We start from the raw sequence: 72089 nt of genomic DNA on the forward strand, positions 1-72089 counted from the left end.
TCTCAGCATCTCTTATTCATGAGGATTTTTTTATGTTTAAAATAGAACTAGGTTCGTCCTCGAAAATTCTCTACTCTCTCTTTTTTAGTACCTCTGCTCCTGAGCTGCTCTTTTACTACTTCCCAAATATTGATCTTTTCTTTCAAACAATCACATAATCACTTTTCCATCTTGGCCATATTCATTTAATGATCGTTAACTTAGTCCTTGAAATAAGTAGACTTAGTTTTATTTATTTATTTTTTTATAAAATATCTTACTTATTAACTTTGTCTCTTGAACAAAGTCGCACACTCCTAAAAGTCAGGTATACTTTTTATTTCTTTAATGACAGCTTAAAGATGTTTAATGGGCACAGTAGCCATTTTAGTGCTTGCTATTTATGAGCAACTTAGTAATACACAACTTGTAAACATCTCTGCTTTTTTTTTTTTGCTGAACTAGGACTTTTCTAACAAAGAAAGTTATGCGACCTTATAAAATATAAAGTGCTCCAATGGCTATTTCTTCTCATTTTACTTGCCCTTAATTTTTACCAGAATTAAGCATTTCATAAGTATTCTTTGAGAAATTTTTCTTTTATATATGTGCTTATTATCTCTTCAAATAAATGCAAGATAGACAATATAAAATTATTTGTAGATATTAACACACTGTTCCTGTCTTAGTTTGGGTTTTTATTGCTATGAAGAGACACGATGACCATGGAAATTTGTATAAATGAAAACATTTAATTTTGGTGGCTCGTTTACAGTTTTAGAGGTCCAGCGCCTTATTATGGAGGGGAGCATGGCAGTGTGCAGGACGACTTGATGCTAGAGAAATAGCTGAGAGTCTTACATCTTGAAGGCAACAGGAAGTCGACTGAGACACTGGGTGGTATCCTGTACGTAAGAAAACTCAAAACCTGCCCCCACAGTGACATACTTCACACCTCGTTCTAGTGCCACACCATATGAGATTATGGAGGCCAGTTACATTCAAACTACCGCAGACCCTTAAGAAATTTTTGTAAGGGTTAAGAACTTGAGTTTACAAAGGTTGGTAGTTAAGTGTTCATGAATGAGCCAGCTCACCAGGGAAACCATAAGGCAGATTCCGCATCTTAACGAGACCCATGGTCCTCTACTTAAGTCACACAGCATGCAGTGTTCATTCATTTAACTCAGTGAAAACATTTATCCTAAGAAAGATCAATAATCTCTCTTGCTCCCTAGAGAAATGTACCATTTAGTTTGGTAACTATTGTTTTGTGTCTTTACACACAATATGCACATGTATACATGGAGTGTAAATGGACCCATGCTATCTTCTGATTATTCATTTTTTTCAGTTAACACATTTTTAATATTTCAGAATGTGGTAAATTTAACAAGAATCAAAGCACAAAAAAATGTTAGGATTAAAAACCAATGCAGTAATACAATAAAAAGAAACCTGGAATATAAAAATCTATGTTTGTACATAAACTTATGATTTTAAAAATAAACTTTAATTATCCTCTTACCTCTGAGTAAATATTAAATATTTTTACCAGCATAAGTCTTTTATTGTTTAATCATAATCCAATAAGCAGAAGTTAACAAGAAAAGATGAAAGTGTCAGTTTTAATATAAAATATAAGCCTGGCTAAAAAGGCTATTGCTTGAGAATTCCATACATAAATATGTGTTTTGATTAAGCCCATTCTCCACTCCTTTTCTTTAAATCTTCTCATTCTACCTACTCTTATTCCCTCCATACTTGATCTGTTTCTTTTTTCAAACCCACTGAATTCACTTAGTGCTGCCAGAATGTTTGTGGGTATAGATAGGTCTATCCACTGGAACATGGGAAGTCTATCAGGTGCTGAACCCTAAGTACACTAGTTTTCACTACCTTAGTAGTCATCAACTGTAAATAGCTCCCAGGGATGGGATTTGAAGAGCCCTGTGTTGTATGACATTGCTCCTGGGAAGATGTGAATATAAACCAACACCTATTCACTGCAGAAATAGAACCCATGTCAGACAAAAAATATGAATACCACCGAAGTCTAACTTGTGAACTATTGAGTTTTATCATGGTTACTTACATGTGCAGAAATGACTCAATGAAAGCTTCATCACTGAAATCTCATTCCTTCATGGGTGACAGCTCATGAGAGCTGACACCTGGAGGCAGCATACTACTCAACCTTCAGAAAATTCAAGATTGGATTTTGACTGAGATTTCTGTCCTGCCCGGTCCCACAACTATTCAGTCCTAAAGAAACACACAGAGGTCTACATTAATCATAAACTGGTTGGCCTATGAGCTCAGGCTTCATATTAACTCTTACATCCTATACTAACCCATAATTCTTGTCTTTGTTAGCCACATGGCTTGGTACGTTTTATCAGTGAGGCCCTCTTATCTTGCTTCCTCTGACGTCATCTCTGGGTGATGACTGCAGACTCAGCCTTTCCTCTTCCCAGAATTCTCCTGTTCTGGTTGCCTCACCTATACTTCCTGCCTGGCTACTGGCTAATCAGCATTTTATTAAAAACAATACAAGTGACAGGGTACAAGACCATGTCCCACAGCACTTGGAGAACATTTTTTTCTAGATACTTGGGTTAGTCTGAACCTCTTCTAGGTTACTCAGTTTGTCTGAGAATGTGTCTAAGTTTTGTGCTTACACGTGCTTGAGGAGGCGGGCTTGTGCATCTGGTCAGTTTTGAGTACTTCCTGAAGTGTCTGAGTTGTTTTCTCCTCTTCAGGGCATAATATATTTCATCTCCTTTAGGGAGATTCTGTGTCTGAAGAAACTCACCTGTAAGAGAGAACGCTTTATCGCAGAATCGCTACATTCCCTTATTCTGTATTTGGTAGACTATTAGATGAATGAACTAAAATTGAGGTCAATAAGAACCAAGGAGTCGGAGCACAGCAGAAAAGGAGGCGAGGTTAGCGTTTAAAGGTTAACTTTCTTATAGATAAGCAAAGAGAGTGACAGTAATTAAGGTGGGCTAGCAAGGATCAGGAACCTGTGCGCTTGGAGTCATTCAGTGAGCATAAAGAAGCACAGCTACAGTATTTGTGAGGAGAGGATTTCTCCTAAGAAACTTTGCATGGCTATTATGAGTCCCTTATTGTCCACAGCTGTGGGGGCGTGGCATGTGGGAAATGCATGCAGAGAAACAGAAATAGCAGCAAAGAACTCACAAGAAAGAAATACTCGCCTCTCCTTCGGAGGTAAAAATATGCTTTCCCAATGCATTTAAGTTAAAAAGAGTAGTTCACACAAGGAAATGTTAAATTTATTAGAGTAAAATCCTTTGCTATTTTGTTGAATGAATGAATACTTATAGTTTTATTTTACTTTGTGATGAGCCAGTGGCCGCTCACTTTTGGATATGATAGAAACAAGATGAATTAAGTTTTAGTGGCCTCTTGTCGGATTCCGCACGACAGATACCCCTCTGCTCATTCCTCCTGTGTGGTGGCAGCGGTGGTGGTGGGAGGCAGTTTTAAGGTGTGATCTCTCCAAGGAACCTTAATTCAGATGTCTATGGTGCTATGATAGCAATTGTGACAAATGAAAGGCTTGAGAGTGACTCTGGGGCTTACCTTGCAAATTGTCCCACAGAGAAATTTGTGTGCCCTGGCAGCAGGCCCTGGCTACAAGCCACAAAGAGAGGGCTCCAGAAAGAGATTAAGGTGTCAGTGTAGAGGAAAGAAAAAGATAGAAGGCAATGCGCTGCCTGATCGTAGCACACACCTGATCTACACTCAGCCAGCAAATACTACAAGTAAAATACCAGCAGCTGACCCAGAAAGCTTTCAAATGATGGACCAGTACCTTTAAAAGTTTATAACATGTTTCTTTTTATTTTCATTATAAATTAATTTGCAATTTTTTGGCAAAACTTTTGGAAGGACTAATAACATTAAAACTTGATATAATCTCATCCATAATAAAATATATTAGCTTTTCTTGAGATAAAATGCTAATCTGATAGTATTGTCACTGATTGTTTGTAGTTATTGAGTAATACAAACATTAAACTTTCATTTCTAACCCATATACATAGTAAAATCAACATGATCTAAATGTAACTTATAGCACAATTAATTTTATTGGAAATATGGCTTCACTATTAAGAAGTGAGGCCTACTTAGGTTATTTCTAATTCACTACCCATCATGCAATGAGTGTAGGAAAAGGCTGGGAGCATTACTAGAGTATAAAATTATTCGAACACCAGGCAAAGCTCCCCCTCCAAGGTTATTTTGATGGGTAGCTCATCTTGCAGATACATCAGCAAAAGAATTGAAGAATTTAGACTTAACAGCCCTGTCAGCATCAGACATTTTAATTCTTAGGAAGATAACTTTACATCTTTTAAATGTTGAACTGATCTTTAGAAGGTAATACATACTATAATCGACCGCTCGTCAATTAAGAAGCGAGGGCGATTGCAGCTGTAAAGGGATGTATGTGTGTATCTGTATGTTTTGTAGATCGTGCCGTCTCCAGGGACCCATAGAGTGTGTCGTCACTGAGAGGAGAGAAGGAGTGACATTACGCTTTCTTTTACTGCTTTATAGCCATATAGTCCCAGAGTGGCCTTCTCTCATCTCCCCGCTCCTCTCCCTTCCTCCTCTTTTCTTCTGTGACACTCCTCTATCCAGCCAACCTCTCCCTTCCTGACCTCACCGTGCTAGCAGCAGGCAGACTGCATTTCAAAGCCTGACCTCCTAGAAGGAATGTTCCAGTGCCTCATGTCTGAACTATCACGGGTTGCATCTCTTCCCACTTACGTATCAAATCAGGCCTATTTTGTGACAATCCGATTGCTTATTTTCTTTCTCAGTTTTATAGATTTATGGCCCTATACCATGCTCTCTAGAAAGAACGGAACACCGGTTTTGAATGAATATCAAATAATTAGCCAAACACTTTTTTTTTTAACTTAAGCAATGTGAGATCTTTATTCATTTATTTATCCATTAAATGTTGATTAAGATTCCATTGAAAAGAATAAAGCCATGTTAACTGCTGTTTTGCTCAAGCCATCGCGATAAATGCACAGAGTAGATTATTGTTCAAATTTATGTCTATGTGTGTTTGCATTAGTTTATGTGAACTCTGTGTGTACAAGGGTACCCATGAAAGCTCAAAGAGGGTAATAGATCCCCTAAAGCTCACGCTACAAGTGGTTGTGAACTGATGTAGGTACTGGGTGCTAGGACCTGATCCCAGCCTGGTACCTTGTAGGAGCAGCAAGAGCTTTTAACTGCTGAGCCAAATCTCCAGTCTTACCCCAACTAGTTCACAGTCTTCTTTTTGTGTTTTTGAAGAAAGTTACTATCTAATCTATTTCTTTTATTTTGTGTTGGTTTAGTTTGACAGTGGATCAGGGTTGGTATTTTTTTTCCCCAAAAAGCTAATGTCTTGGTTTAAGATAAACACATAAGATAAAATATGTGTCCCCAACCAAGTGACTCATTTAGATGGGTGGTAACCCTGGCTACTAAACTCTGGGAGGGAGAAAGACAGGGAAGTAATGCCAGAGGTTCTCCGCTTTTCTCTTGATGCCGAAAGCTTTTATTGCCAAGATTATGGTGATTAGCGAGTTAAAAGGGAAATGTACAAAGTTGTAAAAACACTCTGCTAAGAACAGGCAAAGGTTTTCCCTGACTGTCTGTGCTGTGCTTTTAACAACTGAATTGCTGTAGCCAGGAACTGAGCACTTATACATTAGTGTGAGGGTTGTCCGCAATAAATACACTCAGAACAAGAATCACAGCATTACAGGCTTCCCCTCCTAGCTACGAGAAACGACGAGAAGGGTGACCTCTATGCTGTGTTTTTACCACTTGCTCTTGTGTACAGCTTGCAGAATAATTAATGTGACTAAAAAAGGTTTACAAGTAAGTGATTGTCTATATGGTGTCCAATCCCGAGAATGGCGCGCAGTACTCTCTGATCTCTCAGGGCTGTGTCTTCAGTGGCGGATGACTTAGGAAACAAGTGTCTGATGGAGGCCTAAGCGGAGCCCGGATAGGAAGGGACTGCAGAGCCCTTGCTGAAAGATCAAGATGACCGAAGGTAAGGTATGAACTGATTCAAACTCATGGATCCTCTGCACTACACGCTCCTAGTGCTTACAGATATAGGGCTCTGTCTGCTAGATTTGACCATAGTCTCCACATCAACATACCACTAAATTACTTATTGGAGCTTTTCTTCTAACTTTGACATAGCTATGTAAAGAAATGTGCTTCTCTGTCGAAGAAAAACGAAAAAATTAAGTTGGAGATTCGAGACCTCAAAACTACTGTGGGGGTTAGGATGTTGTTTAGTACTAGAGTACTGAGCAAGCAAGCAGGGGGATCTGGGTTCCATCTCAGCACCACAAAACGAAAACACCTTTTCTCTCCAGAAATATTCGTTGGTGTTGTGTATGTTATGTGTCTGCGTGGTGCATGTGTGTGCACAGGTGCACATGAATGTGTGTGTGTGTGTGTGTGTGTGTGTGTGTGTGTGTGTGTGTGTACCCATGCCTATGGAGGTTGGAGGTCAGCCTCAGATATGATTCCACAGCTGTCTCTCACTGCCTTGGTGCTAGCCTAACAGGCTAGGCTGGTTGACCAGAGAACTCGAAGGATCCTGCTGTCTCTGCTGGGATTCCCAGCACATGGCATCAAACCTGGCTTTATTATGTGGACTCTGGAGATGAACTCAGGTTCTCAGGAATGAAAGGTGAGCACTTCACCCACAGAGCCCCCCCCCAACCCGTTTGCCAGAAATATTCATAAACAAAAATAGCTTCCCTTTCTAAGAAACAGCCTAGAAAATACCATTGAATACTAAGTCTGGGTCTCCTACACAGAAAATACCCACGCAGAAGGGGAAGGACTGGCTGCTTGACACAAGATGAAGTGCGTCCCACGGTCACAAAACAAGTGTCCCGTCCTGCTCCTCCTCTCTTTGTTCTCGGACATCACTTCAGCAGGTGACACTTTCAGCAGGGACAAAGCACAGGACTGCATTATCACTAGCACCCCCACCCCCAGAAGCCCATTTTCACCTTTTGTAAACATTTGCCTAAAATTTCCCTGTTAGGTTATTTGCCCCCTAATATGCATCCTGATTATGTTTGTGTAACCAGTGGGGGCAAAAGTATGTTTGTTTCCTCCTGTGAGTGGAGGAAGGCAGAATAAGGCAAAGCAGGAAGTGGGCAACAGGAAGGTGGTACCTCATCTGTCACGTGGGAAAGGCTATGGTATGGGGGAAGGGATCGGCTGAAAATCGGGTTTAAAAATACACTTCGTGGGTATAGATTAGGCTGGTATCCACTCTGTAAGAGAGAGTGTGCTGTGCACTGTCTTACACAGCGTGTAGTTCATGCTCTAGTTCGATACCCACTCGCGACTACTGTGGCAACTGATGGGGGTGACTTTACCTTATTAAGTCTCCATTTATTTATCCAGCAGCTGGGATTACAACGGTGACCTCATGGCATCACTGGGAGAAATTAATGAGATGCCAGACATGAACATTTAATAAAGCAGCTGCTGGTTTGGACTGTCTAAATGACAGTTATTATACAAATAAATATTTCTAAGCATGCGAAGCTCCCCAAATGAACGAGATGACGTTTACTGGCGGGTTTCCATGACATTGGAGGTACGTAGGTCATTCACGCACACATCCCATTTGGGGAGATCTGGCGATGAATTTTGTAACTAATTATATTCATGTCATCGTAGATCAGAGGTCTGTTTGTAGGTAGACCAGGGTACCAGAATTTTCTCCCGCGGATGATAATCCCAGCTGTCAGAGATTTTCCATTTCCTGACTTCAAATGTGAGGTGAAAACAGCTGCTTTCGCTAATTTCTGAACCGTTGGCGATGTAAGTCTGTTGTGGACCCTGGCAGGCAGGAACAAAAGGGTTTCTGCTTCTTCGGTTCATCTCTGCTCATCGCCAGCAAACGCCACTCGAAATGCATTATGGCATCGCCCGTTATTGAAGGTGACTTTGATCTGCCGTGTGGTGTCATTCAGCGCACGCACTTGCGATATGACCTTATTGACAGTTCCCGACTTGCCTTTGAAGGTGTCCATGGACTGGATTTATGTGGATTTTGAGAAATCAGAGAAAATTCATTCAAACCACTAGTTGAGTAGTTTTCAAAATGCAATTTTTAGATCTTCATAAGAGATGTTCTTTGGGATTTGGGTTCTGTGAAGGCATTTAAAAATAGCCTTTTTAAACAAAATAACCTAAAAAGTCGCGGAAAATGATTCCTCAAATCTCCACAGTAATTTTATTCTGAATTCCATTTCTGCTATGGGTTTGTCTAGAATCATACTGGTACCAAAAATTTGAACATCTAACTTTCATTGTGCTGGAAAAGACATCCGGGGGTCCTTTCTACAGGATACAATAATGGCCTACACACAGGCCTAGCACGTACTCATGTGGAATTCTTTTTGCCGTCAAAAGTACCTTCTCTTTCGGAGCTACAATTGGTCTTTGGATGTTCTTTAATTCCTAATAGGTTGATAAGAACATATGTAGTAATGTGTAAAAGATGCTATTGCACCAAAAGAACCGTTGTACTGGTACACAAACACAACCACGTGTAGCAGACACGCTACTGCTGGCTGAAGAAAGTGTGAGCAATGGTAAGGTACCTCAACAAGACCAATATTAATAAAGATGCCTAATATTTATTCTTTTCCTGTAGTTTCACAGTACTATAGTTTATCCTAAAATTAGACATTCTCTGCAACAGCTTCAAAAAAGGAAAATGAATTGCAGTTTTTATTTTCTTGATCAGCAATAACTGATTTGGGATCACATGTTACACCAATTTAAGTAATTTTCTTTCCTTTGTTCCTTTCTTTTTTCTTTTTCTTTTTCTTTTTCTTTTTTAGGAAAGCTCTCACCATGTAGCCCTGGCTTGCCTAAAATTTTCTTTGCAGGACAGGTTTGCCTTTGAGATCAGCTTCTTGCTGCTGCCTCCCGAGTAGTGGGATTTCAAAACAAGTTCAGTTAACCCTTTTCTTTAAAAGACTCTGGCATGCTATTTACACATGTAAAGCATTACTTGGCACATTGGTTATTTTAAAGGTTCCCTCTTTCCCTTCACCCAATTCTTTTCCTAACACAGTGGAGCTTTTGGGAACTCCCCCTCCACCCCCGCCTTACTGGTTATATTTTTGTGGCACAGAATCATTTCTCTGGGAAACATTGAACAACTTTCTTAAAATAACGACGTTTAAATAGTGAAACAATGAGGGAGTGCCTCTTATAGCTTTGGAGAAGGGATTTAGAAGCTTAAACTCAGACATCTGAGGCTAAATTAGACATCAGACCTCAGACTAAGACCTAGTTCCTAACAACTGGGAGCCTCGAAGTAACTCACATGTTGAGTTGCGAAAGACCCTTTCACCTCCTGAAATAGCCAGTGGTTGGGGGTGCCCACCTGTGACTTCCTATCAGAGCATCATAACCTGCCGCTGGCAAAGCTAAGATTAGAGCAGCCTGCGACCTAGTCCTTACTAGCAAAGTGGCTCTCAGTCGAACTTTCGCCAATTTCATCCTTATATTTTATAGTGATCCCAGTGTATACTGGGTAACAATTTTAATGTAATTATTTACATAGCAGGTTTTAGGTTGGTAGTAAAACCGTGTTTAGTAGTCCTTGACAATAACTTCAAGCCTTTATAGTTTAGATTCAACACATCCGTACCTAGGAACCAATAGATATTTTCAGTAAAATTGATCTTTTATTTTGTATCATGGTAGAATTTCTTCATGCTGTTGATAGCTTCATTGATTCAAAAAAAAAAACTGAGAATCTTTTTAGTTATTCATGATGGGTTTGGTGAAAAAGTTGGTGTTAGATTTATTTTTACACTCTACATGCTGCTGCTGATTAGCGTCTACGTGGTGGCGAAGAATGACCTGGTAATGATTGACATGGCGTCATAACTAGCTGTGCTTGTTGGTAAAGCATGGTGAAGGCCCAAAAGAGGACTTTTAGGGAACTCTGATTCCAGCTTTTTTAGTCTAAACAAATCAACTAACACAGAAGAAATGAAGCCATCCCTGTGTGAAGGACACTTTACTGAGCCATTTTCTTGCCTGTCTTATTTCTGCTCCAGGGTTTCCTTATACCTTGAAGTCCTTTAACGTCACATCTCATGAACTCATGAACAATCTGGCTCTTTCTTTAGTTACAAAAAGACTCCCATGAAGTCAGATTGTATCTATTGAGCATCCCATATGTGACATTTCCATGTTCAGTATCCACGTTCATCAGGGAAAGAATTAATGGTTTGGAAATTCTGTCTTCAGCAAATGTGGTGTATCAGAAGATAGTCACACTGAGAGGTCCCGTGAACCCACTGTATCAGAGGACAGCCACACAGAGAAGTCCTGTGAATTCGGTGTATCAGAGGACAGCCACACAGACAGGTCCTATGAACCCAGTGTATCAGAAGACAGTCACATAAAGAGGTCCCGTGAATCCACTGTATCAGAAGAGAGCCACACAAAGAGGTCCTGTGAATCCACTGTATCAGAAGACAGCCACACAAAAGGGGCCCCGTGAATGCGGTGTCAAGAGGACAGCCACACAGAGAGGTCCCTTGCATGAAGCAACAGGATGACCAGCTTGCGACTAGGTTGGGGCTACTTAGCAAAACTGTCTTCAACAGCAACCTCCTCACCCCACAAAAGACAACAAAAGCCAAATCAAAACCCATTGAGTGGCACTTCAGATCTGATTATGCTATTATAGACCCACCAAATGTAATTCAGTCAGTGTGTCCTGGGGAAAGAGGCAAGGTTTAGTGCCACATATTGTGCTACATTTGACACAGTCATTAGTGAAAGTTGGGAGGTAGGAAATAATCAAGAAACAAATAAATAAGAACAAACACGTGTGTGTGTGTGTGTGTGTGTGTGTGTGTGTGTGTGTGTGCTGATTCTATCCAAATGGAGGCCATGGTTTGTGCACAAATGTAGAGTTTTCCATGTCTCTGATCTATGCAAGAAAGTCAGTGTTATAGTTTTGTCTTTCCTTTACCCTATAGGAAAGAGAGATGTGACCAAGAAGGGAGATAAGAACAAAATGTAATTTAATATTATTAACTAAAGGAATTAATGTAAATAGGAAGAATCCGAATAAAGCAAAAACAACCACTGACAGAATGGAGAAGAAACTGTAACAATAATTCCCTTATTTTGTTTGTTGATGTATTTTCTGCCTGTTTAAAATCAAACTCAGCCAAGTGTTAGGGAAGTGCTCGACCTCTGAACTGTTCTTCCAGAGCTTGGTCTTCATCACTGAATGGGAGTAATGCCTGGGATTTATGAAGCACAGGCTACGTAGCGAGTACCGTGCTAAATGACTTCTTTATTAACTCACTGAATCCTCACTCATTAAATAGGCATGATTATTGTGTCTACCTTACGAAAGGTCAGTGGAGGATGGGGGAGATGAGGAAATTTGCCTGAGGTGGTGTATTTATAGTTAAATCCCTGATGCAGCATTTGACCTCAGCATGTGTCACCCCAGAACCCCAAGGACTTAATCACCACACCCTCCCCTCTGACTCATGAGCCTAATTAATTTGACTCTACACGGTCTCCAGTCGGAATTCGTATAGCTATGAGGACGGTGGGGGGGAAACAAACCAAGATGGGCACAAATGCATCACAGCCATAGACTTGCTACCTACACAAATTTGCAGATACTGGTCCAAGGAAAGTCTGCTAACGTAGTCATAAAGTGGTCTGACAAGGCTGCTCTGCCTTAAGGTAATGGTCTGAAAGAAATAAAAGCAACAGGCTTTTATGGTTATATCTACTCAATGGAAGACTGCTTTGGGTGGAAGTTCTGTTTGCTATGTTCTCATGACAGCTAAATAGTCAACATCATGCAACTTAGGGAAGATGGGTTTGTTCGGGCTCAGTTTTGTGTCATAGAATGGCTGGCAGCAGATCAATACCCTCTGTGTGTGTTGGGGTTGCCTTGAAACTTGCTATCATCTCAGCAGACTAAGAAGCAGAGACTGTGGGCAGAGTCAGCCTCCCGCAGCCTCTAGTTCTGCCCTATGCCCACTATCAGGACTTCATAGCCTTCCAAGGTTGCCGCCAGGTGGGCACCCTGGACCAGTCTAAAGACATGCACCAATGAGTGGATTTCACATTCAAGTTATCATTGAGAGTGGCAGTAACTATGCCAGGTAATGAGGATCCTTCGGGTGGGTAGGGGATGCACACAGAATTCCACAGGTTGTCATCCTTTGGACCTTTCTAGTTTCCTTCTCCTCAGCACTTATTCTTCCAATCTTTTTTATTTCATTGCTCTTCTCCTTCCTGCCCATCTCTTACTCATTTTTTGTCTTGCTAAAGCTCTATATATTAATAAGAATATAGCTGCTCAACTCCATGTCTAGGAGTGGTATATTTTATGGAATACTAGGAGAGTCACATCTAGGACTTTCTGGATGCTGGGAGCTGCCAGGAATGAACTAGAGGAGAGTGGGCTATTCTCTGCTAATGGGAACCTGGAACCCTGGGCCTAGCGCAAAGAAGGCAGACTTGATAGCATCTTCCTTTAGTTGCAAGAGTATTCCTTAAACCTTTAGGCAGAAAGTTTAGTATCTTATTTTTGTTAGGAAGGCCATGGCCACATACCCTGAGAGTCAGGTTTGGTGAGGTTAGAGGCCGGTATAGTCTAGTGTACAAATGAAGCCTGGATAGGAAAATTCTATCTGGTTTTAGAGTCCCAAACCTCCATAATATCAGCAACGACCAGTTGTTAGCAACAATAGTCTATGTGTGGTTCACAGGAGATGGAGGGCAAGGTAAAGAATGGGAGCAGTGAGAAATTAGAGATCAATAACAAAAATGAAACCATAGATGGAAGATGTAGTAGGCTCTGGAACATTTGGCAAGGGTTTACGGCAGACTACTGGGAGGAGGAAAAGAGGCATTTGCAACCCTAAAAGAGAAATTTCAGGTCACACGAGGAACACAGGAGGACGGCCGCACTGTCTCTCTACACACAGCAACGGTACGGATATGCACCCTGTCTACACACAGCAACGGTACGGTTATGCACCCTGTCTACACACAGCAACGGTACGGATATGCACCCTGTCTACACACAGCAACGGTACGGATATGCACCCTGTCTACACACAGCAACGGTATGGGTATGCACCCTGTGCTGTCTTAAACATTCAGTTGAAGATGAATTGCCATTTTTCCTCAGATTCCTGGTGGTCCCAAGTGAAAAGTTAAACAGAATAATTTACAAGATTTTTGCTGTTTATAGAGGAAACACACCCAGATGTCAAATGTTAAAATCACTTTTCATCACTGATCGAACTTAAACAAAGCAGGGAGCAGAGAGACACAGCTGAGAGGAAAATGTATAGGGTCCTTTCGGATGCTATTCTTTGGCACATTTGAAAGAGTTCTTATTTCTTTGGATCAGAAGAGAATGCTAGAACCACCAACATTCTAATAAATTTGCTTTTAAAATCCTCAAAAATGTTTAAAAGCTTAGTATAAATTGTACTCTGTGTATACAAAGTCAAGCCCAATTTTACTAGACCGACATTTTGGTTATGGTAAGGAATCATCAGAATACAAATATACCATAGATAATAGATTTATGGCCACATGGCTTCTATTTGTTAGTCTTTGGGCACTGAACAAGTACAGGACAGATAACGAAAATAGACATTTGAGAGAGGCGAATTCCTTTCCTATTGCCTATCACATTCTGAAACAGAATATACTTAATTTCTCCCCTTCTTTAGTTCAGTAAGTTTATTGTCTTAGAATACATTCTTTGAGTTCATTCGAAAGGCCTAACTCTGATTAAGCACCGTGTTGGAAGTGACCTAGCACACAGCTGTAGTTAAAATAATAATATCTAACCATAGCAGAAATTCAAATCTGGAAATTCAAAACATCACCAACAGCGATGTCACTGTAGTCCCCATCTCTGAGAGGGTGGGTAACTATTTTTGTCTAATATGACTAAGTGATCTGACTGCAACACACACATTTAGAAATCATGATCAAGCACAGACTTTTCATTCTGTGGCTCATATATCAAGAAATATCGTGAGATTTTAAAACACGTCCTGGTTTCATTTGGAACTAATGTTGGTTATTGGTATTATGAGGCTGCTCTTCACAGTAGACTGCAAAGTAAAAGGCATCCCTTACTGTCCTGTAGAATATATTATCACATGGGTAGTCATTGAAAGGTTTCAGAACCCTGAAGAGATAATGTGTTTTTCTTCTGATGTATAATAGAAAGCTGATAGTACAATTAGCCCAGATTAGGTTATGGTTAGGGTTGTGTTAACTTACTTCATCTCACAGAGCTGTCCTACGGTTATCTACTTTTTATGTGGGGATGTGTGTTTTTTAAGGAAATCAGCAAAATGATATATTACTGAATACACACACTGAAAATATATTATTCAGTGTATCCCATCTTCATAAAAGTCACTATATTGCAATATTAATTAATGCAGCATTTGCTCTGTTGTTACCTGCTGCTGTGTGATTCACCAGGGACTTCAGCCCCCGTGAGAAGCTCTCACGAAAGGAGGCCAGATGTACTGCATAAGCTATTGATTTTGATGAACTCAGGTAAGGTAGCATCCTTAAAACCATCCAACTACTGTTAAGCCAGTTTTAAAAGGCAAATCTGTCTGTGTTTTTGGTTAGAAGAATCTACCTTTATGTACAAGAACAGTGGCCAGAAAGGTAAGCCTTTGTCTAGCTGCTGAGAATATCGTGAGGGTTCCATGGAACTTTCCTGGCATGGCTTTCTACAGTAGAAGAAACTGTCACATGTGAACTTGTCTGCAGCCACGAGGATTCAGCTGCATCAAAAGACTCATGATATTTATCCTCTGTTATGAAATCCTATTATAAAAAATGACACGCATTCTTAATATTGCTAGCAAAAGACAGATTTGAGGATCTGAAAGAGTAAGTGGTTTTGGATGACAATTTAGCATAATTGTTGTTATTTCATAATGATAGAGTATAGGAAACTCTATCACATTGGTAGATTGGCTCCTTTCCGCTGAAGGAAATGGAGAAATTGTCATAGCCCAGGAGAACCACTCTCCAGCCTTCTCCTAACTTTCTCTCCTGAAAACACGCAAAAGGTTCAGTGATGTACTTCACTTGGAAATGGGCTGCAATACCCTCAGTTCACAGGGGTACTGCCCTCTTCCTGAAACTGGAAAACAGACTGAACAAACTAGCCCGGCTAAGTTCCTCCAGGTACCTAGGGTTAGACTGTGTCCCCTATTTATTTAGTCATACTTCTACAGGACTGTCTCTTTCCACCAACCAGAAGCACAGAAATACAGTGTTTTCCAGGGTCACTGGTACATTTTCCCAACCCTTCCCTGTCATAGCAAATCAATTCATTATGCTTTTCTCCTGTTAGTCTGCCAACCCCCAATAAGAGAAGGGTAAAAGATGACATCATTTCTCTCCCCTATAGCAGGATTATTTTTCTGTCTTTTAAATTCATAAAGCAATCTGCATAATTTTCTCTCGAGATATATTTATGGGAAAACAAGATTGACTATTAGAATAAACTATTTATCATATTTTATATACTTGCAATCAAAATTTTGATTTTCCTGTCAGTGCTTCTTGGAACACAACATTAACAGGATATCCTGGGAGTTTAGGGGCAGCAGGAGCTTTCCCTGTGCCTTTGTCTCTGCTTTAGTCTTATTGTGATTGCAAATCACATTGTTAGTTTGTCCTTATTTCTACAAACTAATGTTCTGGGTACCTGTTTAACTTGGAGACTAGATTGAATGATCACTAGGTTAGCTTTTATTTTTCCTAGGAAGTGTAGTTTTTAAATATGTTTCAAAACTGCCCAGGAAAAGAAGTTTTGGGCTGAGATGAAACCATCAGCTCTCATCACAGCCTTTGCATAACCTCATCAGACATTGTAATTCTTCCTGGTCTAACTACTAGCATGTACAAAATACATGATTATCAAATTCTTTTCTTTCTGTTTTCTACCAATAAGACATAACTCAGCAAAAAGAAAAAATAAAAGAAGAGAAAAGAGAAAAGGGAAAAAAAGAAAAAAGAAAGAAAGAAGAAAAAAATTCATTCCTTACTTTGAGGTGAATGACATTCTGTATGCAAAAACTAAAGGTGAAACAACAAATTGGAAATAAAAGACAATGAATATGCTTATCACTTCATACTATTTGTCATTCATTCATTCATTTATTCTTTCATTCATTCATTCATCAGCCATTCCTACACACAGCATGCATTATTTGCAGTGCCAGGGGTTGAACTCAGGGCCTAAGGCAGGGTAAATAATCACTTGCATTAAGCTACAGCCCCAGTCTGTACTTGGAGGCCGCTAGTTCTTTTTTCGGCCTTCTACACTCGAAATAATCACACAGAAACTACATTATTTGCAATACTGTTTGGCCAATAGCTTAAGCATATTGTTAGCTAGGTCTTATCTCTTAAATTAACTCATTTCTATTTATGGTTGTGGCTTACCAGTAAGGTTCCATTGAGCATCTGTCTCCTGCATTGTCTCCTGCAGCAACTCCATGGTTTCTCCTTGACTCCTCCCACTTACTCCTCCTCTATCTGCTTGGAATTCCCACCTTGCCCTATTCTGCTAAGCCAGTGGCTGAAACAATTTTATTCATTAACAAATGAAAGCAACACATAGTCAGAAGGACTTTCCATATCATCTCCCCTCTTCTGTCTAAAGAAAAAGGAAGGTTTTAACTTTAAGAGGTAAAATTACATATAACAAAAGTTATCAAGCCAGAATTATAGTTACAATATATATGTTTATTTTATCTTTCATCATAACTAAGGAAAAGCATAACTATAACTTTCTATTCTTCAACTCCATCAAAGATTCTAGAAGGATATAATATTACCTAAGTAAGCAGGAAGTACATTGTAAACAACTTCCAAAACTCTAGAATTGACAGAGACAGCTCGCTACCTGGACAGTTATCCAAAGTTCTTTTGTAACATTGGAGAATCCATCTTCAGCCTACAGGCCCTCAGTATCCAGCAGACTTTTCCATGAAGCAGGAAATTTCAAAGACAGTTCCACCTATAGTGGCAGTTTGTCAGTCACTTTCTCCTGCATCCTGCAGAATGTTTGACAGAGTCTTTCATGCAGCGGCAACCACAAAGGACTGTCTCACCTTTAGGCAAATTTAGCAATCATTTTTCTGTGGGTTCTGCATGTCCAGTTCACATAGCATAACATCAAGCAGTTCAGGCAAGAGCAGTTTATGCCCAAATGGCTAGCAAACTCCATATGGAGCCTCTCCAGTTCCCATCATCCTCTTGAAGTAGATTGGTGATGCCAGGAGCAGATGTGTCTCATTGTCATGAAAAGTCCTAAGTTCTTAAACATTTTAAATGTCATATTATGTTAGTCTTTGAAAGGTTTGGAGAATAACTATCTGTCAAAAATATATCTCTTTACATCTAGAAAACCTAACTAACATGACTACAAGCTTGACTATTATCAACAACTATATATTAACCTGTATTTCATAATTACATTACATTTTTAAATGAGCTGCACAAACCACAATACCTTAATTAAAAGCAGAAAAATATATAACAAAACTTAAATTTGTTTCAATAAACCAAGATTCCTATCAGTGCAAAGTATTCATCTCTATAGCATATCCCCCTTTAAATGTAAACAAACATTTGTAAACTCTCAGGTGTTAAGTGGATTTAGTTGACCATATTAGTGCCAATTGTTGACAGAAGCTTCTGTCCTGCCCAGTCCCACAGTTGTTCAGCTCCGAAAAAATGCAGAGACCTAAATTAATTATAAACTGGTCAGCCTATTAACTCAGGCTTATTAGTAATTAACTCTTACAACTTACATTAACCCATAATTCTTGTCTGTGTTAGCCATATGGCTTGGTATCTTTTATCAGTGAAGCATTCTTATCTTGCTTCCTCTGCATCTGGGTGATGGCTATAGTTTGAACTTTTCCTAGAATCCTCCTATTCTCATTGCCCTGCCTATAATTCCTGTCTGGCTACTGGCCAATCAGCATTTTATTAAACCAATACAAGTGAAAAATCTTTACAAGACTATTGTCTCATACCACTAGTTCTTTCTCATTTATTATAATTATCACTAATTTTGGTCTTCATTCACTGATCCAAGCAGCAGTGGGAAACATTTTAAACTCCCCATGTGTATTCTAATATAACTTGAAGAAGAAACTCCTTTGGGATTTTCAGCTTTTGGTCAACAGTTAAATATAGACATATGATTCACCAGAGAGGAACCACAGAATTCTATTTATTATCTGAAGTCTCAAGTGCCTAGTAAAAGATATCGGGTATCTGAAGTGACAACCTATTGATCCTTGCTAGTGGGATGCTCAACTTCTTAATTAAAAAGCATTTTAAAAGATGGATTCCTTCCGGGTGTGGTGTATATGCTTTTAATCCCAGCACTTGTGAGGAAGAAACAGGTGGATTGCTGTGAGTTCAAGTACAGCCTGGCCTACAAAATGAGTTCCAGGATCCAGAGCTACATAAGAAACCCTATCTTGAAAAACCAAAAGAGCAAAACAAAACAAATCAGTAACAACAACAACAACAACAACATCAACAATTTACCACATATTGTGTTTCTAGATTCATTGATACAATGTAATACAGTCTCATAATTTTTTTTCACTAAGTTTTTTATTTAGGATCAAAGAAACAACTTCTTTGGAGACAAAATTTTGCCCTCAAGAACATGAGAACTTAGCAGGCGTGCTGGCACCTGTTTGTCTCCTCAGCATTTGGGTAGTGCAGTCAAGAAGGTGATAGGAAGGTGAGTCCAAGGCCAGCCTTAGCTGCCTAGTAAGATTTTTGTCTGGGAAACAAAACTGGAAACTTAAAGTCCTCTAGAAATGTTCACAGATTAGAGGTTGTGCAATGGACAATATTTGTTTATAACTTTAGTAGTGCTAACATACAATGTGTGTAGATAGTGTATTTCTTTTCAGTCATGAACACCACACTGAAGTATATGAAGAATGCATACAAAATGTGGCCAATTTACTAAAATCCTCTAATGAAGGTTATTCTTATGAAAACTGTCCTTTTCATTCTCATTAGGAAGAACTATTGCTCATGCTGCCAGAGACAGAAGAAGATAAACAGAAGGTGAAGAGGAAAACTGATAGTCTAACCCTAAAATCCAATCCTAAAAGACCTTTACTATACTCTGTGGATATTTTCATCAAAATTCTCTCCCTTCGATTTTATTTCTATTATAGGCTCTAAATTGTAAATTCATTTAACTTGCTGACCACGACTTAATATTTTTTACACATCACAAGTATCCAGAAGCTCCTTTCATGTAACATATCATTTATCCCCATTTATTTTAATTATATTTAAGAATGTAACCTGGTAGATTGGGAGCCTGAAAACAGCTTTGAGTGCCATGCACTGACACGCTGAGTGAGAGCAGCAATCTGAGAATGAGTATCTTTCTGACTCTTGATCATTTTGGGGACCTGGTGCCCAGTGTAGTTTTTGTTGTGCATTTCTGAGGGAATACAGTCACTGATGAAGCCCCTCCAGGCAGCTCACCAAACTACCATGAGAGTCTGTCACCAGACAGTGTAAGAGACCAATTGCCAGACTCAGACACAGGCCTCTTTCTCTTGGGGCAGCTCCGAGAGATGGCTGAGAGATTTTATCTGCCCCAGCAACCTTAGTTCACCTGCACCTTGGCCTCACCCTCCCAGACTTCCTGTTCCTTCCCTAGAAGCCCTGGAGGTTTCCCCAGGCCAGGGCATATTCCTTTCCTCCAACACTTGTTTTCTGCCTCCCTCTAAGCTTCCCCTACTCTCATTTCCCTCTATAAACCTCTCCATGTTCCTCAGTTTCCCCCTCTTCTCATATTTGTCTGTCTTTCCCAGTTCATTGCAACAAACTCTGAGCAAATACAAAGGAAATTTCCCTTTGTTCCTGTAGATGACAAAAAAAAAAAAAATGAAATGGAGTTTGCACTTGCTTCCCCTTCAGCCACTCTCAGAAGTGATTTATGCTGCTTATCAATTGAAAGCCGATTACTTCCGATAGTCATTTCTGCTCTGTGTTTATGACGGGCAATTATAAATCCAACTAGATAACTTTTTCTATATATACCTGCACCTTATTTGACAAATCTGCAAAATGCTGAAAGTGGTCTTAAGAATAGGAGACTCTCTCATTTGATTGTTGCTGGTCCATCTTCATTTGTAATGGAATCATTACTTCTGTCTAGAACAAACAATAGAGTCAACCTTTTCATTTTAATTGTATTTCATTAGTTTTTTAAAAATACATGGCCATTTACTTTTATTTATTTATTATTTTATTAAAAATGGAAATAATTTATTTTTGTGCATGAGTGTTTTGCTTTGCATTTCCACCTGTCTGCAAACCATGCATGTGTCTGATGTCAGAGGGGTCACCGAATTCCCTAGACTTTGAGTGACAGAAGGTTGAGAGTTACCATAGGTGATGAGAATCAAACCTAGGTCCTCTGAAAAAGCAGGCAGTGCCCTTAACCACTGAGCAATCTCTCCAGTCTCTATTTCATTTTGATGAAATGACTGGTAAAAGCAAATAAAATGCCAAAGTTAGAAACATTTTTAAAAAGTAATAGGGAGATTGAAATCCATTTTAAAATTTGGTGCAGAATTTTCACGAGATGATTTAAACGTGATTTTTCACTTTGGAAAAAAAAACCTTGATTTGAATTATACAACTTTACAGCACTTCATTAAAACAAAAAATAAAATTGGTCTTTACTGACCTATTATTGAAGAATCTATGCGTGGCGTGTGTGTGTGTGTGTGTGTGTGTGTGTGTGTGTGTGTGTGTGTGTGTGTGTGTGTGTTTGAGGGGGAGGGGCCACGGATATGTCTCTCTTCCTTTCTTTTTATACACTTCTAAAACCTACAGGAACACCCACTTTTTCTAGTCTGAATAATAGATTTAATCCCTTCCTATAGAAAGATAGTACATGATTCTTTCTTATGAGTGTTATTATAAGCTGCGGAAGATGGAATCATTTCTCGTCATCATCACATTCACTGTTCAAGACTGAGAATGGAATACGGTCAGCAGAAACCCATTAACTTTTGCGTAAGAATGGAATTTTGTCTTCGTTAGTCTGTTCCAGTGTGCACCAACTCCTGTGTTTATGAATTGCATGCATTTGGAAGAGCATAATAGGCTTCTGCTCTTTTTCAATGCTTTGGAAAAAATCACCAAAACAAAGTTTTAATGCTAGAGAAAAACCATATGTAAAATAACAAAACCAGTTACAGCTTACTTTCTCCGTACATAGTTTTGTTAAAAGGAGAGATTCTATTTAATAGTATTTTAGTACTTTAAAAGCGAGTGACTTCAGTCAGTAGACTTTTGAGTTTGCTGAATTTCCCGCTTAATTCTGTATAAGAAATTATTATCTATTTATTGAATGAATAAAAGAGCAAAGTGGTGTTGGGAAATTAAATAAATAAGATTAACAGAATATCCCTCCCCTAATTTCTTCAGTTTAAATATCATTATTGTTTAGTGGCAATATAATAAAACATAAACCAAGAATAAACAAGAGTCTTTAAATGTAATACATAACTATAATAATTGACTACCAATGAAAGCAGTGAAAATTTAACCTCATTCCAGTATGATTTTCTTTTCTGGATAAAAGGCCATGCCTTGTAGCCCAGGCTGTCTTTGGACATATATAGCCCAGCCTGGCCTTGCACGTGGGATCCTACTGTTTCAGCCTCTTGGGTGTTGGGATTCCATGGGATTCCACCATGTTCAGCCGAGTCCAAATTTTCGCTTTATTTCTCACACTCCCATCACTGGAAATGTTTTGAGTTGATTACTTTTGGAGATGAATCAGACTATATCTGGTAGAGTAGGCTGCCTCATAAATAATATTACTTTGGGTTTTATCTGTAAGAATTGTTATTCTCTGCTGCCGCTGGGCAGTGTTCTGAGCGCTGGTGTGTGTGGGTAGATTATATCATTATTTATTTGCCATAACTTGACAGTGAGAAACTGGATCATGGCTGAGGAGTGAAACAAAGGTTTGAACCAGCACACAAGTCAAATCTGATGGAAAATGGAAGATAGGTCTAAGTCAAGGTCAGAGGCAAGAACCATTGGAAGCAGGTCAAATAAAACAGGAAGATGAGGTAGAAGGGTGGTCGGAATGAAAGTTAGGAGTTTGTCAAAGGTGAAAATGACATGCAAGAAAGCCAGGTGGTCCTGGAAAAGCTGTCCGTGGATCTGGAATCTGTCTATGGATCTGGAAGGCAGTTCACTACACAACCTTCATGCCGGGAACAGCACTATGTTTCTGGACTATCCTGAGGTAAGAGAATGTATTTATATGGTCAGCAGGTTGAAGTGTTTTGGCTTTCTTTGTTTTGTTTTTTTGGAATGGACTTCCATATAAACCGGTTATGTAACTACTCATTCCCAATAGTACTTATAATACATATCCCTTTTGTGACGAAAGTTAGTAGTGTTAGTATTGGCATGAATATGATACATGGGGTATAGAATATGGACGTGGGTTAAAAGATGTGGAGTTACCTTCCACAACAGTGGAAGTGGCTTTAGGCCTTAGAGATGAGGTAATTTTGCTGTTGTTTGGTTTAGGATTTGTGTGTGTGTGTGTGTGTGTGTGTGTGTGTGTGTGTGTGTGTGTGTAGTGCATTAGGTAGGAGGAATAAAATATCACATCTGGGGGAAGTGAGTGAAGTGCTGGATGAGAAAGAGAAGGAGAAGCAAGGACAAGAAGAGGAGGAGAAAGGAGGAAGAACTGAGATGAGCGGATGGAGGCACCTGTTTGGTCTGTTATAGGCACTCCCAGCTTTCAGGCTGGAATAATCTAACGCCTTCCTAGATGGAGCTGGATGGCGTAGCCCACACAGTCTTTGGTGGCAATCTATTTCTCAGAATTGAAGTCATTCAATTAGAATTTGCCAAAAATATATTCGTTGCAAACCAGTTTTACTGCTGATTCCAATAAATTTTTTTCCTACTTGTGATTTCCTTGGGGTAGCTGCATCTGTGTTAACATAAGGTTTGCTTAGGTTTCTGAGGCAATGGACGGAGCCTCCATCTCTCCTGCTTTTGCTTTAGACGCTAGTATTGTAGGTGAGATGGTAACCCCAAGATGCTGGCTAGATGTTGAGTGTGCTTTGGCCCAGTTTAGGACTGAAACTGTAGAAACTTGCTGTGTTACCCCCTGGTGGACCAGATCAGCATTTTAGCTGTCTTTCCAAGATGATAAGGCTTAAAATAAGCAATTGCCATGCTAAAATCATTCGTGACATAAAAGAAGAAAACTAATCCACAAATGAGATTGTAATAATTATAGCTCGAAAATATCTCCCAGTAGTCTACACTCTTAGCTAATCAAATTTATTCATTTTTTTTCATTCTCCTTATTAGTTTTTACCCATATGAGTACATACTTTTTATTTAGTTATGATCACGGTAGTGATTCAAATTACTACACAAGATCTACTGTAAGAGAAAAGAGAACGTTTATGTCTTACTGCCAACATTGGAACTAAAGAAATTTATCAAAGAATATGCTACGCGCCTCCTACTGTGCTAGATGGTGGGTAGGTAGCGCCAGAAATTTCTGGCTTTCTAAACGTGGAGATGAGTTCCCTCATTGAGAAAAACATTATTTCACTGCCTCTAGATGGAAGATCTTTGGAAAGGGTGGAAACAGCTTTTTTGTCTTGCAAATATTTTTTATTTTTATATTTTTTCCTGTTAGCTTTTGTTAACTTGACGCAAACTGGAGTTACCTGGGGAGAAGAAATGTTGGTTGAGGAATTGCTGCCATCAGATTGGTCTATGGGCTACTGTGGGGGGCATTCTCTTAATAAATGATAGATGGCGAATACTCAGCCCTCTTGTGGGTTGTGCTATCCCTGGGTAGGTGGTCCTGGGCTGTGTAGGAAAGCAGGCTGGGCAAGTAGTGTTAGCAACTTTTTCCCTCAGCCTCTGTTTCAGTTCCTCCCTCCAGGATCCTACTTTGAATGCCTGCCCTGGCTTCCTTCAATGATGGACTGTAATCTGCAAGCCAAATAAACACTTTCTTCCCTGAATTAATGTCTCTTTCGTTTATTTGTTTTTATGAGACAGGGTTTCTCTGTGTAGCCCATGCTGTCCTGGAACTAGCCGTGTAGACCAGGCTGGCCTCGAACTCAAAACTCAGAGATCTGCCTGCCTCTGGCTCCCTCCTGAGTGTTGGGATTAAAGATGTGCCCTGCCATCACCTGTCCCTGAATTCGTTTCAGTAAGTGTTTGATCACAACAGAAAATAAAACTAGGATAATATTTTCACAAGAAATAACATCACCCAAATCAACTCACAACTGCCCCCCTTGACTGACTTTATTCACTACCCGTTCTCTTGCCAGTGATGACTTGAAAGTCTTTCAGTGGTTGCGTATACCTCAGTGGTAGGGTACTGAGGACTCTAGTACAAGTACTTTAGAATATGGGTAAAATAAAACAAAATACAGCCATTCTGTAAAAGAAATGTCGCAGTCATAATCAACTTAGAGCCAGGCACATTCAGCCTGAGGCTGAGGGCCTCATGGGTTCCAGGAGAGATACACATACAGCCTAACACGTTTGACTCTAGACTGTTACAAGAGGAATGTTAATCCGGGAAGAGATGTGATTGCTGTTTGCATTTTCAAGAGATTTTTATATGACATGATATGATTTAAGTTTGATGGTTAGGTAACCTACACCTGCTAAATTGTTAAAAGGAAATACGGAAGAAAAATGTACTTTTAGTGCTCGAAGGTCAAAATCTGGAGCATGTGTGATGGGAATAGCTTCAGATGAATTACATACTCCATAAAACATGTCTTTGAACTGCCTCGTTGCTGCTTCTAGTGTTCTTTCTTCTTCATCACATGCTCACAGAAACTATGTGAATAAACCACAGAGTCCTTGACAGGTTAGTTAACAAAGACATGTTAGTGTCTTTAATTACTAGCCATTCTGGAAGGGCATAAATTTGGTAAAAAAGAACCTCAGGGGACCATATTTAACCTAAGTGAGTGTTTCCTTTCTTCCTTCCTTTTTTTTTTTTTTTTTTAAGTAGCAGAAATTTGAAGGACTGCATTCCTGGAAGGAGACGTATGTGCTGGATTAAAGGATTCCTGATCTGCAATTATATCATACCAGAGCATGCCTACTTAATGTGTGTGCAGGCACCTTGGAAAATTGTTAAGAACTTTGGAAGGAACTGAGTAGATACTCTTAAGGTTAAAAGAAGAGTGGGAAGTAGGAAATTGCAGCACACCTTTCCTGAAGAAATAGTAATTGTTGGAACTTGGAGTGAGGGCCGGATACCTAACATCTCTCCTGAAGAATGGTCTGTCCAGTCCATTGGACATCAGAATCTTCCCAGGCAAATGCTCCTTCTCAGGGGTTCATAACTATTGTGAGAATCTACCTCTATGAATGCCTCTGTAGGGCGAGGACTTATTGTTCTCTTGAGATGACCTTCTTCATTACCATCTGCTTCCATGGCTTTCTTGAACTCTCCTCCTGAAGAACTCTCATTATTCTGCTTTAGTTACTAAGGTGAAGACTAAATGAAGCAACTGGCAGAATCTTCTGGAAGTCTTCTTGATGTGACTAGCACGCGAAATGTTCTTCGTTGGCTCCTGTGTTTGGTTGCTAGCTGTTGTTGGTTGTGGTATTTTTTAACAGATGGAGCTTGCTGGAAAAAGTGGGCCACTGTGTGTGGGCTTTGTGACTTCAGAGGTTGGCCCAGCATCTTGCTACTCTCTGCTTCTTTACTGTAAATGCGCTGTGACCAGCCACCCTCCTGCTCTGGCAGCCATAATATACTGTTCCTTCTTTGAACTGTCAGCTAAAATAGTGCCTTCTTATCTTAAGTAGTGGTTTGCCGGGTATTTGGTCATAGTAACAAGAAAAGCTACTAATGCAGATTGACCTTTCTTCTGGAGTCTTTGGGTCATAGGACATGCATAGACGTGTTGATTTTTGGCATATAAAGAAACACATATCTGCAGTTTTTCTAAAGTCAAGTGACAACCTCCAAAATAGCACATGATTCTTTCAATCAAATTTGATGATACGAAAAGAAAAATATTGAAAATAGTACATTTATTTACTTTTGTTAATTCACTTATCATTATATGCTCATTGAAATTATATATAAAAACTAGTCAGTGGTTGAAATTCTTGCTCATTTTGATTTTCAAGGCATATATGCACATAAATAAAACTGTACTATTTCTAGAGGGCACTTAGGGCTTCAACTAATTAGAACCTTTCCTCTCATAACGTTTTAAGGAGGCGGCTCATTTATATGTTGCTCTGGCACTTCGTGTCACAAGACAATTAAAGGAGGAAATGCCCGAACTGAGAAATTTTTCTTTTATTGTCTGACCCTAACCACAGGGATTACTGTGTGAAATGCTGCTGTAAAAAACCCATGCCACCTTATTTGGCTGCACACAAAACATTAAATTGGGTTATCATTGAATATTTAATAGTTAACAAAACTTATATTCATTAATAGCTAACGCTTTGCTTTGAAACATGTATGGTCTTGCTTCCATTTACCCTCAAGGCTAACTTCTTTATTCTTTATACGACATTCAGCCATAGAATGAATCAGCCATGAGTTAGTTGTTCATCAGTTTAATTAGTGGCAAGGCAGAGGAGAGTAATGCTTACTAGAATTCGCAGCTGTCCAGCAAAGCAAACCATTTTTGCTCATTTTCTTTATTGTTTTGTATTATACAATTATACTCTTGTCCTTTCTCCCACTAAGGAAAGTAGTCACAAATTTGTTTATTTTTAAAGTTCAGAAATCTATAAAATTAGCATTATTTAATTAAGGGTGATATGGAAATAAGGTAACGCTGACCCTTCCTTCCTTCCTTCCTTCCTTCCTTCCTTCCTTCCTTCCTTCCTTCCTTCCTTCCTTCCTTTCCTTCTTTCTTTCTTTCTTTCTTTCTTTCTTTCTTTCTTTCTTCTTTTTTTCTTTTATTGTCTGACCCTAACCACAGGGATTATTGTGTGAAATGCTGCTGTAAAAAACCCTTTCTTTCTTTCTTTCCTTCCTTCCTTCCTTCCTTCCTTCCTTCCTTCCTTCCTTCCTCCCTCACTCCTTCCCTCCCTCCCTCCCTCCCTCCCTCCCTCCCTCCTTCCCCCCTCTCTCCCTCCCTTCCTCCCTCCCTCCCTCCCTCTCTCTCTTTTTCTTTCTTTCTTTCTTTCTTTTTGTGTGTGTGGGGTTCGAGACACGATTTCTCTGCAGCTTTGGAGCCTGTCCTGGAACTAGCTCTTGTAGATCAGGCTGGCCTCCAACTCCCAGAGATTTGTCTGCCTCTGCCTCCCGAGTGCTGGGATCAAAGGCGTGCACCCCCACTGCCCAGCTTTAATGCTGCCTTTTGCATGAACTTCATGGGCAATAAATACTCGTTTGTATTCCCATTCAAACCTGAAATCAGCCTGAAATGCATCAGTGTGGCACGTTGGTGACATTGTCCTGATCTAGTGAAGGTCTAGTTTTTAGAAATTCTCTTTGTTCTTGGCTGTGTTCTGTGACACTCTGAGCTTTCCTTTAATGTGGAGGCTGATATCCTGGCCCACAGAGGCAGTGACCTTCTATAACTTGACCTACGTAACATTTTTGTCTTTATTCTGTTAGGCCCTTTGATATGCTCCGGTAGATGCCAGCATTTCATGAGAATGGGCAAGTTTGATTGCTTTGGTGATCAATAATTGTTCTACGACATATTTTGAAGCATGTTGAGCAACATAAACTTGCCTTCCTCCCTCTCCATTTTTAGACTCATGACTCTATTAAGGGAAATTTAATCCGTATGTTTCTGATTCCTTTACACTTAACTCATCAAAATGTTGTTTTGTAAGAGCGCTTTGAAGTCAGGGAAGCCTTTTAAGTCACTTTTTATGAGATTTTTTCAGGCCTCTTTTCTTCGGAACAGGAAGTGGCAGTTAGCCAACAGTTAACAAACTCAAACACCAAAAGGTTCAACTTGGGTTTTGAATCTCTGAAATGATGAGTGCTTGAATGGACTCCTGACATGACCCATCCTTGCTGTGTATTACTGCCAATAGCCGTCATAACGAAGTCCTAATTACACAGTCAACTCAAGGGTCCTAACCAACTGCCAACTCTCAAGTGTTTTTCTAATCAATCTACTTCATGCTAAATTATGACTCACTTAACTTTAAAGGGACTACTTTATTACCCGTTCAGCCTAGCTAGCATTTGTGTGTGAGTGTGAGAGAGAGAGGCTTCTGTGAGAGTTATTTAAATTGTCACTCTCACGAAGCTGGCTAGTTAAAAACTTTAAAAACCCAGTCACTAATAAAATCACACAGAGTTCAAGTTCACAGGACAAGTGAATGCTGATTGATCCTGAAGGCTTCCAGCCACAAAGACAAAGAGATTACTACTGACATTCAGCTCTGAGGACAGAAGATAACACAGATCCTGCAATGCTTTAGAAAATAAAATGCACATTAAAATAAAGAACGAAGCATCTGGCCTCAGAAGTACTCATTTGATTTATATTCAGCAGTTGTTGTAAGTATAAACCAGTCTCCATTTCCCAGGAAATTTATAGCCCAAACAAGTTACGGTGCTTCTCACTGCCTAATGCATTTGAAGTGATTCAGTCCAGAGCTGACGAAGCTTTGGAATTCTCCTGCTAACTCTTCATTCAACAACCTGCAAGTTGTGCAGCAATGGTTGTACCGGAGAGTAGCAGCTGATCTAGGCTAAAAGCTTTGACTAATAGTCTCAAAGGAAGTCCAGAAAGGGGCAGTAAGAAGTAGCTGTAGAAACAAGAGTCTCAGTAAGGAGCAGTGATGGGTAGAGGTTCCTTGGAAGGCCATGGATGGTGTTAACTCTGTACTCTGCATCCAATACTTACCACCTAGACCAGGGAGTCTGAAGCATGTGGTGTGCTCATCTTTGTGAAGGTAAAGAGACCAGGATAGCACATGATGTAAAGACCCAGGTCTTCTGGCACTGGATCACACTGTCGAAAGCCTGGCTCAGTCCCCCAGGCCATCAATAAACCTATGATCTTGAGAAAATGACAGTAATGATAAAACCCATTTCAGTAGCCTGTTGTAAAGATTGAATGGGATGCTACGTGTCAAGCCCCTGGTTGTGTCTTGATAACCATCAGCTGTCTTAATGAGGATGCTGATGTGGCTATTAGAAAGAACTTAAAATTGTGATAACGCAGCCATCATTTAGATATGAGTCAGCTCCAGAAGGGAGTTATGAGTACCTGGTGTTCTTCAGTCTTCCCAGGCTTTCTCATGCAGTTCCACGACATTAGGTGACTCTTGTTTATTGTTCTCTCACAGATAAACGTCCTTTTCCCTTGCTTCTCCCAGAATAAGGCCAGAAACCCACCATGGCCTTTCTTTTGCTTTTCTTGCTAGGTTGCTTTCTTCCCATCTTCAATTTTTTCCCTCCTGTGCTTACAACTTTGAATACTGCATTCTACATGTTTTTTTATCTCCTTACTTCTTCTTGTCAACGTTGCAGAATTCTCTTGACTTTCTCATACTTATTCTTTACAAAGGCTTCTAAGGAACTCTAGTTGCTGGTTGAGGTGTACCTCCTCTTAGGATTTCATTTGCTCCCCCTCCTTGGCTACAGCCCTCATCTTGTCACACAAGAAAGCCATTGAGTATTTATTTATTCCTTTTCCTTTGAAAGAACTGAAAGGGAGAAACCGTATTTTATGTCTTTGAATGCTTGTCTCACAAGGCCACTCCCAGCAGAATTGAGTGTCCTGGAAATAGTTCACTGGCATGAACTTGGCCTTCATCTATGAGAGACATGCCGTCATGTTCTGTGGGAAAAAGCAGTGCATATTATATATCTCGTATTATGTGTTTAGAATTGTAGCTTGCTTTCAAAGCAGCTTTACCTGGCCAGGTGTTTTCCCTTATAGGTCAGTGTGTGGCACAGAGGACACACACAGCACTTGGTGAGTGGATGTGCACCATCAGACGACATACAATATCTAGCTAAGGCAAATGGACCAGTGTTCTATGTGCTTGTCTGGGTATTTGCTTTAGTCCCTTAGGGTAATTTCCCACTCTTTAGAGTGCCCTGAGCTTCATATTAGCTCTTTCAAATGCTAGTGTCAAAGGCATCTTCTTCTTCCACCTTAGCTGTTACCATTGTCATAGTTTTTCTCGCACACTTAGGAGTGTTGAGGAGTCCTGCATAGTCTTCAACATCAAATTTCCTGTGAGCTGTGAGCGCTTCTGTGAGCACGTGATCTGTAAGGCCAAGAGAACTCAGAAGGTGGCCGGCTATGAGGAACTGCAGTTTCTAACCTGGTTTGACATGAATTCCAAACCCACCAGAAGATATCTCTCTCTCTCTCTCTCTCTCTCTCTCTCTCTCTCTCTCTCTCTCTAACCTATCTGCCTACCCATCCACCTACCTACCCCATCTTATCTTATCCTATCTTATCTTATCTTTCTATCTATCTATCTATCTATCTATCTATCTATCTATCTATCTATAACCTATCTACCTACCCATCCACCTACCTACCCCATCTTATCTTATCCTATCTTATCTTTCTATCTATCTATATCTATCTATCTAATCTATCTATCTATCTATCTATCTATCTATCTATCTATCCATCCATCCATCCATCCACCCACCCACACTCCCACCCACTTACTCACCCACCTGTCTGTCTGTCTGTCCGTCCATCTGTCTCTCTGTCTATCCACCCACCCACACTCCCACCCACTTACTCACCCACCTGTCTGTCTGTCTGTCATCTGTCTGTCTATCTACCTGCAAGTCAGCTGCTGAAGAATGTCATGGATCACTGCTGTCATTTCTCTTCCTGCTCAGAGATGTTACCTGAGATCTAGGCCAGTCCCTCTGTGCTGTAATCACAACATTCGCACTTTGTCATGTAGGTCCTAAGGGCTGATATTTAATTCTACAGATCACTTCCTAATACCTGGTTATGAAAGTGATCTAATCACTTATAGAAACTGCTTTGAAATGATAGAAAATAAAACACAGCAGCAGATTTTAAAAGGCTACAGATTATTCAATAAAATGTTTCTTTTTGTTTTTAGAATAAACATCTCTCTCTATTCCCTCCCCACTCTTTCGTGTGTGCATGCACACATGTATATGTGTATGTGAGCAGAGAGGAGTGGTTTCATGTGATGGGTATTGGTGTAAAATTTATTTCTTGTTCTGCATTGCAGTAAAGTAATTTGAAAGCTGCTGTCTTGGAAGCTGTGACATAACCTTGGGCTTGCCCAGCCACTCTGTAATAACAAGGAGCCGAACTAGATCATGGCTTGGCACAGACTCACGTGTCACGGGGATTCTGCTAATCCTACTTTCAGTTTTTGTTCATGTAAATGGAAGACAAGGCTATATTAGCTAACATATAAATGCCCACATCTAATTTGATTCATTTCCCTCTTAACTCTAGAAGCATCTATGGCATATTTACTGGGTGTCAGAACCTATTCCGGATGCTGGAGGAAAACAGGGTAAAAGCCAGTCTGTGTTTTTCCTCCTGGAACCTAAGATGTTTCCTAACAGAAACCAACAATTCAGAGTAATGGCTAACTGGTTTATTGGGTCCCCTTTACTCCAGCAGTCAACCCTTCCCAGCAAAACTAACAGACAGAAACAGGTCAAGTGACAACTAGAAGGGAGAGATGTGAAATTGAGGCTAGCTGTCATATAATTAGATCCTCAGTATTTGAGGCCGTAGGGGAAGTAATAAAACATCACACATATGCTTAACTTCTTACACTGGGGGTCCTATCTTTGTGTGTAGAATCAGAATGTTGCTGCTATGGCTATTGTCACTGGACATTCAGGGTTTCCTTCATCAGAAGGGAGGGGTGCCCTTCCCTCGCTTGATGCTAACTCAGATTTCTAATTTCTCCTTGGGAGCAAAATGACACAGCACGTGTTTTAGTTCCCTTTGGTTCTAATCTCAGCTTCCACTCCGTTTCTAGTTGCTGGGTGCTAGACTGTGACATTTAAAGTAGGAGTCCCTCTGAATACCCAGGCACGCACATTGCATATTTTATTACGTTTTAAAGTGAGGAAATCAATGTCCCCTCTTTTCTCAGGGAGAAAAGAAGGGTCATGCCAGGGATTCTGCAGCCCTTCCCACATCTGTTTACACTGGATCCCCAGAAGCCAATAGTCTCTCACCTTCCTTCCCCTGTGGGGTGTACTGAAAAACTCCCCTATAGTTTTATCACGTTAATTTGAAATACCTATACTGTCTCGTGTCTGCGACAATCTTCTCCAACAGACTCCCACTGGAAAGGTCTGGAACCCTCCAAACCCCCGTTTCCTTTTTCATTCCCCTCTCTTCTCTTAAATATCTTGTAATTTAACTTAAGATCCTTCCCCATTGCTGGAGAAAATCTTCTTTTAAACATGATTACATACTTTAAGAATAGAGATGCTGATTTTTTTTAAACTAAGTTTTAGTATGTAATGGTTGTCCCTCTGCTTCCTGGTGGCTTATTTTGGTGACACATCCATAGCAACGGTGGTTCTATTTATAAGCAAACAGAAGGAGAAACGTGGACTTTGGCTAACCTGGGTGTACAGAGCACACCCTGAATGTGATAGCAAGTGTGCCCACAAGTGGAGACATGGTCCAAAGTTTAGCAGGTTTTCCACAGAATCTGTTCTGTGGGAGGCACTCCATCAGCTATTACAACACATCGTGATTCGAACTGGAAATTTTAATTCATAAGATAAATTTTAATTCAGTAAAATATGAACCCCATCCCCACTCCATTTCTAGTTGCTGAACGTTAGGCTTTAGCATTTAAAGATCTCCAAGCAGAGTCCTTCCTGAACACCCAGACGTAAATATTGCATGTTTAGTTATGATTAAAGTAAGGAGAACAAAGTGCCTGCTTTTCTGAGGGAAGATCTTCCACGTTATTTGATGTGAAAATTTCTTACTTAAATCATTTTAAAGTCAAAAATTAAAAAATTTAAAAATAAGTAAAAGTTAGCATCACTGACTGCTATGGAAGTCTACTTAATAATCAGTCCAATAGCTCTACAATGAGATCTTCCTATGTTCAATACTGTACAGACTGTATATATCTGGCCTGAGGAGCTGAGACCCATGGACCAGATATTTGTACAGAGAACAAAGTGGAGGCAGTCTACACGAAGACCTAGATCAGTAGGGGAAGTTATATTAGGTGAGAAGTGGTCCGAGGCATGGAGAATTGCCTGTCTTAGATTGTGTGATGCTGGGGAGCATTCAGAAGGGCAGAAAGATCCTGAGGCTGAAGGCACAGATTCAACGACTAGACAGGGAGACAGAAGAAAATTCCTTATTGTGTAGTTTATTGAGTGTCTGGGTGAGTGGATGTTGATTTTCTGTTTCCTGCTCAATACATAAGCAAAGAGAGCTCTCAGCAGATCACAAGTGAGTCCAGAAAGAGGAAGGATGCTCGAGTGGGCTTCGGGTACGTGTTGCTGTCTAACAGATCATCTCAAACCTTGTGACTGGCCGTTGGCTAAACTGAGCTCTGCTGAGATGCCTTTCTCTGTGTTCATGCTGAGCTTACGTAAAGGGGTCCTCATAAGCACAGCCCAGGAGCTCGAAGATGGTCTTGCCCACTTACTCAGTCATGGTGTGAATGGCTGAACGGTAAAATTGTGTCTTTTATCCGGCAGGGATTTTTATCCCATTTGGCCGTTGCAACAGAAAGATCTAGTTTGTTCATAATGATGGTTCAGGGAAGGTAGATTCAGACAACATTCATTCTGGCTGATTCTTCATGTTGGTTAACACAGGAGATACTATAGCAGTCAGCATAACTGAGATTCTGAGAAGAAGTAGAGTCTAAAGGCACAGAGAATTTTAACACATTGGGATGGTTTGTAGCAATATATCTCAGACTTGTAAGACAAAAGAAAGGAGCTGGCATTGGCATTATTTTCAGACTATTTCTACAGAGAGGAAGAACTAAAAGAAACTCTGGTTGAAGTTAATAATTGTAGCTAGAAGAAGTTTCTTATAAAACTATTATCACGAAGAATGTACATGAACTAGGGTGCCATTCAAAATATAAACAAGAAATAAACAACAGACAGCATAACCCAGAAAATAAAGCCACCATAGGGTTCCAAAGTTGTTACTTGGTAATGCAACTTGCTAAGACACTGATTTTCAAAGAAATTTCCATTCCTGGGTAAAATGGTTTTTTAAATGAAGATGTTATTGGTATCATCCTATGTCATATGCTTTGAGATAAACATATTTTACTGGAAGTTCAAGCTAACATATTAGAAAGCTATAGCTACTGAACTGGGGGACATAGTTCAGTTGGTAAAACGCTTGCCTAGCATGCTTGAAGCCATGAATTTGGTTGCCACTACCACATAAGCCAGAGATTTAGAAGCAGGAGGATCAGAGGTTCCAGATCATCCTTGGCCTCTGAGGATATTCAAGGCCAGCTTGGTATACAAAAGACCCTGTCTCAAAAATAATTTAAAAAATGAATTTTAAAAATGAGAAATAAAAAAGAATGCTATAAATACTGGAAGAAGACATGAAGATTTTATTGTTTACAACAATATTAGCATTTAGAATATGTATCTTTAGTATTTGGGGTTGCTTCTCGAAGCCAAGTATTCACTTAATTATTTTATGGGCTCAGTTTTCGGACAAAATGCTGGAAGGACGCCGGAAGCCTTTTATAATGGAACATAGTGTAGTTCTTTGTTTTGAGAGATACTTTTTGTTTGATTGGTTGGTTTTATTTTAATTATACTATGTAGTTTGCAAGATTATCTTATGTATAGAGGGCCATTATCCTTTCCTTCCAAGACTGCAAGCAAAGCCTATCTTTTCTCCATAAGGAGACCATGTCTTAAACCAATTCAGTTTGCTGTACCAATCATCTGTTGAAACATAGACTCAAGCAAACAGAGGATAGCAAAACCTTTCCTTTTCTTCATAAGGAGACCATGTCTCAAAACACAGTTTGCTGTACCAAGCATCTGCTGAAAGACAGACTCAAGCAAAGAAAGTGTTCATGTTTACAAGATGTGCTGAAATATAATTGACCCCCAAAGAATTGTCTTCCAATAATCAAACTTGAAATCTCATTTTATGGGCAAGACATGGCTAAAATAAAGTCTATACCAATTTCAATCAATATTTCATACCAAATATAGTATCTAACTACTTCTATATTCTTTATTTTAAACATGTACCCAAGTTTATAAACTTTTTTTATCCATTTTTCCATGTAGTCAGAGAAGTAAGAATGCAAAAGAAGTGATAAGTAACTTTCATTATTGATTTTAGTGTTCAATAACTGGAAAGTGAGTCAGCAGGGCATTAGTGAGCCCTCCGAGTGGCAGCAACCAATATCTTTGTGTGGGAGGTCTCCATTTAAGTGCTCTTTTCTCACTCAATACACTTCAGGGTCTCTCCCTTCACCTATGGTGGGACAGCCAGAGCCATGTGTTCTCAGGGACATATTAAACCTACACATGTTCTAGGGGGTGGTTTCAAATTCAGGATATGGGGTAGAATGGAGGACATGAAGTGTTTTGCAATGAAAATGGGATAATATGGATTTGATTAAGCCTCAAGTGTGATGGAATGAAGAAGGAAGGGATAAATCTCAGGTGTTCATGCAGTGTTTTTTTTACTGGTGGAATCAGAGTACAAATTTTCTAATCACCACTCCAAATATTCTCCAACCATAAACTGAGAGGCAAATGTCTTATTTTAAATTTAATTCTCCTCAGCTATGAGGAGGCTTGTCAAGTCTCTGTCCTGGGTAAATAACCGAGCACATGAAGATGCACATCTTGGCTAGGGTTTCTATTGATTGAAGAGACATCATGATCAGGGCAACTGAAAGGGTGACTTACTGTTTCAGAGGTGTGGTCTGTTTTCATCATGGCAGGAGGAGTGGGCAGCCGGGAGTATGGCAGCATGAAGGCAGACATGATGCTGATTACATCTTGATCAGAAGGCAACAGGAAGTAAACTGTCTCACTGGGTATAGCTTGAGCATAGAAGATCTCACAGCTCACCCCCACAGAGACACACTTCCTCCAAGAAGGCTACATTTCCCATTAGTGGCAGTCCCTATGGGGGCCATTGTCTTTCACACCACCACAATGAGACACTGAGTCTAGAAGGCAGGACCCAAATCAGATTTCATTTTCCTACAGCAGTCTGAGAATGTGGGTAATTACATTTCTTGCTTTTCTTGTTGTCTCTAATACATATTGCGTGTGCTTCTTTTCTTTGGTTTATTTCAGTTTGAAACATAGTCCCATTTTAAAGGTAAACAGTGAATCAGTCACTTAGATTCTGAGGGTCCCAGAAGTGTCTCATAACCTGGCGACCTACTGAAGTGGTGCGGAGTACAACTGCAGTCAAAACAGCCAAGAAGAATAAAGCAAGAAATCAGCAGAAAATTGTATATATTGATGTCTGCCTCTTTCTCAGCATTCAGAATTATCTTAATGCTCATTTTTATATAGCCTCCTCCTAAATACAAGCTGTCTAAATGTACTCTTATTTTATATTACTTTATTACATATTATTTTTATTACTACAATGAAACACTTTGTAGGGCTACCTTTATAAATAAAGAGGTTTATTTAGCTCACAGCTCTAAATATTCAAGGTCATGGTGCCTGCATAAGTCTATTTCTGATGAGGATTCTCTTGCCTGTGTCACAACATAGTGACCAGAGGGAACTCTTATGGAGCAAGAGACCATATTTCAGATATGAATCTAGGAAGCTGGTGGGGAGCCAGACTCAGCTTTTATGAACAATTCTCACTCAAGAACTTCCTTAATGTCTTTAAAAGAGACCTTGGACATCTCAGTGTTTCCCATGTTCTACAGCTCCATGCTGCTGAGGCACTACCATGGACCTTAGTGAGCACATCCAATATTCAGACTAGTACTTCTTTAAATGTTTTCTTGATTGTCAGTTCTTTTCATTGCTATTCTAAAACCTATTGCTTTCTTAATCCTTCCCCTCTCTGTTGTGGGATTTCCCTCTGGATACTGTGAATATGTTTTATTATCATTGGTTAATAAAGAAGCTGCTTTGGGCCTGCTCAAAATAGAGTAGAGCTAGGCAGGGAAAACAAAACAATGTTAGGAGAAAGAAGGTAGAGTCGAGGAGATATGTATCCCCTGCAGGAACTTGCTGAAACTGCTGATAGGCCACAACTTCATGGTGATGCACAGATTAATGGAGTTGGGTTAGTTTAGAATATAAGAGCTAGCTAGAAAAGACACTTAAGCTATTGGCCAAACAGTATTGCAAATAATAAAGTTTCTGTGTGATTATTTTGGGTCTGAGTAGTTGAGAACAAACGGAAAGCCTAAGCCAACACCTCTCCCTTCATTTGCTTTCTGAAAACTAACTTTTAGCAGTAGATGTTTTTAGAGTTGTTTTTATTTATGTATTTATTTATTTGTTTATTGTTCCACAGAGGCAAAGATTGACCATTAAAAATCATTGGAAAGCCTGAATGTCTGCATGCAACTGGGCAGGTGGTGGTAAAAACAGCAGCTATCTGTTGGTGGACCACTGTTAGTCAGGCTTAATGCTAAGGTGTGGAGATACAGTGTCGCCTGAGGTGAATTTAGTCTCTGACCTTCTGTAGAGTGAACCACTGGAAACAAACGACCTTGCAGAAATGGATTAGTAAAATAATAGTTCTGTAAAGGGATACATATTTTGTGTTTAGAAGATTTTGATTAACTGATTTTTTTTTTGTTAACTTTTGACTTTTATTGTTTTCATGTTTACCTTCCTGGGTGTCTGCCTGCCCTGTGTGTGCCTGGTTCCTGTGGAGGTCAGAAGAAGGCATCAGAACCTCTGGAACTGGAGTTATAGTCACTGTGTGGGTGCTCGAAATTGAACCCAGATCCTCTGCGAGACCAGTCAGTGTTCTTAACCACTGAGTCATCCAGTTCTTGATTTCCAGATTTTTTTTTTAAACTGTGTAGATTACTTTGTGGATTTTCCTGTAAATTTTACAGACGGAATATAATGTCCAACTTAGGTTTGTAAAGTGTTCATCAAAAAGAATGACAGTTCTCAGACCCAAAACTACCTCACCCTATGAAAAAACAAAACAAGCAAACAAACAAACAAAAAAGATGGAGACAGGAAAGTGGGAAACAAGACTGCTATTAGCTGGTCCTCCTTTCCCAGGATGAAAGCTGACCTTCCACGATGATAGTGTTGGGGCGTGGGGTCTTTGAGGGTAGTTTCATCAGCCTCGTATCACAGGCATGAATGACATGCTTGTCCGGGTGATTCTTTACCCCTTTTCCCCACATGCAACAAATGAAGAAATGACCTGCAGGTAGTGGTAACTTGACGTTAAACTTCCCAGCCTCCAGAACAGTGAGCCATAAATACTTGTTATTCGAAAGACACTCATTTCACAAGATTTTTGTTGTAGCCATAGTCTAAATGGAGTTAGACAAAGAAGCCTCAGTCAAGCATTAGGTTCCTTACTCTGCATTACCGACCTTTGTAAGGGTGCATAGAGATCCCTTGCTAAGGCTGCTTCGCATCCGGTAATGTTGGCGTGTATCAGAGCCCTGCTTTCTGCGGTGCTTGCTTTCTGCTGAGCTTCTCCTGCAGGGATAAGCGGCAATGTCAGCAGAGGGAGCTAAAATTGTAGGACTGTAGGCAGAGGGACAGCATCAGGAAGGAAAAAGGACTATTCAGATTTCACCATTGCAGATGGAGCTTCAGGGCAATCGCTATCAAAAGAGACCATCCCGGGAGTGTAAAGCTCAAATGTGGTTTTTGAACCAAGAGGACCTTCTGAGTGTTGCTGGCCTGATGTATCTTTTTCGAGCGCTTATCACTGCTCCCTTTCTCTTTGGTTGAATGGACTTTGGGTCATACATTTATCTTACTTTGAATGCAGATGCTTGGTGGATGCCTAGGCCATGGAGAAACACAGTCATGTGGTAGTTAGCCATGGCTGGGTGAGCAAGTTGAAGGGAGATAGCTAGCCTGAATGTCTGCACGAAACTGGGCAGATTGTGATAAAAAACAGCAGACATCATTTGGTGGATTGCTGTCAGCCAGGCTTAATGCTGGGTTGTGGAGATACAGTTTAGTTCCCAACCTTCTATAGACTGATGCAGATCTACTAGGAACTGGAGAATTCCTGAGCTGTGAAGTCAAAGCCTGTGCTTCAGGATGTCACATTCTGCAAGACAAATGTCGCGGGGACAAACAGCAGTGCTTTACTACAGGTCACAGGGGGGAAAAGTGATTTCATCTTTAGCTAAAAAGTCATGTTCCATGCAGAGGGACAAAGTCTTGCAGAAAGCAATGGGAGACAAGGAAGGGATGAAGAGTGTATTAGCCGGACCAGAGTTGAGAGGGTGGGGGTAACAGATGCAGGGAGAGCCAGGCGTCCAGATCATGATGTACCCACTGGGTAGACGTTTGCTTCTGACAGTGCCATGCTGAATGAAGGTGGTACCCCAAACCTCCAACTCTGAAGCAACTTTGAGTTTCAAGGTTCAACTTCAAGGAGTAACTTCAAGGTTCCTCTGACTTTTCCCAGCCTCCAAATCCTTTTCTCTTTGAGAGCAAGGAGGGTTTTTTTCTGAGACCCCCTTCCTAAAAGGAATGCAAATTCTCAGCAAAATACATTAACAAGGAAAGATGAAGTACTGGAGAGGAGAAGTTAATAGATGCCCAGGCCTCTGCTATCGCTCCTACACACACTCTCCATTCGTTCTTCTGAGGGATGCTCCGAGGGGTCACCCTAATGACTACCCTCACTTCCTTGTTCATAGTCATCTCCTCCTGTAGCATGTCACCATCACCCTCTACAGATTTCCAAGGCCATCCCTACACAAGCCTCTTTTTCTTTCCATAGCTTGGGAAGTTATTTAAGCATCAACCATGGATTGTGCAGCCTGTCTGGGTTTCTCATCCCTTGTATGGAATTCCTGCAATGTTCTTTCCCACTGTGCACAGTAATCCATCCAAATGGCCTTTTCTACCTACCAGTCGACGCCAAACCAGCTCGTTTCCAGAAACCTTTGAAGAACAATGAACATGCTTTGGAAGTGTCCACCCTCCAAAGAGGGCATCCTAGGCTTGCCCGTGCACAGTGAGGAGCTGGCTCTCAAGACGAAGAGGATTTGTCGCTCCACTCCTCTTTCCTAGTCTTTGTGGTTCTTCTCACCAGTTACTTCCAAGTAAGCCCATTATACTTCAGCGAAGGCCCCACAAAGGAACAAATCAAGATAATATAGGAGTCACAGAAAGAATCTGAATAGGGACACAAATTCCCGAAATAAGAAAAAAGTATTGGGAAGGAGAACATTGACCAGGGAGATATTTAGGGAACCAACCAAACAAAGGGACCCAGGGAATGAATGAATTGGGGATAAAGATAAGAAGGATGATGATGAATAGCTTAGGTGGATAGCAAATTAGTACTTATGCAAAACCAACTGTACGAAGATAGATGTTCGGGTGAAACTATAAAGAAATTGGAGTCTGAGACACTGGGGAATGAGTCAGTTGTTGGTGTTGGGCTGTCGGCTCCATGGAGAGTTCAGGTGTTTTTTTTTTTTTTTTTTTCTTGATTTTTTTTCCAGAGAGATGGTAGTTAAAACCATGGGTATGAAAGATTGCATGAAACATTAAATAATGGACATGCAGAAAGTTAAATAGGAAAAGAGCAAGTGAAAGATTCAGGGATAGAGGGGGAACTAGGAGAACACAGGTCAGAGCAGGGAATAGAAGACCCATATGTCTGTGTTTGTATGTATATTTAAGAAAGGGTCAGATATCGCAGGGAAGTCAATGAATGTAAGTTTTGGATTTAGATATTTTAGGAGCCATAGTGGCCACAGCTCAAGGCCTGCTGAAACTCAAGGACCAGATTGACAGGCTGGACAAGAGACAGATTTGAGAGGCATAGGCAAATGCCATCTGTGGGATGAGCCTAGGCCCTTATGTGTGGCATTTAGGGAAGGCTTTTAGGGGCTTTTGAAGCAGGACACAAACCTTCAAGCCTGCAGATGTTGTCCACCTCTTTTACCCTGCATTTTAATGACCTAAGTACATTGAAGAACTGCATTTTTTCCAGTCTTACGAAACCTCCCACTTTACTAATGAGAGAAGACAATTACCGTCTAACCAAAATAATTGAATGGCTAAGTAAGGTCATTTACAGGATTGCATAGAGTCATGAATGCAAAGAAGTAATTTTGTGTAATGTTTATCGGCCTTCCCAGCTGAAGTCAGTGGTATCAGAAATCTGCAGACCTAGCTAGTAGACATGCTGGCCACACCCATGTGATGTGCTGGCAGCGTTTGTGGTTCTAGGTTTAGGGTTCAGTGTGTTCTGTGTGAGCCTGGGTACAGCATACCTCTTGAAGAGAATCCTGTATTTTTGTGACACTTCCATTTCTTGGGGTTTGTCCAGTGTGTGTATATATATATGTGTGTATATACATATATATATATATGTATGCATATTTTTTGCCCTTCATATGTGTGTAAATAGTTTTCTATACATTTGTCCTTAGTATATGTCCTTAGTATTCTCCTATTCTCTCTCTCTGTAGACTTTAAGATCGTCGCTGTCTGTGCATAGCTTGCCTCTTGCTATCTGATACAAGTTCCACGACCCTGACATTGCCTAAACCAGACCTGAATGAAGCTGAAACTGCCCCTTGCTCTAGTGCCTCCGTGTTGGACTTCAGCAGGGCCAGTTTCCCACACTTTCCCTGCAGCTGCTGCCTCCACCTCGCCGCTTGGCTGCGTTCCGAGAGCACAGCCCGCTGGCCCTCATTCATCAAAGTTCATGATGCCTAATCACCGATAAAGGGGCACTTTCACAGAAGACATATTCCGTTTGCTTCTGTGCCGTTTTTTTTCCCCCCAGAGATAAAATAGAAATTAAATAGAAGGATCCAGGTTCATCCTCGAGCCCTGGGAAGCTTTCCTTGGAAACAATGGTCCAGAACTGTATTTTGCTATTGATGGGAGCCGGCACAGGAAGGAATCTGCCCAGTTTGCAGCAGCCCCGAGAAAGCATCAGTATCACGTGGCTTTGGAGGGCTTGCTTAGGGATTAGCAGTCCAAACTAGTGCTGCCGGAGCTGACTATGGGAAGGAAGTCTTAGGTATGATGAGTATGCATATGTAATTTGTCAACAAATAATTCTGTCTGAATGTTTTCTAAAACAGAAGTTTGATTCTTCTTGTCATAAGAAGCCCCAGTATTTACTGCATTAAGAGAAAAATATTTTTTATATCTTGGGAAATTACTCTTATATCAGAGATTAGAAATATTATGGAGGATAGTTATGGTATCAAGCCTACAAAAGCTTTAAATATGTGTTTCCACGGATCCACTGATTTTATACCAAACACCTTCGTATACCCCTTTATTCCCTTCATCCATTTGGACCATCACTTATGTTGGCCTTGGAAAAATTTCATTTTAATACTTAAATAATGCATTTTGAATAACAAGCATAATCCCTTCCAGCTTAGAAGTGTTTAGACATGTTTAAAAAGTTAGCAGGTATTTATGTCTCTTTTCATAAAGTTAGTCTTTGCAGAACTTCTCTTACACCTGTATTTGAAGATGGCGGGAATCTTCTTCCATTTTTGACGAAATAGGTGATTTCTTCGGGCCAGGTAAGATCAATAAACTAGAGCTGAACATTTTGTCAATATATCGAGACTCTTTTATTCAGAGTCTGCAAACAGACAGAGGGGACCTCACTCTTCAGGCGCCAGCGTTTAACCACTAAAAATAGCTCATAGAATGTGAAGTCACCAAAAAGACATCACAGGCATGGGAAAATCGAGAGCCCCGTGATTTGCTTTCTGTGATAAGACTATTTCAAAAGTACCTCAGGGACTGGAAGGAGACATCAGACGCCCGGGCGGTCTCCAGAGCTACTTATTTTGGGAACACTTACAGAAGATAAAAACATGTTTGTACACTAAAGACGCAGTAAAGACGATGTGTGCTCTGCTCGCTGCAGCTGTGGCAGCGAAGGAAGCAGGCTCTTTTCTCCTGGCAAAGTTAGGGCTCCGTTTGTGTGTAAATCAGACCAGGCACTTCATCAGCTCCTAAAATGCCTGGCTGAGGGAACCCAGTGAAAGTGAGGTGAGGAGAGGCCAGGGAGAAAAACCTGAGCAGCTGCAGGAATTAGTGTTAATCAAGAGAAGGATGGGAGCCTTTGGAAGGGCTCGGCATCTGCTCGAGCCTTTTCCTGTCTCCCATTTAATCCCTGGAATTTCTCACGTCTTGTGTATTTTAGAATGGGAAGTGCCCATCTTAGAAATTATTTTAAGGTCCATGGTGCTTAGAGGACGTGTGACTTCATTTCTGTTGTTTCCCCCCTCCAAACTAACGCTGTTCTTTTCAGTGTAACTGTATCTGGAGCTTGAAGAAAGGGGCAGGGCAGTGTGTTGACGGGAGTGAGGACCACCTCCGGCCTCTGGGGCTTGCTCTCATCTCTCTGCCTGTCCCTTTCAGGTCTCAAGCTGGCAGTGGAGTTAGTGGGAGATGATGGGGTGGTCACGATGGCAGCTCCTGCTGCTTCAGTGGTCTGCAAGGGAGTCTGCTGGTTAATACTCTTCTTCCCCTTCACAGACTTACCAGGCAGACTGCATTTGTGACAGAAACAAGGCTCATTCTGGCTTCTGAATGAGTTTAAAATCCAATGCTGATGCACCCGCCAGGGCGATAGGCATCCAGTGAGTTCTCGGAGTGGAAGGCAACGCCTGCTTGCTAAATCAAAATGATTGGAAACTCTATGAAGTCATTTGGGGAACAGCTGGGGAGTGCCATGATGAAATGACATTGTCTATTTTTATGTAAATTGAGCATTCATTTCCTCTCAGTTTCCTGTAGGTAGAGCCTACAGAAAATAAGAATGTGGCCTGCTGAATTATTATAGCTCTGGGGAGAACCGATGTGGGAAGGGAAGGAGCCCGGGGGCTCTTGGCTTTACATGTGTTGGCGGTGCTTTGTGGCGCGGTAGGACGAATACAGCTGTAAAGGTAGCCTCGCTTTGCCAGTAACAGCTACCTTGCGGTGCTGGGCTGGTAATTTCTTGGAAAGATCTCGTCAGCTCTCAGTAACGCCACATCTTTGAATAGCTGTTTAACGTCTCTGCACCTCAACGTCTAAACCCTCAAACACGGTACAGAAATGTAATTAAATTCCTCGTTCAGCTCCTTTTTTTGTTTGTTTTTTTTTAAAAGTGCAGTGTGCTATGAGACCTGACGCATAACAGGGATTTGGCATGTAGTATGAATAGTTGGTAGTAATTATAACCATGGCTGGAGTTGTTTTCTATTCTCTGTGTGTGTCTGAAAGGTGGTCTCTGTTGAGACTGTTTTACCCCGACACGCGGGGTAAAATGCAGCTTCCCCGGTCCCACCTTTAGCAGTTCTAACTCTGGGTCTGTGGTAAGGCCAGAAGCCCACGGCTAAGCAAATCTCAGGCGTTCACGATCCAGGTTGTGGGACTGGTCAGATTGGAAGACCTAGGTAGTGATGTGCGCTGTGGTCACCCGCGCCTTTGTTTCCTCTCCTTGCTTTTACTCAGCAGCCATTTATCAAGTAGTCAACTGTGTGCAAGGTGCGAATCTAGGGTCTGTACACACGGCTGTGGGGAGACAGGACTGTCTCCCCTAAAGGACCTTTGTGGGGCCTGGGGTGACTCTTTATCAGCTGATGAAGATGTGGAACAGTCGGTCAGCTTCCTTTATTCAGAACCGGGCAGAGGTTACTTTAAAGGCACAAATTATCCAGCCCCAGTCATGCTTTGTTGCTGTTGTTGAGTTTATGCTTTAAAAACAATGCTGCTGCCATGAACACGTTGCACCCGTGCACGTGGGAAACTTTCTCCCGGAAACAAAGCCAGGAGTTGAGGTTTAAGTCCTGAGCACGTGGGAAACTTTCTCCCGGAAACAGCAGGGTGTGTATACTGTTGTTGAGCGTATAGATTAATCAAAATTGCTTAAGAAACAATTTAGGAGTGTCTAATAACTTTGAAAATCATATACACCCTGCTGTTACACATTCATGTAGCGGTTTGCTCCTACTTGGTAGTGGAGGGATCAGTCTCCTGTGGCGCCCTGGAGTAGCTAAATAAACGGAACATTACGGGATCTGCCCAGGAATCTTCAGAGAATGACTGGGATATCTATCTCCTTTTAATAACAAAATGCCTTGCAGAATGCTGGAACTTAGAAGTTTCTTAATATAGTCATACCCACCAAGTTATAAAATTATAACACGGGAGTTATCTTTCAACTTTATTTATCTTTAAAGTCTGTCAAAACCTTATATGCGTTCTGTCTTCTCTGAAAAAGGCAAGATTCCAATCTATCACCTAGGACGTTCGCGTGGGTTTCTCATAATGGGCTTAATGGCTGAAAAGCATAATGCCATAATATAACACTCATAAGTAATGAGGTCGGCACATCAGAACAAAAGTCGGGAGATTCTCAGAGGCTGAGTTAATGGGAGAAGTCTTAAATGCAAAAAAAAAAAAAATGTTGACCGTATTTCAGTACAGTAGAATTTGAGCTGCGTCATTATTTAGGGTGAGCCAGGATGCACAGCAGCTGTGGCTGCCTCCTTTAGCAGGTGCGGGCTCTCAGTCGGTCTCCATAGTGAGAGCAAATATAGGTCACCATGAAGGCAGCTCTTGCTGGTCCTGTCACTTTCTAAGCATCTGAAAAATGATACTGTGTTTGTTCCTTGGGAAGGCTAAGCCTTCAAGGGACTATCAAAGGGTGTGGAAAATTCACCCAATCCAAGGAGCCTTAGGATAGTAAGCTGTCCAAAGGGGAATATGTGTCTTTTCCCTCTCCAAATTTCAAAAGGAATTGGCGTCTCAATGCCTCCTACCAGACCTCTCAACATTTTGTGGTGATTACCATTGTCCCCTCAAGAGAGCCTCCTTGGTACACCTCATGGCCAAGCTCATCAATAGACTGAGCATTGGCAGAAAATATCTGCAGGAGGCTCAGTCAGTAAAGTGCTTGCCCATGCAAGAATGGGAATGTGAGTTCAATCCCTGGAACTCACGGATCAACCAGGCCAGGTTCAGTAGTGTCTGCCCATATTTCCAGTTCTGCGGAGGAGACAGACGCATCCCTGGGGCTTGCAGGTTATCCATTCTAGCCAAATAGGTGAGGTCTTGGCCAGCAAGAAGCCTACACACACACACACACACAAACACAAAGATAGAAACTACCTTTTTTCTTTTACAAAAAATAAATTAGTTCCACCTAAAATTTCCTATTGCTTTTATGTCATACTTCCAGTAGAGAAGCAGCCATTGCAGGGGAGACAGCAGAGAAGGAAGACATGGTATTTACCTCTAGAAATCTGAAGCTAGAGAAGCGCCTTTTCTTGAAAGGCCTTGTCAAATCAAACTCCTTCCCCACTCCATTTTGCTTGCAAAATTATAGCTTGCAAGTTTAATATCAGTGTATTCTAGTATAAGATAGGCAGCAGGGACAAAGACATAGGCTCTTCTCCTGAGAAGGTGTAACCCAGAAAACCATTTTACAAATGTAGAAAAGCGAAGCCTCTCACATCAAAGAGATGGCTATCTTTGGGCAAGTGTTGCTTGCTTCTGTATGTTTGGCAGTGCAGTGGGTTTGAACTGGACCAGTGTCAGCCCAGGGGGAAACAAATGGAACCGGCTGAGTATATCTGGAAGCAAACACTCCACAGATGGAGAGGGAAGTAGGAGGTTAGCTCAGACCACTTGATTTTAATTAACTGGCTTTCATTTTTTTGGTGAACTTGGAAAAGAAAAAGCAAGCCGAAGTGATAAAGTCCACGTGACATCGAATCTGTTTCCTCAGCACCTAGATAAACAAGATCACGTCTGTTATGGCTAATGAAGGAGGGACCTGTGTTGCAATTCCCTTGCCTGAGGAGGTCCATGTTCTCATTGCTGGGGATATGTCAGAAGTATTTGAGAAGCATAGATTCAGAGAAGGAGCGTTTAGTCATTTTTGGCATATGTCTGAAGAAAGGGCAGATGAGGCAGTGATATTTTCGACTTAGGGATGTTTGACAGGACACCTGGGAGGGAGGGAGCCCGGCCTCATGGTTAGAGGAACAGATGGACCAAAGGGCAGCTCCCATCCTGCGTCCACAGTCAGCTCCAGTACTCCCCATTAACATTTAGGATTCAGCCACCCAGAAAGACCATGAAGCCAGAAGCAGGAGCCCTGCCAGCATCCAGGTGTATACAAAGCCAGGAGAAAACTACTTCACTGCACAGAACTAAAGATAGCTCATGATCTCTTGTTGAATTCTCAGGGAGAAGGAGACGTACACAGACATTCCTTCTTCCGCCTTTAATTCCTACCTCCAAATTCATCACTGGTCACCTCCTTCCCTTAAGCCCCCACTTTTCTTTTTTAGAAATGATTGTGCAGAAAACCTAGTAATAGTCATTGGCCTTTTAACATTGGACATATGCTGTGTAGGTCATTTCTCCACAGGGAATGATTTTTACCTCTCAGGGGACATCTGGCAGTATCTCTAACTAGTTTCGGTTGCCACTATAGTGGAGGACAGCGCTAGCGCCATGTAGTAAGTAGAAGCTAATACAGTAAGGGTGTGTTCCAAAATTTACAAGATAGCTAAGAAAAATTGGCCTCAAAATGTCAGTAGCATACAGTTTAAGTAGAAACTGTGGTTTCAGTGAAGATCGACTTTTTTTTTTCCCTGAGAAAAGTTGGAAGGGTTGAGTGGTGTTGGAGCAAGCTGTGTTGGTGGTTACGACTCTGTGAGTTTGCTTTAAGCATTTTCTGCCGGCTTTTTTGTAGAGTCTGTGAGATGCTTCTGGCACTCGGAATCCTAGAGCCCTCACTGTTAGTCTTCTAACAGTGTGGAATGTGGCAGATCACACACCCGGATCCCGTCCTTGGCAGTTGCAGTCTATGAGGTAGAAGTGAAGGATTTCCTACCCGTCTTCTAATCTAGGATTCTTGGTTTTGGTGGGTGGGATGGATCTCTCTGTCTAATGATCATATGTTGCCTCAGAGGAAATGGCCTACCGAGTGAGAAGCAGCCGCATATTTCACATTGCCATTGCATGCATAGCTTCCTTTAGTTTATTAAAATTTAATTAAATAATTTTCACATGTAACTGCATTATTAATAATGGGAACATGTCTACTCAGTAAAGTAAATAAAGAAGAAAACAGATTTTGGTTTGTAACTTGCAGAATGTTCTACACTTGACTGACACACATCTTTCATCCTTTTGGCCCAGGGTAACCGTTGTTTCTGGGGCAGATGGTATGTGGGCTCATCTCGCTACTCTGCAATCCTTACCTGAAGGATGGTTGAGAATTTAGTGCAGATGCCCAAATATTAGTTTATATTGAATCTATGGTACACACAATGCTAAGAGCCTGGATTATTATTTTTTTGTGCCTCAAGGAATATACAGATAGTATTTGCAGTTAAGCTAAACGTATTTAATAAGTTTAGCTACATGTATATACTTAAAATATCATGTTTAAATGATATGCCAATTGAATAGTATATAATATAATATAGTATATAGTATAATAGGTTTTCCCTTTCTGTGGTTATAAAGAAGTTTTAGTTTATCATATGCATCTTTAAATAGTGATTCTCATTGACACTAGATCTATAATTTTGTTTTGTTTGTTTTCAAATTGAGTATTTTTTATGGAGCATTCTTTGCCTCAAATCCACGATTCCCCAGTTTCCTACATCAGTCCTTGGAAGGCTGGACCGGAGTATGTGCCACCATGCCCAGCTTGGGCTCTTCCATGGGCTTGCCCCTGTCACATTTCGAATGTTTTCAGAGATGGTGACTTTTGAATTATTCAATATGTCGTCATGGGAATTTTTACGAGACCCTAAGTGCCCATTCACACAACTCAAAGATTTACTTTTCTGCTTTCCTTTCATCTTTTTCCATATATACTTATACTTGTGTATTTATCGTTGTCGCTTGTAATTTTGAGGTCATTTATTTCTAGTAATGGTGATTTTTATCTGTTCAAATTCTCTTAAAGAAAATGCTGGGCGCTGGAGAGATGGCTCAGTGGTTAAGAGCACTGGCTGCTCTTCCAGAGGTCCTGAGTTCAATTCCCAGCAACCACATGGTGGCTCACAACCATCTGTAATGAGATCTGACGCCCTCCTCTGGCGTGAGGGCATACACAGGGGCAGAATGGTGTATACATAATAAATAAATCTTTTTTTTTTAAAAAAAAGAAAATGCTGAAGGGTAACTTCTATAAGCAATAGTAAACTGGGATCACTCATGTAGAATTTGTTTTTACAAATTTAGTATTATAAATAATACTCTGTTGTTCATAATAAGGTAATAAAGACAGCATCTTTGATTCTGTAAGAATAAATATGGGGAATTTTATCCTTTCTGTGGTGCAATTTTAGGAGAAAAATTTAATATCTGAGCATACGGAATGTCTGCATACTTGTGCCTTTTGTCATATTCAGTATCACAGGGCTTCCCCTTTACCTCCTTCTAAGCCAGTAGTTCTCTTTTGTGGGTCACGGCTTCTCTTAGGGATCCCACGACCCCTTCGTAGGGGTTGCCTAGACCATCCTGCATATCACATATTTGCATTACAGTTCATACAGTGGCAAAATGACAGTTAGGAAGTAGCAAGAAAAAGCTAATTTTATGGTTGGGGGTCACCACAACATGAGGAACTGTATTAAAGGGTCCCAGCGTCAGGAAGGCTGAGAAGCATTGCTCTCACCCAGTTCCTGTTTGATCGCAATCCGGATATCCTGAAAGTGATCTGGAAATATTTGGAAACTGGTTTAAGAAAAGAACTTTGTTTTCAGGTTCAAGTTCAGTTAAATTTTAATTAATTTTTTTTAAAAAAATATTACTCATTGATTCATTATGCTCCCTTTTCCAGGCCCTAAACTATATGGGGAAATGTACTTACTCTTTAAATAAAGGCCGAATAATACCCACACGAGAGATGCTACAGAGCCCAGGTGCTCTCCTGGATGATTTCATCCCCAAACCACCACATGTTTACCCCTGGAGAGGGAGCAGTATGTTTCTGAAATAATTTGTAGGTTAAGAAAAACATTAAGGGGAAAAATGATATAATATTAGGCCAGAGCACATGGGTTCCAGGTGTGCATGCAAGATAGCTTTCTGACAAACGTACATATTTCCTGAGTAATTAAACTTAGCTTTAGGCTGTGTTGTAAAGTCATCCGAACAACATAATGCAGAGAAGGGAGCATGCTAGCAACTCCATCTGGATTTTAACCTCACGACCGTTTACTACCTAGGTGACCTTGGAGAAGTCACAGCTGCTTTTAGCTTTCCTTAGAGGATGCTCCTCCGAGTGACTGCCAAAGGCACGTGAGATGACCTCCTTAGAAGTGACAGGCAATTACATGCCAGTAGACACTGATAAGAAAAGTCGACCACATGCTAACATTGTCTTTTGCTTTCAAATTCTGGAATGATGGATGTTGGGAATCTAAGATCATCTTAAGCTTTTTCCTAATGGGGCTTTCCCATGGTCCTCTTTTCAATAGATACGGATATATGTGATTCTTCTCCCCAAGTTGTGGAATGCTTTATTTCCTAACCCCTTTTCTCGTGAAGTCATCTTATTCTTTATTGACTTGAGCCTACAGTCAAGTGTGGATCAGGACAATGTAATCCTTGACTCACACAGTGAGCTTTCTGGACCACACAGCAGAAAAACCGACATGGAAGTGCGAGCCCTTTCCTTAACCTCAGCTAGGGCGAAGTACAAGAGCAGCCAGGGAGGTACAGATGCTCCTGTGATCGCACAGGGAGGCAGGGCCCTTTTCAGAGAGGTGAACAAGTCACATGAGTAAACTGTGATCCTGAGCACGCTCTTGGAGGGAGTATTCTAACTGTCACTTTATTTATTATGCATAAACTGGATTTTCTATGAGTTTCTGTTTTTCTAATGCCCTGTGATAGGGGCACGCAGCATCCCCAGGCTAGCATGGATGAGGCAGACAAGGGGATTGAGAAAGAGGAAACCTGAATGGGGAGGGTGTCTCCCTCTTCTTGGAGGATGGCTATAAGAAATGTCAGAAGAGTAAATGGGACGCAAGGAAAAGCAGGTTTGGGTAGAAGAAACGAGGTTGAATGAGTGCCTGGACCCTGAATGAGACTTAAGGCAGAAAGAGGATTCCAGATCGATCGGCAGTGGCAGAAGCGCCTCCACTAAGCCCTTTCATATCCCCTAGATGAACTAGCGAGAGGCCCAGGTTTGGGCTGCGCTTTCACACCTACTGTTAAATACATTCTGTCAGCGGAGGTAGCTAAAAGTTTTAGTGGACTTACAATCTACAGGAAAAGACAGAGTAAATTTCTTTTTCTTTTTTTTTTTATTAAATTATAAAAGTTTCCATTTCAGCCCCTCCTCCCAACACCCTCCCACTCCCCCCACTCCCTCTCCTCCTCCCTCTCCATCCCCTAGAGCAGTCAGGGTTTCCTGCCCTGTGGGAAGTTCAAGTTCCTCCCCCCTCCCTCCAGGTCCAGGAAAGGTGAGAGTCCAAACAGACTGGAGCACCAAAATCCAGTATATGCAGAGGAAGCAAGTCCCAGTGTCATTGTCAATGGCTTTTCAAAAAGGCTCCGGGCCAGCCACATTCAGAGAATCTGGTTGGATCACGTCCTCGTTCAGTCCCAGTCCAACAGGCCTTGGTGAACTCTCATTATATCAGTTCCCTTGTATCAGTGGGTGCTCGCATCCCTCGCAGTCCTGATTACTTTTTTTATTTTCTTCATCTTTCTGTTCCTCATTTGGACCGTGGAGTGCTCAGTTCGGTGTTCCAATATGGGTCTCCATCTGTATCGCCATCCAACGTCGGATGAAGGTTTCCTCTGCCCTTGCCTTCTTTGCTCACGTTCTCTTTCCTTCTGCCTCTTATTTGGACCTAGGGAGCTAGGTCCAGTGTTCCAACGTGGTTCTCCGCCTCCATCTCCATCCATCGCCAGATGAGGGTTCTATGGTGACATGCAAAATATTCATCAGTATGGTTGTGGGCCAAGGCCGGTTCAGGCACCCTCTCCTCAAGACAGAGAAAATTTCTAAGGGGAGCAGTGGCCTCTTAAAAACAGACCCCAAAGGACCTTACCAGAGGGGCCTGAATTAACGGCCCCTATTGAACATGAATTTGCTATGAGGACGACAAATGTCTTCAGGAGGAGAGGATGTTGCAGAGATGAAGTGGTAACAAGCAGCGAGGAGGAACCGAATGGAGACGGGAATAAAGCTTGTAATTACACAGAGAGAGAGGATCTGGTTAGGGAAAGTTCCCCGAAGGCATAAGAACGGGATGAAAGGGGGAAGCTTTCTAGAAAAATCTAAAATTACTGAGAAAGGTCAACTTTGATCTCTTAAGGCTAAATGAAGTAGACAATTTTTGTTTTGGTTGGAATAATGGTTGAGCCTAAAAGAAAGTTGGAAGAGTGGGATCAAAAGAGCCACAGACAATACTGATAAGAACCCCCCAAATCTTGGCACATTATATTTAATTTAAAGGCGCCAAAAACAAAATTCTAAAAACGTCCAGTTAAAAACATTATTTCAGCCAGGCATGGTAGCACATGCCTTTAGTCCTAGCTCTCGGGAGGAAGAGGCAGGTGGATCTCTGTGAGTTCGAGGAAGGCCTGGTCTACAGAGTGAGTTCCAGGACAGCCAGGACTACATAGAGAAACCCTGTCTCAAAATAAAACAAAACAGCAACAAAACATTATTTTATTATAAATTAAGAATAATCACTGTCAAATTTTTCAATGATAATATTAGAATGTTAGCATGATAGCCTTGATAATATTAAAAATACTTAAATTTTTTTTTTCAAGACAGGGTTTCTCTGTGTAACTGTCCTAGCTGTCCTGGAACTAGCTCTTGTAGACCAGATTGTCCTCTAACTCACGGAGATCTACCTGCCTCTGTCTCCCGAGTGCTGGGATTAAAGGCTTGCGCCACCATTGACCGGCTACGTAAACTATTTCTAAATGAATGAATATCACCTCAAATACAGAATTTTATACAAAGATAAACTTGAAGTTAAATAAAATAAAGGCAACCCAAGTTTTAGTTCTAAAATTTAGCAGGAAACATATTGTGATCTTACACAGAGAAGCAAATTATTTCAAACCACAATTTACAGTATACCCATAACAGTGGGCAGGTAAAAGAGTGTGAAAAGAAGCTGGTACATTTGACAGCGCTTTGTAGTAGAACTTCTTGCCTTATTGGAAATAAAGTATTTGTGCTTTCTAATATGATAGAAGTATACAGATACTAAAATGTAAAATAAAGACCAGGGTTTTACATTTTATTGAACTTAAGAGACATTTTAAACAGCCTTATGTAGTTGTAACTCTGTAATGTTACAGGTATAATTTTATAGAACATATCAATTTTGCAAAAGGCAGGGAGGGGGCAGAGGTCAAGACTTTTGACCCCTTGCGGCAGTCTTTATATTAATCAAAGGAAATAAATCAGGCGCCCTGCCACAAAGTAAGAGACTTAACACATGGGCAGAGACAAACTGAGCAAAACTGGCATTGAATTTTACTTTGTCAGCAAGAACGATGGTGTCAAAATGGCACAAAGAGCACAGCATGGGAAGAGATAAAAAAAAAATAAACCAGAAGAAGGGTTTGTAGGAAATATGAAAGGGAATATCAGGAATAAATCATAATGGCAATAACTAAGTATAAATCGATTAAACATGTACATCAAGTCACAGAGACTCAAAGAAATAAGATGCTGTAATATGTTGTCTGCTAGACATTTAAAACAAAAAGAAATAAGAATAAAATAACTAGTTATACATAAAATACATAATACATAAAAGCATCGTTAGTTTTTCAATGTTAATTTTAGTAGCAGAAAGTGCAAGCTAAGCTGCTAAACTGGGTTTGCAGAAGATACAAATATTATGTATGCAAAGAAAGAGATCAAAAGAAATTAATCAGGAGTATATCCATACCTCTGCTGGAGAAGGTGAATGCTAAAGGAAAAGTAAGCGAATCAAATGAGTATCCCCGCCTGTCACGGGGGAGACTGGGGCGCGATTCCCCAACTGGGAGCCAAGCTGTGGTATGTGCAAATGGCACTGGGCATACAGAACTGTAGTGGCCTCACGTTGGGCACCAAGTGGTGACGAATTAGGTCGGTACAATAAATAACCAGACCAGCTCAAGAACAACAGTTCTATTTTAATAGTTGAAAAAGGGGGGAACTCATGCTACAAGAGTGGGAGGTCTGAAATCCAAAATAGTCCGGCGAGGCAAGAACCACGTAGAAAGAGGGTGACCTGCATCTCTGGTTTTTCTACCTGGACTCCAGGTGGCCACACCCTAACCAGATGTGATTGGTTGAGCTTCCCCATCATTGACATACCCTCATGAAGGCAGACTGATCAGGACACAGACACCTGTAACACTCTGCAGGAAAACACACACACACACACACACACACACACACACACACACACCGGTAAGTAAAGAGAAGGGCTGCAAATGGTTACATTTTGAATAAGACAGAGCCATTTCTATTCCAATCAAACAATACTTAGACTTGCCTGCCCCAAGTCTGCACAAGGCCGGGGCTTGTCATCAGTCAAACGCGGCTCACGGGAGCAGTCAGAAGCCTGTAGCCCACACTGCTGAACTACTGGCTGCTGTGGGTTCTAGGGGAGAGGCAGTGGTTGTCTTCACTTCTGTATCCACAGGTGAGGTCACCAGGCTGTAAAAGACAGTTTGAAACCTATGGTTACACAGAGAGAGCACCGGTTCAAGTCAGTGTGTCAGAAGCCAAACCAGAAAAACATAAATGTTCTCAAGAGCATTAGGTTGGCAGGGCTGGAAGGAAGAGACAGCAAGCAGAAGGCTTTCTGAATATGTATGATACTATCAAAGAAAATTAATAAATATATAAAAACATTACCTTTTGTACTTGAAAAGAAAGACCCCCCCCACTAAGGAATTTAGATGGCTACAAATCTAACAAACTTTTACTTGATAAGTTCAAATCATTAGATGTCCATGGAGTAAACTCTCCAAAGATCGCATGCACATTCTGCTGATATATATAGTGAATATATTATTTTGTTATTTTAATTTTTGATTTATTTATAATATTTTAAAATTATGTGTATCTGTGATCAGTGTTTGCCAGTATGTAGGCATTTGCACATGAGTTAAGGTACTTCTGAACCCACAGATGTTGGGTATTCTTGGGGGGGCTGGAGTTACAAGCAGTTCTAAGCCATCCAACATGGGTGCTAGGAATTAAACTTTACTCTGCAAGAACCTTCTTACCCACTGAGCTATCGCTTCAGCTCCTCTAATTAATATTTATTAAGGCAAATAATATTTATAACTTCTAAATGCTATAAAACAAGGGGCCTGAAAAATGACTCAGCAGTTAAAAGTGCTACCTGCCCTTCCAAAGTACCCAATTTCTATTCCCAGCACCCACATGGTCAGTCAGAACTACCTGTAACTCCAGTCCTAGATGATCTGATGCCATCTTTGGGTTCCATGGGTACCATCCATGCTCTGGAACACAGATATACACTTAGACAAAACACACTTTCACATATAAAATGAAATTAAAACAAAAAGTTATGCAAAACTGAAATCATAAATATTAAAATCAGCACCAGAAAGATAATTTTAAGGTTCCGCCCCATACTGTTCTGACATAGTATAGCGATCAAAATGTGTCCATAGCACCTGGTGAAAAATAAAGTGACTGGAATTTGAAAATGTGGACAAAACTAATTAATTTCTGAAAAATATATAATACTAAAGTTACTGAAAGATTAAGAATAAAATTAAATTGAGACATATATGAAGGAAAATAAAAATGTAATCAAGGGCTTCTCATCCTAAAAGGACCTCATCATCTTCAGTTTGTTCATGTATGATCTGTCTGTGTTTTCGCTTTAGGTCCCAGGACTCAAATCGAGAGCCTCATGCAAACCAGGTAAGCTCTGAGCCACCAAGTTGCGGCCCACACTCCACACAGCCATATTTATTTCTCCAGGGCTGTGGTTTGAACACAGGCATTTATGTGTGCTGAATAAGTGCTCTATTATTGGCTAACACTATCCTATCAGTTAATATCTAGAAACGTGATTTGCCCCAAATTTCATAAACAGATAAACTCTATGTCAGATAAATCGCTCAAGTTTAATTAAGTCTAATAATGTCTTAGAACACACAATAATCAAATATATATCTTCTCAGAGAATTTGATATTTTAATATTAGATATCAGATATTATATTAGAGAAGTAATAATACTAATTAGAAAAGTCACAGTTGTGTATCTTTTTAAAAATGGGGAAAGTTGCCCATTTCTGAAAATGTCTAACCTGATATTAAAGATCATAGTTAATATAAAAATGATTAGGCAGAGAAATATGCATCAGAATCAGGAAGGTAGGAATACCTACATTTGTTTGCAGATAATAGGTCTCTTGAAGAGAAAATCTGGCAGAATCAACACAGCTCTGTAGCTGGGATAAAACTGAACACAGTTGTTTAAGGCCGAAGAGGTGTCTGAAATCAATAGCTTTTAAATGACAAACTTAAACATACAGTGAAAAAGAAGGTATTATTTACAAAAACAACTTTTCTAAAACTGCCCTCGAGTTATAATGACAAAGATTCCTGTCCCCTCTATGATTTCGAGCTTGGAGTAGGGACTGGAGTGAATCTAGTTAGTAGCTTTTCAAAGAATTATTTAAGTAAAATGTGACTGCGTTTAGGATTTTAAAATTCCTTTCTTAGGTCAGTTTTCCAGTCTAATTTCAAACTGTTCTCAGTATATATAAGTCATAGCTAGATTTCAAATTGACTACCAGAGTAGAGCCCTAGAGAAACTTCTGTTACTATACTGAACTGATGTCACCTTTTATAGATACTGCTACAAGTTCCTCTTAGTTCCCCATGGGAGTTCTTCCCCTCCTGCTATGCACACTTAAGCGAATTCTCTCCTACTGAGGGCAGGTTGGATCTTGTATCTATCTGTCTTCTCTTGGGTAGCATTCAGCGAAACAATAGGACAGTTTCTCTGACTCACGGGTACCTGAAGTGTGTCTTTCCGTCTCTCTTCTGTTCCCCCTCCTACTTCTTTTCTTTTTCTTTCTTGTTTTAATGTCCTCCTTTCCTCTCCCTCCCAAGGCAGCCCAGTTGTCCTATATGAGCTGTACTGGGAGAGGGCCAAAGGCCAAGAAAATGAGGCCAAGAGCCTGCGCGATTCCCAATCCTGCCAACAGTTGGGGGTGTGCTTTTATGACCGTGTCCTCCTGGGTGGAACCATTGGATGAGATGGAAGCAAAAGCCTCCAAGTCCAGCCACTCCAGAATTTCCAACACATGGAGGTAATGTTTACTCCTTTAAGCCTCTAACTTTTTAATGTGCTTATGGCTAGCAAAGACAGCTGCCTCAAAATGAGAACCAGGGTTGTCCTAGCATGTTTGTGGCCTGATACAAAGAACAACAATAAACAAAAAAGTCTGGCCACAAGTTTACTGAGATTTTGGAACCACCGGACTCGCTTAAACAAAATAAATAGTGTTTATGTCATGTACCACAATAGTATGTAACGGTTCACTTCAAATTGACCCGTCCCCATTCCACATCTCCTGTGCCTTGGATCTGGAAAGCAAACTTTTGAATTCATAGACTTCTTTGCACAAGTCACCTTTTTGTAGCTATGACAAAACAATATATAAGAAAATCTAAAAAGAGAAAAAAGATTTATTTCAAGTGGAAGGTGCTGAGGCTTCAGTACGTGGTTTCTTGGCTGCATGGCTTTAGGTCCTATGGTGATGGAACATCATGGTGCTGGGGGCTATAGGGAAGGCTCCACTGCCTAAAGTTTCTGTTACCAACAACATCACTAATATCCACCCCAACAGTACCACCAGCTAATATCCGTGCCTTCAATTTCTGATACTTAGAGGAGACTCTAGATTCAAATTGTAACAGGAAGTGTTAGTTTGTAGCAAGGACCCCAGACAGCTGAGAATGGAAATACAGATTTGCAAAGCTCTTTGGATTAGGGTGGCTTTGATAAGGCAAGTACTAACCAAATATACAGGACCAGACTGAAGTTTCCTCTATTGTATCAGGTAAACTCCTGACATTTTCTATTTTTCTTTTTGGTTTTCAAGACAGGGTTTCTCTGTGTTGTATTGAAGCCTGTCCTGGAACTAGCTCTGTAGACCAGGCTGGCCTCAGACTCACAGAAATCTGCCTGCCTCTGTCTCCCAAGTGCTGAAATTAAAGACGTGTGCCACCACTGCCCAGCTGCCGCTTAGACTTTAAGCACACATCTTAAAGTGTTTTGCTATTCCCAGATAGGAATATTTTTATGTGAAACCAGTGAGATAACCTCCAGCTTATCTATTTAAATTTGCTGTGGCCTATAAATTTAATTTAAATTGGGAGAGGGAAAAGTTTTGTCGGGTTATCTCAGCTAATAACAAGTAAAATTAGGAGAATCTCATGGCTGTTGATTGTAGGACCTATGTTTGCTTTATCAGACACTTAAGGGGGATAAAAAAAATAAACTATGAAAAATTAGTCAAAAAACACCAAAGACCTAAATCTCCTTTCAGTGTTGTTTTACTTGTGGAAGGTTCTGTGATTCTGGACGAAATTGTACCTAATTTCAGTAAGTTTCAAACTCACCCAGGTATGTAGTAGTCGGAAAAAAAAACCTCTTTTATTACAGTGTTTAACTTCAGGAGTTTTTTTCAGACTCATTAAATGGAATTTCTGTGACAGCCTGAAAGCTGGTGTATGGATGGGACGTGTGCAGAGTGTAATGAGTCCGGCTCTACTTTGCCTCTTGGTTCTCGTTCCTAAGAACCAGGTGATAAATTTAGGGCACCATTCAGCGCTAGCCAGGAAATAGTACTCTAATGACCTGAAAGTCTGACGAATCTGCCTGTTTTACTCAGGGTATGTTGTGGCCAGTTATAGAAAGCAACTCTGGAAATAGAAACCAACTCAGGAAGGATTTTATTGGAAGGATGTTGGGAAATTCACCGAGTTTCCAGGAAGGCTGGAGAAAGCGAGGCAGAACATGAACAGGAGCGGTGGGTGGTGGTGCATGGTGACCTCAGCCAAGGTCCATGTCTGGCAGTGTGGCAGAGATGCTTCTCTTGTCAGAGTGATGGAGGCCAGCATTTGTTCCGGAAGCTGAAGGAGCACGGATGCTAGTCACCACCTCTGGTTCCACTGTCCCGTCAAAGGAAAACAGCTACCGTGAGTTCTGAAACAGTGCTCTCCTCTGACACAAGTCTCTGCTCTCTTGGTCCAGTCAGAGTCACTGGCATCACTATGTGACCACCTTGAATTGTAAATCATGTTAAGTGATAGAAAAGAGAACAGAACAATGTAGTTTATGTTCTAAATTTATTTCCATGTCTCTGAATGTTTTATATCAAGTCAGAGATGGCATAAAACATGGAAACTGACTGAGAGAATAAGGGTCTACTCAGAGGATGTCTTAGCGTCTAGCATGTGACATGTACATAGCAAAAAGATATATTTTACTTATGACGTGTGTTGTGGGGAAACCTTTGTGTCTCTGCCTAAGGCATCTTCTGATTTGTTTAATAAAGGGCTAAACGGCCAATAGCTAGGCAGAAGAATAGGTGGGATTTCCGGGAAGAGCGTGGAACTCTGGAAAGAAGAGAGGCAGAGACACCAGTGATACAAGAGGAAGTTGGATGTATAGGATGGAAGAGAGGTAAACAACCACATTGTAGCTTAACAGAAACTGATTAATTTAAGTTATAAGAGCTGGTGGACCAGGTAGTGGTGGCGCATGCCTTTAATTCAAGCACTTGGAAGGCAGAGGCAGGGAGATCTCTGTGAGTTTGAGGCCAGCCTGGTCTACAAGAGCTAGTTCCAGGATAAGCTCCAATACAACACAGAGAAACCCTGTCTCTGGGAAAAAAAAAAGAGCTAGTTGGGAAAGAGCCTAAGCTAAAAGTCAAGCTTTCAAATTTATATTAACTCTCTGTGTCATTACTTGTGGACTGGTGGTCCCAAAGAAGGTCTGACTACAATGCATGTGTGTAGCCTCTGTAGGTAGATATGGTACCTATCTAGGAAAAAGAAATAAGCAAGAATGGTATATTTCTCCTCTATCTTGTTTCTGGTAATTCAGTTGAAGGAGTCTATGTATCTTATGTGGGTGAGCACAAAGACCTCTCTGTAAAGTGTACAATTAAATGGTTTGGAAACTCTGCACACCCATACCAATCCCTTTGTTTGGCTTTTTATACAGTTTAGTATTTTCAGCAAATTAGCCTCCTTCCCTCCTTTAAGTGAATTTTGATATTTTTCCAGTTCTCATCAGCCATATAACCAACTGCACACGGTGTTCTGACCAGTTAAAACATTCAGAACTGTCATCCGGTACTCACCTATTTTTGTAAGAAACCCGGGGGCCACGTGGCTTGCTGGACTTCTGGTGAGATTTGAACTTTCATTAGTCTAGGACAAGTGTTTTCAGAAGTAGGTGGTCAAAACAGCATTCCAGGAAATTTCAGAACTACTTTCTCAGAATGGGAAGCCTACAAGACAGACAAAAGAATTTCCCCCTTGAGCATTTTTTATGGAAAATGGTAAGATGCAGAGGGAAACTGAGGACAGAATAGCCTTTGTGGGGGGGGGGGGCTGCAGAGATGGCTCAGAGGTTAAGAGCACTGACTGTTCTTCCAAAGGTCCTAAGTTCAATTCCCAGCAGCCACATGGTGGCTCATAGCCATCTATAATGAGATCTGGTGCCCTCTTCTGGCATGCAAGCATACATGGAATCAATGTTGTATACCTAATAAATAAATAAATCTTTAAAAAATCAAATAAATAAATGAATAAATGAATAATATTTTTTCCTACTAATGGAGGACACTGAGCCTGAACTGAGACCATCCTCTGTAACCAGGCAGGGCCTCAAGCGGAGAGACTGGGATATCAATCCAGCCACAAAACCTTCAACCTACAAATTTGTCTTGCCTGCAGAGTGTGCTGGAACCAGGGCCTAGTAGAATCATCATCAAGGCGAACAAAGAGACTTTATCCAGCAACTGATGGGAGCGATGTAGTTCCCAAACATTAGGTGGAACACGGGGAGTCATACAGAGTAGGGCTAGGAAGGATCGGGTGGTGCACTAGAGGAGTCAGGGACACCATGAGAGCACAGCCCACAAATCAACAGAATCAGCAGCCCAGCACTCGCCGAGATGGGGGAGCCATCACAGACAGGTCTGACCTAGGTCCTCTGCCTGTATGTTATGGCAGAACAGCTTGGTGATGGGATTCCTGATAGTGGGGGTGGGGTGGTTTCTAACTCTTTTGCCTACTTGTGGGACTGTTTTCCTCCTTCTGGGCTGCCTCATCCAGCCTTGGTATGAGCGTCTGTGCCTAGTCTTGTTGTAACACATTGTGCCATGTTTGCTGGATGTCCCTGGGAGGCCTGCTCTTTTCTGAGGTGAGATGGAGGGGCTGTGGATCTGAGGGAGAGAGGAATTTGAGACAAGAGACTAGAGGAGTGTGGTACGGGAGAATTGTCTTGTATTCAGTCAATCATATTTTAAATAAATGCTGATTGGCCACGCAGGTGGTGTAGGCGGGAAAACCAGACAGGAAGTGGAAAGGATGCAAGGAGAGCAGGAGAATTCTGGGAAGGAGGAAGCTGATTCCTCCCACTCCTTCCCAGATCACCGAAGTAGCATGATGTGATCTGCCTCACTGAAAAAGGTACTGAGCCACATGGCTAAAACAGATCAGAACAATGGGTTAATATAAGTTACAAGAGCTAATATGTAGCCTGACCTAATGGGCCAATCAGCTTTATAACTTATAGAGATCTCTGTGTGGTTGATTTTCTCTGGGGCTTGCAGGCTGTGGGGTACTGGGCAGGGACAGAAACCCCCAACAAACAGGACCCTTCATGTTACAGGAGTGGAGGGAGGGGAAACTGCTTTCAGAATGTAATATATGAGAGAAAAAAGAAACACATAAAAACTAATTTCTTTTTTAAGTTAAAATATAATTACTTTGCTGCTTCTTTTTCCTCTCTCCTCCAGTCCTTCTCATGTATCCAGTCTTGTTCTTTCTCAAATGTATAACTTCTATTCTTGAATTATTGTTATATGTGTGTGTGTTCCTAAATATATAAATACAACCTAGCACTGATGCAATCACTATTTGTGTTGGTACTGTTGAGTGTTGCAGGGAATCTGGATTTAATTCAACCCAAGATTCAGGTTGGTGGACATGTATTTAGTCTCACCTGTCCTTTGTCCTGTCTCTTTTCTTCGCTGTTACATAAGCTTCACAAGGGAGTGGGCAAGGCCTCTGCTGTCCCTCATCTTGTCCAGGTGTACCTGACACAGAGTAATTTCTTCATGGCTTTCTGGCTACCTGGCAAATAGAAACCAATGAATCATATGTGGGTATCTTCTTTCTGAAGACATTTATGGATCATAGAGGGCGAATAGGTAAACATAAATTCAATCTCATTCTCTGACTCCAAAGGACATGGATAGCTTCGGTTCAGTTCTAGGATTCTATGTCTGGTCCCTAACTGTTTCACAAATGCTTGTCAAAGACAAGTCTTTGTGTATGATATACTTTCCATAAATATTTGTTAGGGTATTGCTCATTTTTAACTGATCGTGGCTATGATATATTTTTTTTTACTTCAGTTGGATATAAATTTAATCAATTGTGAAATCTAGAGTAATTCTAAGAATGTGTTCAGCCTAGAAGTGATATGTTCTGCATGTTATGCAGGATTGCTATGTAGGTATGTTCTCTAGAATTGAAGTGCATCCGTATTATCTGGAAATGGCATAAATGTATGCTTTCTAGAACTGAAGTTTTTCAAAGTTCTTTAGAATTGAAATAATCTATATTCTCTGGAATTGTATGTTCTGCAGAGTTGGTATATGTATACATATATATTCTCTAGATTTCCTGTATTTTATAGAACTGCTATCTAAATTCTCTAGAATTGATTTATCTGTATATCATCTTTGAATTTTGGATATCTTGTGAACTTACTATATATATATATGTATATATATATATGATTACAATGTTTGTATACTTACTGTATAAGGACTATAATGTCTGCTTGCAAAGCTCAGTTGTGTGGCCATTTTCATGGACCTAGAAATACTGCTTGAAAGCTGTTCAAGAAGAAGCATGTGGGTTGACTTCAGCTTGTGTGTGTTGCCTGTGGTTTTTTGTGTAGGGTTGAGATCTCCTGGACTTGTCTTCCTTGTTCAGCTCCTGTTTTGCCAGTCATGCTGGTGAAGCTTTATGGGTGTAGCTTCTGACATGAATAGAAACACAATCTCATAGCAAACCCCCTATTCTCTGGCTCTTACAATCTTGCCACCTCTTCCTCTGCAATAATTTCTAAGTGTTAGATGGAGAGCTTGTATTGTAAATATGTCCATTGTGAATAGGTTCCACAACTCTATGCTTGGACTGGTTAAAGTTTTCGGTAATTGTCTTTGTTGCAAAGAGACATTTCCTTGGTGTGTGGTGAGGATTACATTTATCTATGGGTATAAGGACAAATACTATATGATACCAGGATAATTTATAACTATACTTATTACTTTTTAAACTGAATTTTATTAATTTATGTGTGTGTGTGCATGTGCATGCCCAATTACACCATATAGTATGTGTGTAGTGATCAAAGTACAACTTGAAAAAATTAGTTTTTTTCTTCTACTATGTGAGTTCCAGGGATTGTTCCCAGGTTTGCTTTACGTTTAAGCTTGCCAGACAAAGTTTTGTTATTTTATATTTATATTTGTCTCTAAGGATGTTCTGGTTGTCGGCTATTTATTTAATATTGTTATTTGATGTCATTTTTATGTGTAATTTAATTTTTATGAAGATATAGTATGATATAATTGATATATAAAGAAATATACTTATTTAACGTGGACTATTGATGAATCTGAATATTTGAAAACAACCTTGGTTCCATCACCACCATCAAGGTGGAAAGACATGCTCCAAATCTTCAGAATCTATTTTGAGTTTCCATATGTGTTATTATTTTTAATTATTTCTCTCTCTCTCTCTTCTCTCTTTCTCTTCTCTCTCTCTCTCTTCCCCCCCTCTTTCCCTCTTTCCCTTCATACCTTCCATTTATTTATTTATTTATTTATTTATTTATTTATTTATTTATTTAGTGGAAAGGGCAACTTAACATGAGTTGGTGTCTAAACAAATTTTGAAGGCTCACCGTGACTCTGCACCTCCCCAGCTCTAGCAACAGCTGGTGTGTTCTCTATGGGGAAGAGTTCGCCTCCTTTAGGCTCCATTTAAGTCAAACAGACTCCATGTCCTGCAGCTGGTTTGTTTCATTACTTGTTCAGGTTCATGTTTTCACATGTTACAAGAACTTGCTAAGGCTGGGTCCTGGTGTGACTCACCAGGAAAGAGTTTGCCTATGATGAATAAGGCTCTGGGCTCAATTCACAGCATCACCCAAAGGAAAAAAAAAACTGTCTCCTTAAGGGGGTTGGAGTAGGAGAAGAAGACTCAGGAGGCAAAAATGGCATGCTTTGAATGCCTGATGACCTAATATTGATCCCCGGACTCATGTAAAAAGCTAAATGTTGTGACTTACAGGCTAGGATACAGTGTAGAGGAAGCAGCAGTGAGATATCCTGCCTCAAAGCAAGGTAGAAGGAGAGAACCAGCTGGTCAAAAGTGGTTCTCTGATCTCCACATCTGTGCCGTGGCATGCATATGCCTGCATACATGCATACACACGCTAAATAAAGGAGTGGTTAAATAATGAAAGTAGCTTTATTGTACACATATGAATACATCATACTTTTGTTAACAGTCCATAACTGGATAATCTTTTATCTTTCATTGGAAAATTTATACATGTATTTTTCGTAGCTATGATTTCTAGCTCTGAAGGTCACCTCCATCTCAAAAGTACAGATATTTCTTTATGTTTTTGTGTTCCTGTTTAGGGCGATTTGAATGAGAATGGCCCCCAGAGGCTTGTGTGTTTTAATGTTTGAGTCCAAGTTGGTGGAACTGTTTGGGAAGGATTAGGATGTGTGGCCTGTTGAGGAGGCATGTCAATGACAATGGGTTTTAAGATTTCAAAAGCTCATGCCATTCCTAGTTAGAGCTCGCTGTCTTTCCCTTTCTCTTTCTCTTTCTCTCTTCCTCCCCCTTTGCCTTGTACTTGCAGACCCTACATCTCACGTAAGCTCTCCGCTAGTTTTCCAGCACTTGTCTGCCTGCTATCCTGTACTTGATCTTCTGAACTGTAACCTTTAATAAACACTTCCTAAAAGTTGCCTTGGTAATGGTGACTCTTCACAAGAATAGACAAATACTTAAGGCAAATATTTTTCTGCATAAAATTCCAATTTTAAAATACTTAGTTTTTAAAATACGATATAAGTTAATGACAGTATTTTTCATGGTTTATTTATCTTTTTATTTTATGTGCATTGGTGTGAAGGTGTCAGATCCCATAGAACTGGATTTTTTTCAGACAATTGTGAGCTGCCATGTGGGTGCTGGGAATTGAACCCGGGTCCCCTGAAAGAGCAGTCAGTGCTCTTAACCGCTGAGCCATTTCTCCAACCCCTAATAACAGTATTAATATGTTTTTCAAATGGAAAGATATAATTCATAAACAGACTTTTCCTTATTCATTTATCATCTTTCTTATAATCTAAAGCCAAAATGCATCTGTATTGATTGTCATTGTCTCTTTTGAGGGTTATTGATCTGCTTATCTATTACTTAATTTCTATTTTACTTTGATATAATTAGTTACTCTTTGAAACTTCATCATTCTTTTATTGTACTAATTTATCAGTCTATTCAGACAAATCCTTTTGAAGTTAAAGATTACATAGAATTTATAAATTAAATGGGAGAACTGAATTTATATTATAAAAATGTGTCAACCCAAGTCTATGCCCATTTTACTGTTTCCATCTTTCACCCCCCTCTAAATATATGTATAACTTTCATGGTTTTCCGGTGTTGAGCTAATTTTTTCATTTGCATTATTTTTCATTTTCAGTATTTGCTGCATTTGTGAAATTTTTCTTTTATATTTGCTATTAGATTATTGTAAAAATTGATTTTTATCTAAGAATATTGAGTATAGTCATTTTTGTTTTTTTTTTGAAAGTAATTTTATTAAATTATAAAAGTTTCCATTTACGCCCCTCTTCCCAAAACCCTCCCACTCCCCCCTCCCTCTCCTCCTCCCTCTTTGTCCCTAAGGGCAGTCAGAGTTTCCTGCCCTTGGGAAGTTCAAGTTCCTCCCCCCTCCCTCCAGGTCCAGGAAGGTGAGTATCCAAACAGACTGGATCCCAAAAATCCAGTATATGCAGAGGAAACTAGTCCCAGTGTCTATGGCTTCTCATAAAGACTCCAGGCCAGCCACATTCAGAGAATCCGGCCACATTCAGAGAATCTGGTTGGATCACGTGCTCGTTCAGTCGCAGTCCAACAGGCCTTGGTAAACTCTCATTAGATCCGACCCCTTGTATCAGTGGGTGATAGCATCCCTCGCAGTCCTTCGTCATTTTCTTCCTCCTTCTGCTCCTCATTTGGATCTTGGGGGGCTCAGTCCGGTGCTCCAATGTGGGTCTCCGTCTGTATCGCCATCCAACGCCAGATGAAGGATCTATGGTGATAAGCAAAATATTCATCAGTATGGTTATGGGCCAAGGCCGGTTCAGGCACCCTCTCCTCTGTCCAGAGAACAATCTGGGGATCTCTCCTTGGACCTGGGATCCCATATATAATCAAGTTTCCTGTAAACCCTAAAATGACTCCCTTAATTGAAATATATTCTTCCCTGATCCCATATTCATCCTTCCTCCATCCCCCCCATCCCGGTCAACTGAGCTTTCTCCATTCCTCCCCTACTCCCTTCTCTCTAACCCTCTCCCCTTCCAACAACCCTCCCCCCCCCATGCACCCAAGGTTACCTGGGACTCTTGACTATTTCCTACCTCCTGGCGGATAGGTAAATAATCTTCATCAGGTTCGTCTTCTTATTTAGCTTCTCTAGGATCACGAATAATAGGCTCAAAGACCTTTAATTATGGTTAGAATCCGCTTATGAGTGAATACATACCGTGTTCCTCTTTTTGGGTCTGGCTTACCTCACTCAGTAAAGCGTTTTCTATGTCCATCCATTTGCATGCAAAATTCAAGATGTCATTGTTTTTTACCGCTGAGTAAAACTCTAATGTGTATATGTTCCACACCTTTTTTAACCATTCTTCTATTGAGGGGCACCTAGGCTGTTTCCAGGTTCTGGCTATTACAAATAGTGCTGCTATGAACATAGTTGAACAAACGCTTTTGTAGTATGTTCGGGAATCTCTAGGGTATATTCCCAAGAGAGGAATTGCTGGGTCCTGAGGGAGGTTGACTCCCAGTTTCCTGAGAAACCGCCACACTGATTTCCACAGTGGCTGCACGAGTTTGCATTCCCACCAACAATGGATGAGTGTTCCCCTCATTCCACATCCTCTCCAGTATAGGCTATCATTGGTGTTTTTGAGTTTAGCTATTCTGACAGGTGTAAGATGGTATCTCAAAGTGGTTTTGATTTGCATTTCCCTGATCGCTAAGGAGGTTGAGCATGACCTTAAGTGTCTTCTGGCCATTCGAAGTTCATCTGTTGTGAATTCTCTGTTCAGATCAGTACCCCATTTTTTAATTGGGTTAATTAGAGTTTTAGTGTCTAGTTTCTTGAGTTCTTTGTATATTCTGGAGATCAGACCTTTGTCTGATGAGGGGTTGGTGAAGATCTTCTCCCAGTCAGAAGGCAGCCTTTTTGTCTTACTGACAGTGTCCTTTGCTTTACAGAAGCTTCTCAGTTTCAGCAGGTCCCATTTATTCATTGTTTCTCTTATTGTCTGTGCTACTGGGGTCCTACTTAGGAAGTGGCCTCCTGTGCCTATATCTTGTAGACTACTTCCCACTTTCTCTTCTATCAGGTTCAAAGTGGACAGATTGATGTTGATGTCTTTAATCCATTTGGACTTGATTTTTGTGCATGGTGATAGATATGGATCTATTTTCATTCTTCTACAGGTTGACAACCAGTTATGCCAGCACCATTTGTTAAAGACGCTTTCCTTCTTCCATTGTATACCTTTATCTCCCTTGTCAAAAATTAGGTGTTCATAGGTTTGAGGGTTAGTATCTGGGTCTTCTATTCGATTCCATAGGTCGACTTCTATGTTCTTATGCCAATACCAAGCTGTTTTCAATACTGTAGCTCTGTAATAGAGTTTGAAGTCAGGGATAGTAATGCCTCCAGAAGTTCCTTTATTGTATAAGATTGTTTTGGCTATCCTGGGTTTTTTGTTTTTCCATATAAACTTGATTATTGTTCTCTCAAGGTCTGTGAAGAAGTTTGATGGGATTTTGATGGGGATTGCATTGAATCTGTAGATTGCTTTTGGTAGAATTGCCATTTTTACTATGTTGATTCTCCCAATCCAAGAGCAGGGGAGGTCTTTCCATTTTCTGGTATCCTCCTCAATTTCTCTTTTCAAAGGCTTAAAGTTCTTGTCAAATAGGTCTTTCACATCCTTGGTTAGAGTAACCCCAATATATTTTATGCTGTTTGTGGCTATCGTGAAAGGTGATGTTTCTCTGATTTCCCTCTCCGTTTCTTTATCCTTTGTGTATAGGAGTGCCACTGATTTTTTGGAGTTGATCTTGTATCCTGCCACGTTACTAAAGGTGTTTATCAGCTGTAGGAGTTCTTTGGTAGAGTTTTTGGGGTCGCTTATGTACACTATCATATCGTCAGCAAATAACGAAAGTTTAACTTCATCCTTTCCAATTTGAATCCCCTTGATCCCCTTATGTTGTCTTATTGCTATTGCTAGAACTTCAAGCACTATATTGAAGAGGTATGGAGAGAGTGGACAGCCTTGTCGTGTTCCTGATTTTAGTGGAAAGGCTTTGAGTTTCTCTCCATTCAATTTGATGTTAGCTGTCGGCTTGCTGTATATTGCTTTTATTATATTTAGGTATGATCCTTGTATCCCCAGTCTCTCCAACACCTTTATCATAAATGGGTGTTGAATTTTGTCAAATGCTTTTTCAGCATCCAATGAAATGATCATATGGTTTTTTTCTTTCAGTTTATTTATATGATGGATTACATTGATAGATTTGCGTATGTTGAACCATCCCTGCATCTCTGGGATGAAGCCTACTTGATCATAATGGATAATTTTTCTAATGTGTTCTTGGATTCGGTTTGCCAGTATTTTATTGAGAATTTTCGAATCGATGTTCATGAGTGAGATTGGCCTGTAATTCTCTTTCTTGGTTGTGTCTTTGTGTGGTTTTGGTATTAGGGTGACTGTAGCTTCATAAAAGGAGTTTGGCAGTGACTATTCTTTTTCTATATTGTGGAATACATTAAGGAGTATAGGTATTAGCTCTTCCTGGAAGTTCTGGTAGAATTCTGCATTGAAACCATCTGGTCCTGGGCTTTTATTGGTAGGGAGATTTTTGATAACAGCTTCTAGTTCTTCACGACTAACAGGTCTATTTAGATTGTTCACCTGGTCTTGGTTCAACTTTGGTATATGGTACTTATCTAAAAAAATGTCCATTTCTTTTACATTTTCCAACTTTGTGGCATATAAACTTTCGTAGTAAGATCTAATGATTCTCTGAATTTCCTCTGTGTCTGTGGTTATGTCCCCCTTTTCATTTCTGATCCTATTAATTTGCAAGTTCTCTCTCTGCCGTTTGATTAGTTTGGATAGGGGTTTGTCAATCTTGTTAATTTTCTCCAAGAACCAGCTTTTTGCTTCATTGATTCTTTGAATTGTTTTCTGTATTTCTATTTTGTTGATTTCAGCCCTCAGTTTGATTATTTCCAGTCTTCTACTCCTCCTGGGTAAATCAGCTTCTTTTTTTTCTAGAGCTTTCAAGTGTGTTGTTAAATCTCCAATGTGTGCTTTCTCCGTTTTCTTTAGGTGGGCACTTAGTGCTATGAACTTTCCTCTTAGCACTGCTTTCATTGTGTCCCATAGGTTTGAATACGTTGTGTCTTTGTTTTCATTATATTCAAGGAAGATTTTAATTTCTTTCTTTATTTCTTCCTTGACCCAGGGGTGATTTAATAGTTGACTGTTCAACTTCCATGAGTTTGTTGGCTTCCTGGGGGTACCATTGTTGTTGAATTCTAATTTTAATCCATGGTGATCTGACAAGACACAGGTGGTTACTAATATTTTTTTGTATCTGTGGAAGTTTGCTTTGTTACCAAGTATGTGGTCAATTTTCGAGAAGGTTCCATGAGCTGCAGAGAAGAAGGTATACTCTTTCCTATTTGGGTGGAGTGTTCTATAGATGTCTGTTAAGTCCATTTGAATCAGTACCTCCAATAAATCTCTTATTTCTCTGTTAGGTTTCTGTCTGATTGACCTGTCCATTGGTGAGAGAGGAGTGTTGAAGTCTCCTACTATTAGTGTGTGTGGTTTGATGACTGCCTTGAGTTCTAGAAGAGTTTCTTTTACATATGTGGGTGCCTTTATATTAGGGGCATAGATATTCAAGATTGAGACTTCTTCCTGATGAATTATTCCTGTTATGAGTATGAAATGTTCATCTCCATCTCTTCTGATTGATTTTAGTTTGAAGTCGATTTTGTTAGATATTAGAATGGCCACACCCGCTTGTTTCTTAGGTCCATTTGCTTGGAAAACCTTTTCCCAACCCTTTACTCTGAGTAGGTGTCTGTCTTTGTGGTTGAGGTGTGTTTCTTGTAAACAGCAGAATGTTGGATCCTGTTTTCATATCCAATTTCTAAGTCTGTGCCTCTTTATAGGTGAGTTGAGTCCATTGATATTAAGTGATATTAATGACCAGTGATCGATGACTCCGGTCATTTTTTTGGGTAGTAGAGTGTATGTGTTTTCCTTCTTTGAGTTGTGCTTGTGAAGGGTCGCTAGATGTCTGAGTTAATGTAGGCAGTGTTGGGAATGTTGGATTCCTTGGGTTGTGATTTTCCTTCTAGTATTCTCTGTAAGGCTGGATTAGTAGCTACGTATTGTTTAAATTTGTTTTTATCCTGGAATATTTTGTTTTCTCCGTTGATAGTGAACAATAGCTTGGCTGGGTAAAGTAGTCTGGGCTTGCATCCATTGTCTCTTAGTTTCTGCAGTACCTCTATCCAGGACCTTCTGGCTTTCATGGTTTCCATCGAGAAGTCTGGTGTAAGTCTGATAGGTTTACCTTTATAAGTTACTTGACCTTTTTCCTTTGCAGCTCTCAATATCCTTTCTTTAGTCTGAATGCTTTGTGTTTTGATTATTATATGACGAGGGGATGTTTTTTTCTGATCCAGTCTATTCGGTGTTCTGTATGCTTCTTGAACCTTCATAGGAATATCGTTCTTTAGGATGGGAAAGTTTTCGTCTATAATTTTGTTGAGTATATTTTCTGGACCTTTGAAATGCAATTCTTCTCCTTCTTCTACTCCTATTATTCTTAGATTTGTTTTTTTTTATTGTGTCCCACAGTTCCTGAATGTTTTGTGATGAGAATTTGTTGGATTTGCTGTTTTCTTTGGTCAGAGTGTTTAATTTCTCTATGGTGTCCTCAGAGTCTGAGATTCTTTCTTCTATCTCTTGTATTCTATTGGTTAAGCTTGTTTCTGAAGTCTCTGTTCGTTTACCCAGATTTTCCATAGCCAG

The sequence above is a fragment of the Myodes glareolus genome, chromosome 23 (genome assembly GCF_982192425.1).
Source record: "Myodes glareolus chromosome 23, mMyoGla1.1, whole genome shotgun sequence".
In the NCBI taxonomy this organism is placed as follows: Eukaryota; Metazoa; Chordata; class Mammalia; order Rodentia; family Cricetidae; genus Myodes; species Myodes glareolus.